The following is a 72,089-nucleotide window of genomic DNA, read 5'->3' as shown; positions in this document are numbered from 1 at the left end:
AGAAAGGGATAGACCGAGTAATTACAGACCAGTCAGCCTAACCTCAGTTGTGGGAAAATTATTGGAAAAATTCCTGAGGAACAGGATAAATCTTCATTTGGAAAGACATGGATTAATCAAGGACAGTCAGCATGGATTTGTTAAGGGAAGGTCATGTCTAACTAACTTGATTGATTTTTTTCAAGGAGGTAACCAGGAGGGTTAATGAGGGCAGTGCATATAATGTAGTGTATATGGATTTTAGCAAAGCTTTTGATAAGATCCCGCATGGCAGATTGGTCACGAAAATAAATACCCATGGGATCCAGGGCAAAGTGGCAAGTTGGATCCAAAATTGGTACAAGGCAGGAAGCAAAGGGTAATGGTTGATAGGTGTTTTTGTGACTGGAAGGCTGTATCCAGTGGGGTTCCACAGGGCTCAGTGCTGGGTCCATTGCTTTTTGTGGTATATATCAATGACTTGGACTTGAATGTTGGGGGTATGATTAAGAAGTTTGCAGATGACACTAAAATAGGCTGTGTGGTTAATAATGAAGAAGAAAGCTGTGGACTGTAGGAAAATATCAATGTACTGGTCAGGTGGGCAGAACAGTGGCAAATGGAATTCAATCCAGAGACGTGTAAGGTAATGTATTTGGGGAGATCAAACAGGGCAAGGGAATATGCATTAAATGTTACGACACTGAAAAGTGTAGAGGAACAAATGGACCTTGAAGTGCAGGTCCACAGATCCCTGAAGGTAGCAGGACAGGTAGATAAGGTAGTTCAGAAGACATATAGAATACTTGCCTTTATTAGTCAAGGCAAGAGGGTTATGCTTGAACTGTATCGCTTCTCGGCCTTTTGGCTAAGATCATGCGTAACTGACCTGACCAGCCACCATGACCTCCGGGTGGTTCTCCCTGGATCAGGAAGGTATATGCTTGCTTTTTAGGAAACAGGAGGTGGGTGGGGTGGCTTGACCCATCCACCTCCACGGAGGTGTGTGGGGGACCTGACCCATCCATCTCCATGGTACGAACCTGGTATTGCAGTACTTCCAGGAACGGTGCAGTGGCTCTAGGCCTTTTGGCTAAGAGCATTGGCGCAGAGTGATCCTTGGCGTGTGCAAGGTGACCTCTGGCGTTTGTGATTTGACAAAGAATTGGAACGATTGGCTACGAATTTCAAAAAAAATAAAAAAATAAAAAAATAAAATAAAATTAAAAAAAAACTGTATAAAGCACTGGTTAGATCACATCTTGAGTACTGTGTGCAGTTCTGGTCACCACATTACAGGAAAGATGTGATTGCACTGGAAAAGAGTGCAGAGGAGATTTACAAGAATGCTGCCTGGACTGGAGAATTTTGGCTATGAGGAAAGATTGGAGATGCTGGGTCTGTTTTCTTTGGAACAGAGGAGGCTAAGGGGAGACCTAATTGAGATGCATAAAATTATGAGGGGCCTGGATAGAGTGGATAGATAGGACCTGTTTCCCTTGGCAGAGGATCAGCAAGCAAGGGGCATAGATTTAAAGTAATTGGGGGAGTTTTAGAGGAGATAAGAGGGGAAATGTATTCACCCAGAGGGGAGTGGGGGTCTGGAACTCACTGCCTGAAAGGGTGATAGAGGTAGAAACCCTCGTCACATTTAAAAATACTTGGATGTGCAGTTAAATTGCCATAAGCTACAGGGCTACGGACTAAGAGCTGGAAAGTGCGATTAGACTGGATAACTCTTGGTCAGCCGGTGCGGACACGATGGGCCAAAATGGCCTTCTTCCATGCTGCAAATTTCTATGATTCTTTGATTCCAAAAAGGCTAATGGATTGTTAGCCTTTATAACCAGAAGGCTAGAATATAAAGGGGAGGAAGTGTTGCTGCAGCTATACAAAGCCTTGGTTATCTGGAATACTGTGTACAGTTTTGGGCAGCGCACTCTAGAAAATATATATTGGCCTTGGAAGGAATTCACCAGAATGTTACCAGAGCTCCAAGGGTTAGATTATGAGGAGAGATTACATAAACTAGGCTTGTATTCCCTGGAATATAGAAGGTTAAGGGGTGATTTGATTGGGGCTTTTGGGATTTTGAAAGGAATTGATTGGATAGATAGGGAGAAACATTTTCCACTGTTGGGAAGTCTGGGAGAAGGGGACAGGACCTTAAAATAGAGCCAGGTCATTCAGGAAAAAAGTTAAGAAACACTTCTTCACGCAAAGGGTGGTAGAAGTGTATAACTCTCTCCCACAAAAAGCAGTTGATGCTAGCTCGATTAATCTTTTTAAATCTGAGATCGATAGATTTTTGCTAGACAAGGATATAAAAGGATACAGAGCCAAGGCACAGGGATGAAGTTAAGATACGGATCAGCCATGATTTACATAGAATTACATTATACAGAATATACAGCACAGAAACAGGCCAATTAGCCCAACTAGTCTGTGCTGGTGTTTATAATCCACACGAGTCTCCTCCCATTCCATCTACCTCATCTCAGCCTTTCAGCGTATATTTCTATTTCCTTTTGGCATGTATCTCACACTACTGTACATAACTATATCTTACCATGCTATACATGACTGTAACCAGATATGACCTTTAAACACAAGCATACTTTACCACCAGGGGTGCACTTGCAGGAGACACTGCATACCTATCCCACACAGGTATATAAAGGCAGGTCTCAGGCAAGTGTGGCACTCGAGAGCTGTGAAATAAAGGTGCAGGTCCAGGTTGACCTTGACTTCAGCATGTGCCTCGTGTAAGTCTGTACTGCAGGGTCAGGACTTTTCCCTCGTGTACTCTTCTCATTTGTTTTTGAAAGCATCCAAGCTATTTGCCTCAACCACTTCCTGTGGCAGTGAGTTCTACATTCCAACCACTCGCTACATAAAGGAATTTCTGCTTATTTCCCTTTTGGATTAATTAGTAAGTATCTTGTATTTATGGCCCCTAGTTTTGGATTCTCCCAAAAGTAGAAACATTCTCTCCACATCTACCCTGTCCAACCCATTCATAATTTTAAAGACCTCGATCAGGTCACCTCTTTTCTAATGAAAAAAGCCCCAACTTATTCAATCTTTCCCAATACCTGTAATCTCTCAGTTCTGGTACCATCCTAGTAAATCTTTGTTGCACTTTCCCCATTGCTCCTCTGTCCTTTTTGTAGTCTGGAGACCAGAACTGTGCACAGTAGTCTAAGTGCGGCCTGAACAGGGTCCTGTACAAGTTTAACATAACTTCACCAATTTTGAATTCTAAGCACTTTGTTAGCATTTTTAATTGCTTTGCTGACCTACAATGTTGCATTGAATGATTTGTTCACCTGTATCCCTAGATCCCTTTGCTCTTCTACCCCATTCAGTTTCTTATTTTCTAAGGTTTGATGATGTTTCTATTTTTCCGACCAAAGTGCATCACCTCCCATTTATCTCTGTTAAAGTTCATTTGCCACTTAACTACACGGTCTGCAAGTTTTCAAATGTCCTCTTGTATTAAGTTGCATTATTTCTCAATGTTAGCTATGTCCCCGAGTTTGGTATCATTGAATGACTGAACAGGTTCGATAGGCTGAATGGCCTACTCCTATGGCATATTTCTATGTTCACAATAGAAAGTCCAGTCTAGCATGTACCATATTTGGAGTAGATTAGTGTAACAGGAGGGATTGAATTTTATCCCATGAAAAACTGGCATGAAAAGCACAGATCTAAGGGTGAAACATTCTGTTGCGTCCTGTTTGGGCGCTGTAACATCCGCAAGGCAGGACTTTTTGCGAAGGGCGGAAGTCTCGCCTTGCTCTCAAAATTGGGGTTATCGCTCCCGAGAGGAAGTGGAGCATGAAAGAACATGCTCCACTTCCTTTTTGGGGCGCTAATGAGGCAGAAGCAGAGGGTGAGGGGTGCAGCGCTATGCACTGGGCCGCAAAGCAATGACGCGTAAGAGGGGCTCTACCCTTCATTAAAGGGGAGGAGGGCCCAAGCTGCCAACTCTGCAGGGTCCTGCCTGGACCACCGGGCAGCGGGGTGGCATGCGGACCCTGCGGACCCCACGTTCAAAACTCCAACAGGGTGCTCGGGAAAATGATGACACCACCCATTTAAGTAGCACCCCGTGAGCCTCTTGCTGCTCCGTTCATGGCCCCGGAAGCTGTCACTGTCATCGCCCAGCGCAGCTTCAGGGGGCATGTGCCAATTTTTTTTCCAGGGCGAAAATGGAGCGCTGCGCACGGTGATGATATCATTTCGCTGGCGCAGCGGAGCAGAGTGCTAACAGTTACTGCCTCCGCTAAACTCCCGTGGAATTTAGCGGAAGCCGTTAGTGGCGCTACCCTTGTACGAGAAGTCATTTGCATCCCCAATTTCTCCACCCAAATATCATAGTATGACAAAAGAATATTATTCACTTGGGCAAAGCAGAGTTTAATACATGGCCAAACTTCATATGCAAACTCTAAACAGATTTCTGCATCACGTTTGCTTCATTGTGGCACAATTTCAGCTCACCTTAGCTCTTTTTTATTCATCCATGGGATGTGGGTGTCGCTGGCAAGGCCAGCATTTATTGCCCATCCTTAATTGCCTTGAGGAGGTGGTGGTGAGCTGCCTTCTTCAACTGCTGCAATCCATTTGGTGAAGGATACTCCCACACTGCTGTTAGGGAGGGAGTTCCAAGATTTTGACCCAGCAACGAAGAAGGAACAGCGATGTATTTCCAAGTCAGGATTGTGTGACTTGGAGGGGAACTTGCAGGGTGGTGGTGTTCCAATGCACCTGCTGCCCTTGTCCTTCCAGGTGGTAGAGGTCGCGAGTTTGGGAGATGCTGTCAAAGATGCCTTGGCGAGTTGCTGCAATGTATCTTATACATGCTACACACTGCAGCCACGGTGCGCTGGTGGTGGAGGCAGTGAATGTTTAAGGTGGTGGATGGAGTCCCAATCCTTTGCCTGGATGGTGTCGAACTTCTCAAATGTTGTTGGAGCTGCACTTTCCCAGGCAGGTGGAGAGTATTCCAACACACTCCTGACTTGTGCCTTGTAGATGGTGGAAAGGCTTTGGGGAGTTAGGAGGTGAGTCACACGCTGCAGAATACCCAGTCTCTGACCTGCTCTTGTAGCCACAGTATTTATGTGGCTAGTTTCAGTAAGTTTCTTCATCCATCATCTTCCAGTGAAGACTTTTGCCTCCACTAACATACCCAGGAGGCCATTCCAAATATTGATCATTCTTTGTGTGAAGAACTTCTTCCTAACAAAAGGCTAAACACTCCGTTCACTTCTTTTAGCCCATACCCTTTTTGTCTACTACCATAGTGTACCTTGAAGTAGCATTCCAGATTTACTTTCTGTGCACCATTTAATCTCATATATTCTATAGATAATATAGAAAGTTCAGAGGAGAAGTGAAAAAGAAAATAAGTGGGGCAAAGTGAGGATATGAAAATAGAATGGCAGCCAACATAAAAGGTAATCCAAAGATCTTCTATAGGCATATAAATAGTAAACAGGTAGTAAGAGGAGGGGTGAGGCCGATTAGGGACCAAAAAGGAGAGCTACGCATGGAGGCAGAGGGTATGGCTGAGGTACTAAATGAGTACTTTGCATCTGTCTTCACCAAGGAGGAAGATGTTGTCATAGACATAGTAAAGGAGTGGAGTGGGTAGAGGAGATATTGGATGGAATAAGAATTGATAAAGGCGAGATATTGAAATGCTGGCTGTACTTAAAGTAGATAAGTCACCAGGATTGGATGGGATGCATCCTACAATACTGAGGGAAATGAAGGAAGAAATCAGGGAGGTACTGGCCGTAATCTTCCAATTCTCCTTAGAAACGGGGGTGGTACCAGAGGACTGGAGAATTGCAAATGTTACACCCTTGTTCAATAAAGTGTGTAAAATAAACCCAGCAACGAAAGGCCGGTCAGTTTAACATCAGTAATGGGGAAGCTTTTCGAAACAATAATCAGGGACAAAATTAACAGTCACTTGGACAAGTGTGGATTAATTAAGGAAACCCGGCACAGATTTATTCAAGGTAAATTGTGTTTAACCAAGTTGATCGAGTTTTTTGATGAGGCATCAGAGAGGATTGATGAAGGCAATGTGGTTGACGTGGTGTACATGGATTTTCAAAAGGCATTTGACAAAGTGCCACATAATAGGCTCGCCAGAAAAGTTGAAGCCCATGGAATAAAAGGCATAGCTGCAGAATAGATAAGAAATTGGCTCTAAGTGACAAGAAACAGAGTGAAGTGGTGAATGGTTCTTTTTCGGACTCGAGGAAGGTATACAGTGTTCTGCAGGAGTCAGTGCTAGGACCATTGCTTTTCTTGATATATATTAATGACGTGGATGTGTGTGTAAAGAGCACAATTTCAAAATTTGCAGATGATACAAAACTTGGAAGTGTAGTGAACAGTAAGGATGAGAGTGATAGACATCAAGAGGATATAGACAGGCTGGTGGAATGGGCGGACATGTGGCAGATGAAATTTAAAGCAAAAAAGTGCAAAGTGATACATTTTGGTAGAAAGAATGAGGAGAGGAAATATAAACTAAAGGATATAATCCTAAAGGGGGTGCATGAACACAGAGACCTGGGGGTATATGTGCACAAATCGTTGAAGCTGACAGGGCAGGTTGAGAAAGTAGTTCAGAAGCTTATGGGATCCTGGGCTTCATGAATAGAGGTCTCGAGTACAAAAGCTTGGAAGTTATGATGACCCTTTAGAAGACACTGGTTCAGACTCAACTGTGTCCAATTCGGGGCACCACACTTTAGAAAGGAGGTGAAGGCCTTGGAGAGGGTGCAGAAAAGATTTACGAGAATTATTCCAGGGATGAGGGACTTCAGTTACGTGGATGAACTGGACAAGCTGGGGTTGTTCTCCGTACAGCACAGAAGGTTGAGAGGATATTTGCTAGAGGTGTTCAAAATCGTTAGGGATCTGGACAGAGTCGATCAGGAGTAACTATTCCCATTGGCGGAAGGGTCAAGAACCAGAGGACACAGATTTAAGGTGATAGGCAAAAGAACCAAAAGCGACATAAGAAGAAGCATTTTTACACAGCGACTGGAATGCACTGCCTGAAAGGGTGCTGAAGGCTGACTTAATCACTGCTTTCAAAAAGGAGTTGGATAACTACCTGAAAGAAAACAAATTGCAGGGCTACAGGGAAAGGGCAGGGGAATGGGACAAGCTGAGGTGTTCTTGCAAATAGCCGGCATGGGCTCGACGGGCCGAATGGCCTTCTTCTGTGCTGGAACCATTCTATGATTATATTCGCTGATCTCCATTTGATGCATGAAATAAACATTTTCTCCAGTCTTTTTTAGTAACTCAGACACTTTTCTCTGTATTGCTTCTGAGGCTCAGATGTTTCCCTACTCATGGGAGTCTGTGGCCCATGAGATATATGAATTACCTTTTAAAAACTGTAATTAAAGATTTTTTGAGAATTACCAAATGAATCATTAATTTATACAGCTGCATTATGATGTAATAGTTATTATGGCGAATATAAGAACATAAGAAATAGCAGCAGGAGTAGGCCACCTGGCCCCTCAAGCCTGCTCCGCCATTTAATAAGATCATGGCCGATCTGATCATGGACTCATGTCCACTTCCTTGCCCGCTCCCCATGACCCTTTATTCCCTTATCACTCAAAAATCTGTCCATCTCCGCCTTAAATATATTCAATGACCCAGCCTTAAATATATTCAATGACCCAAAGAGATGGCGGAAGTTATAGCAGATGCATTCGTTATAATCTACCAAAATTGTCTGGACTCTGGGGAGGTACCAGCGGATTGGAAAGCAGCTAATGTAACGCTTCTGTTTAAAAAAGGGGGCAGACAAAAGGCAGGTAACTATAGGCCGGTTAGTTTAACATCTGTAGTGGGGAAAATGCTTGAAACTATCATTAAGGAAGAAATAGCAGGACATCTAGATAGGAATAGTGCAATCAAGCAGACGCAGCATGGATTCATGAAGGGGAAATCATGTTTAACTAATTTACTGGAATTCTTTGAGGATATAACGAGCATGGTGGATAGAGGTGTACCGATGGATGTGGTGTATTTAGACTTCCAAAAGGCATTCGATAAGGTGCCACACAAAAGGTTACTGCAGAAGATAGAGGTATGTGGAGTCAGTGGAAATGTATTAGTATGGATAGAGAATTGGCTGGCGAACAGAAAGCAGAGAGTCGGGATAAATGGGTCCTTTTCGGGTTGGAAATCGGTGGTTAGTGGTGTGCCACAGGGATCGGTGCTGGGACCACAACTGTTTACAATATACATAGATGACCTGGAAGAGGGGACAGAGTGTAGTGTAACAAAATTTGCAGATGACACAAAGATTAGTGGGAAAGCGGGTTGTGTAGAGGACACAGAGAGGCTGCAAAGAGATTTGGATAGGTTAAGCGAATGGGCTAAGGTTTGGCAGATGGAATACAATGTCGGAAAGTGTGAGGTCATCCACCTTGGGGAGAAAAACAGTAAAAGGGAATATTATTTGAATGGGGAGAAATTACAACATGCTGCGGTGCAGAGGGACCTGGGGGTCCTTGTGCATGAATCCCAAAAAGTTAGTCTGCAGGTGCAGCAGGTATTCAGGAAGGCAAATGGAATATTGGCCTTCATTGCGAGAGGGATGGAGTACAAAAGCAGGGAGGTCCTTCTGCAACTGTATAGGGTATTGGTGAGGCCACACCTGGAGTACTGCATGCAGTTTTGGTCACCTTACTGAAGGAAGGATATACTGGCTTTGGAGGGGGTACAGAGACGATTCACTAGGCTGATTCCTGAGATGAGGGGGTTACCTTATGATGATAGATTGAGTAGACTGGGTCTTTACTCGTTGGAGTTCAGAAGGATGAGGGGTGATCTTATAGAAATATTTAAAATAATGAAAGGGATAGACAAGATAGAGGCAGAGAGGTTGTTTCCACTGGTCGGGGAGACTAGAACTAGGGGGCACAGCCTCAAAATACAGGGGAGCCAATTTAAAACCGAGTTGAGAAGGAATTTCTTCTCCCAGAGGGTTGTGAATCTGTGGAATTCTCTGCCCAAGGAAGCAGTTGAGGCTAGCTCATTGAATGTATTCAAATCACAGATGGATAGATTTTTAACCAATAAGGGAATTAAGGGTTACGGGGAGCGGGCGGGTAAGTGGAGCTGAGTCCACGGCCAGATCAGCCAAGATCTTGTTGAATGGCGGAGCAGGCTCGAGGGGCTAGATGGCCTACTCCTGTTCCTAATTCTTATGTTCTTATGTTCTTATGTTCAGCCTCCACAGCTCTCTTGGCCAGCGAATTCCATAGATTTAAAACCCTCTGAGAGAAAACCCTCTGGAGGAGCCCCGGGGAGCAGGAGCTGGAGGAGCCCCGGGGAGCAGGAGCTGGAGGAGCCCCGGGAGCAGGAGCTGGAGGAGCCCCGGGGAGCAGGAGCTGGAGGAGCCCGAGGGAGCAGGAGCTGCAGGGAGCCCAGGGGGAAGCAGGAGCAGGAGCTGGAGGAGCCCCGGGGACCAGGAGCTGGAGCTGGAGGAGCCCGGGGGAGCAGGAGCTGGTGGAGCCCGGGGGAGCAGGAGCAGGAGCTAGAGGAGCCCGGGGGAGCAGGAGCTGGAGGAGCCCCGGGGAGCAGGAGCTGGAGGAGCTCCGGGGAGCAGGAGCTGGAGCTGGAGGAGCCCGGGGGAGCAGGAGCTGGAGGAGCCCCGGGGAGCAGGAGCTGGAGGAGCTCCGGGGAGCAGGAGCTGGAGCTGGAGGAGCCCCGGGGAGCAGGAGCTGGAGCAGCCCGGGGAGCAGGAGCTGGAGCTGGAGGAGCCCCGGGGAGCAGGAGCAGGAGCTGGAGCTGGAGGAGCCCGGGGGAGCAGGAGCTGGAGGAGCCCCGGGGGAAGCAGGAGCAGGAGGAGCCCCGGGGAGCAGGAGCTGGAGGAGCCCCGGGGACCAGGAGCTGGAGCTGGAGGAGCCCGGGGGAGCAGGAGCTGGTGGAGCCCGGGGGAGCAGGAGCAGGAGCTAGAGGAGCCCGGGGGAGCAGGAGCTGGAGGAGCCCCGGGGAGCAGGAGCTGGAGGAGCCCCGGGGAGCAGGAGCTGGAGCTGGAGGAGCCCCGGGGAGCAGGAGCTGGAGGAGCCCGGGGAGCAGGAGCTGGAGCTGGAGGAGCCCCGGGGAGCAGGAGCTGGTGGAGCCCGGGGGAGCAGGAGCAGGAGCTAGAGGAGCCCGGGGGAGCAGGAGCTGGAGGAGCCCCGGGGAGCAGGAGCTGGAGGAGCCCCGGGGAGCAGGAGCTGGAGCTGGAGGAGCCCCGGGGAGCAGGAGCTGGAGGAGCCCCGGGGGAGCAGGAGCTGGAGGAGCCCGGGGGAGCAGGAGCTGGTGGAGCCCAGGGGGAGCAGGAGCGAGCCTCCCGCCCCTAGCCCTGGCCAAAGAGCTTGCCGGTGCACTGCAGTTGGCGAGGTAGGACTTTTTATTTTTAAGTAATTGATTTATTTTTCATTTATTATTAAAGATGTTATGAAGATGTTATGATGAAGATGTTGTGATGTTGTGAAGGTGATTAGTGCATTTCAGATTGCTCTCACTTCCCTCCCACCCCCCTCACCGTCCCCACCCCCCGCCTATCCCTGGCTATCTGCGCTGATTTCTTATTTCACTGCAAGGTTTTTCAGAGCGCACACAAGTGGCCTCATACGCTGGCCTAAGTTAGTTTGGAGTAACTTTTAGCTGGCTAAACTTGCTTGAATAGCCAAAGCGGGCGTAAATGCCTGGTAACGCCCCCTTTTGAAACAAAAACTAAACTAAAAAAAAAACTAACTAACTCACTTACAACTGGAGCAGATTAAATGGGGAGAATTACGATATTTAAGTTACTCCAAAAAAATCTAGTTGCTCAAAAAAAAAACAACTGGGGAAATTTGGGCCCTATGTCCCCTAGTTTTAGTTTCCCCTATGAGTGGAAATATCCTCTCTGCATCCACCTTGTTGAGCCCCCTCATTATCTTATATGTTTTGATAAGATCACCTCTCACTCTTCTGAACTCCAATGAATATAGGCCCAACCTACTCAACCTATCTTCATAAGTCAACCCGCACATCTCTGGAATCAACCGAGTGAACCTTCTCTGAACAGCCTCCAATGCAAGTATATTCTTCCTTAAATAAGGAGACCAAAACTATACTCTGTGGCCTCATGAATACAGTTGTAGCAGGACTTCTCTGCTTTTATACTCTATCTCCCTTGCAATAAAGGCCAACATTCCATTTGCCTTCCTGATTAATTGCTGTACCTGCATACTAACTTTTTGTGTTTCATGCACAGGGGCCCCTGTACTGCAGCACTTTGCAAATTTTCTCTGTTTAAAATATAATTTTTTTCCTATTTTTTTCTGCCAAAGTGGGTAACCTCACATTTTCCCACATTATACTACATCTGCCAAATTTTTGCCCACTCACTTAGCCTGTCTATATCCCTTTGCAGATATTTTGTGTCCTCCTCACAATTTGCTTTCCCAGCCATCTTTGTATCATCAGCAAACTTGGCTACATTACACTCGGTCCCTTCATCCAAGCCATTAATATAGATTGTAAATAGTTGAGGCCCTAGCACTGATCCCTACGCCTCCACACTAGTTACTGTTTGCCAACCCTAAAATGACCCATTTATCCCGACTCTCTGTTTTCTGTTAGTTAGCCATGCTAACTTTGAGTGTACTTGTAGCCATGTGTTAAAATAAGTTCTGTCCTTGCTCCAGTGCTTGGCTGCTGGAATGCATATTCCATCAGTCAAATTAAACAAAACCCCATAGTTCATGTAGTTGTGTCTTTCCTGCGTGTGCTGTATCTCTCGTAGTCCATCTGTATTATCCAGTGCTTGCGTGGGCCTTAAGGTTCCCAGTATCCTGAGTCTCCAGAGTCGAAGTAGCCACTGCGGTCCCATCTCGGTGAGTGTTTTATCTACAAATTTTAAACAGATAGCCTGGTCGTCACCAGGTGTTAGGTTCTGGTCTACTGGTGTCATGGTCACTCTATGGAACCGGAGGCAAGGGTTAGGTTATCCATTTACTTTATAGTCGTACCATCTCTATCACTTTATGTCCCTGTCTGGGCTGCCGTCGGTTTTGCATTTGAGCCTGCTGTGCTCGAGCCTGCACGATGACCTATCTAAATATTATCCAAACTCCAATCAACACCAATGCCACCACTATTCCTCCAAACATCCCAGTCTGGTTTACTGTTAGGTAGGGTTTGTGGACTACACCTACCCACCGTGGGGCACATTGGCTCTATTGCCGTAGATGATGGTGCTATGGCTGCGCACTGCACTATCTGTCTGGTCCCGTTTTTAAAAAATCTCTTCCAGCTTATTTTAGCTTTAACTCTTGAATTTGTTTTGTTTGACCTCATTATTAACCCCAATCCCGTGAACTTTTATCTTCTGCAGTAGCCTTTTATGTGGCACCTTATCGAATGCCTTCTGGAAATTCAAATACACGACATCCACTGGTTCCCCCTTATCCACCCTGCTCATTACATCCTCAAAGAACTCCAGCAAATTTGTCAAACATGAGTTCCCTTTCATAAAACCATGCTGACTCTGCTTGATTGAATTATGCTTTTCCAAATGTCCTGCTACTGCTTCCTTAATAATGGACTCCAGCATTTTTCTAATGACAGATGTTAGACTAACTGGTCTATAGTTTCCTGCTTTTTGTTTGCCACCTTTTTTAAATAGGGGCGTTACATTTGCTGTTTTCCAATCTGCTGTGATTGCCCCAGAATCCAGGGAATTCTGGTAGATTACAACCAATGTATCCTCTATCTCCGCAGCCACTTTCTTTTAAGACCCTAAGATGTAAGTCATCAGGTCCAGGGGACTTGTCCGCCTTTAGTCCCATTATTTTACCGAGTACTACTTCTTTAGTGATAGTGATTGTATTAAGTTCCTCCCTCCCTATAGCCCCTTGATTATCCACGATTGGGATGTTTTTTGTGACTTCCACCATGAAGGCCGATACAAAATATTTGATCAATGTCTCTGCCATTTCCCTGTTCTCCATTATTAATCCCCAGTCTCATCCTCTGGGGGACCGACATTTACTTTAGCCACTCTTTCCCTTTTTATATATCTGTAGAAACTCTTACTAGCTATTTTTATATTCCATGCTAGTTTACTTTCATAATCTATCTTCCCTCTCTGTCATTTTTTTAGTCGTTCTTTGCTGGCTTTTAAAAGTTTCCCAATCCTCTGGTCTCCCACTAGTCTTGGCCACATTGTATGCCCTTGTTTTCAATTTGCTACAATCCTTGATTTCCTTAGTTAGCCACGGATGGTTATCCCTTCTCTTACAGTCTTTCCTTTTCATTGGAATATATTTTTGTTGCGAGTTATGAAATATCTCCTTAAATGTCTGCCACTGCTCATCAACTGTCCCATACTTTAATCTATTTTCCCAGTCCACTTTAACCAACTCTGCCTTCATACCTTTGTAGTCTCCTTTATTTATGCTTTGGACACTGGTTTGAGATCCAACTTTCTCACCCTCCAACTGAATTTGAAATTCAACCATGTTATGGTCACTCATTCCTAGAGGATCTTTTACGAGGGAAGGGAGGCTGATGCATCCAAAGTCATACTTGCACCTTTTCCAGTATGGATAACTGAACAACAGGGGCAACTCCAGCTGAGGTAACTGTGGTTTCGCCAGTACCTTCCCAACTGAGAACTGACTTACTCTAGTGCACAATAGTCTGTGTTATCATTGCCCTCCATGATATAGGACAATATAATCTGCCCCATTTTATTAATTATAATCAAAATAATAAAGTGCATTTAGCTAGGTCTTCTAACAATGCAGACAACAGTACAGATCAGCATTCATTCCAAGTGTCTGCAAGGTCTCAGTTTGACTTCCACACCTTCCCTCAAAGCTGTTAGATTCTCTATCACCCGAGGCATCTTACAGTCTGGTATTTATTTTAGCTTTTGTTGCCATAGTTACTTTAAACAGAAAGGTAAAGACTAAATATCCTGTACTGCATGTAAGAGCCATGAGTGACCCTCTACATCTATCTGCCAGCATTTATTATAGGGTCTTACCTCTGCCTGCTCATCCTTTCGACTGATGTAATTTTGAGTTGCAAGATTTAGTTCCTGCAATTAATGGCTGCCCTTGTAAAATTATTCAGTTTCCTTCATAATACACTAAATTATTATTGTCCTTTGTTCTTAAGGTAATAATGGAGGAATTCCTGAGTGTAATGCATATGTCATACTATAATTTTCTTTAAAAATTGCTGTATAGAACAGCCAATTTGTACACCAATTCACCTTCACCCAGACCCATCAATGATGCAGTAATGTCAAATTGGATCAATTGTAGAATTCTATGCATATTGGGCCGTGCATTGAATTGGATTCACCCTATCTAATTATCACAATGAATGTAACTTCCCCTGTGAGCCAAGGAAATTAAAAACAATAAGAAGATTAAGCATGGGCAAAATAAAATACACATACTATGAAACTTGGAAAGCCACAGTTACTTGATGTACATATACAGATGTCTACACATATGCAATGGCGTCTGAGTTTCAGGGGAATTAACAGTGCTACGTTGCTCACTAAAAGTCACCTGACTGGTGCTAGTGAAGAGCCCATTGTTAATAAGCATCACTAAGTGTCTTAACGACATAATTGTCTGGTCGACCGTGCTCCCGCGCAGCTGGCTCACTAATGGGAAAAACTGCGCTGACTCAATGGTCCACTTAAAGGCCCCATGCACCCAACCAAAAATTAAAGGGAACATTGGTGACCAGTCTAGGCTAGGCTGTTAAATAAAGTGTCATGTGGTCACTTCAAACTGATAAGGACGGAATACATTAAATGATAAATAAATATTAGAAAATTCTGGAAATACTCAGCAGATCAGGCACAATCTGTGGAGAGAGAAACAGAATTAACGTTTCAGGTCGATGACCCTGTTGTAGGGCTTCATGTGTCTGAAAGCCTAATTGGTAAAGTGGTGGAGCTGTCTGTTTGTTTTGGCTCCACCCACTTTTTCAGACAGAGAAGTTTTACGAAAGTGTGAACCTAGAATTGAATTACATTTTAAGTGAGAAACGCAGGTGTGGATTTATTCGGATGATAAGTTACGGAGCTAGGAAATGCACAAAGAGTAGGTTTGTTGAGCAAAAGATAAAAAAATGCGTGGTCCCGCGCATTTTTCTTTAAAAAAAAATTCAACACACTCACTTTCTTGCCAAAAGAAAACACGCAATCATTGATTACATTGGGTTGAAAGACAATAAATGTAGTCTAGGAATGAGGTAAAGAACGGAGAAGGGAAGCTGTAATGCCTTTTTGAAAAAAATGCCTGTGTGGCTCTCTCAAGGCTGCAGGTTGGGGAAGTACGCTCCCATTTTCCTTTGTGTAAAACCTTGATGCGAAAGCTTCTAGCTCAGTAAAGAGATTTTTAAATAAAAGATTGGCAGTACAATATTTGAATTGGGATTTTGAGATATTTCAGATGATTTTCATTGATAAACATTTTGGTTGTATTGGAAAATCTTGGGTTTGGTTTGGAAGCCTTTTTAATAAAAGTGCACATACTGCGTCAGAAGCTGAAGCTTAAAAAAGATGTAATTTATGAGATACTGTATCACAAAATTGAAGTTACAGAGCAAAAGGTTAAAGTTTTTGATCAGCTTCTAAAACAGAAATTAGGCACATATTAAAAAAAACAGTATTACCATATTTGACATTTTGTAATTCAACAATAAATACAAATTCTACAAAAGGGGAGCAGAAATTAGGATGGGAACAGTGAAGAGTTAATTTTGTTGTGAAGGTTTCAAGTACCACTGGTTAAGAAAAGGCTCAACAAAATGCGATACGTTTAAAATAAAAAGTTAAATCTGATCTCTTTTTTAAAAAAAAAGAAATAAAACTAAAAGGTTTGGAAACAATCAAGAAATACCTTCAGGGATCAGATCAAACTCCTGGGCAAGTGGTGAGCTATCTGTGAAAGTATAAAAGGGACTTTGGGAAAATTAAAATGTTAAAACGGCAGGCTTTAGCAGTTTAAAACAAAGGACAATGTAATGGCCTTGAAACTGGAACATTTGAGATAACGGAAAACAGTTTTCAAAGCCTACGTGCTAGACTCTGTTCTAGTTATGGAAAAGACAAAAAAAAAGCCAAGAGAGAACTAAAACGCAAGATTTACTCAGTAAACAGGACTGTAAAAAAACCCGAAATGTTGGCATGTATATAGCTTGTGTGAAAATTGGATTTCAGTAAACAAAATAGCTATTAAAAATGTGTGGTCTCGTTTTAAATCAATTTAAAAAAATCTTTGGCAAGTATTTGAATTATAAGTTTAGAAAAAATTGGAGTTTAATCTAAAATGCTCTCTTTCCCGATGAGAAGATTTTTATTATGACGGCTTTACTAATGATTTCTGCTGTTTTAGCGGATTCCTAATTTCTAAGCAAGTTTTGAAGGCACAAAGACTTGGAAAAAATTTCGGATGATTACGCGAAGTCAATTAATGACATCAGGCCTTCTTACAAACCTGTAAAGGAGTTAACCCTTTCCATTGACAGCTGTTTTATACTGGACATTATTAATTTGAATTTCTTAATAGAATAAAGAAGACTCACCTGACAGACAGAGGAAATGGTGCGATAGTCAGAATAAAAAATAAAACAGAACTAGCCTATTAATAATACTCGCCTGATACAAATAGAAGGAATAGATACTCAAACAAAACAAATTCAAGAGTTAAAGCTAAAATAAGCTGGAAGAGATTTTTTTTAAACGGGACCAGACGGATAGTGCAGTGCGCACCCATAGCACCATCATCTACGGCAATAGAGCCAATGTGCCCCACGGTGGGTAGGTGTAGTCCACAAACTCTACCTAACAGTAAACCAGACTGGGATGTTTGGAGGAATAGTGGTGGCATTGGTGTTGATTGGAGTTTGGATAATATTTAGATGGGTCATCGTGCAGGCTCAAGCACAGCAGGCTCAAATGCAAAACCGACGGCAGCCCCGATAGGGACATGAAGTGATAGAGATAGAAACATAGAAACATAGAAAATAGGTGCAAGAGCAGGCCATTCAGCCCTTCTAGCCTGCACCGCCATTCAATGAGTTCATGGCTGAACATGAAACTTTAGCAACCCCTTCCTGCTTTCTCGCCATACCCCTTGATCCCCGGAGTAGTAAGGACTTCATCTAATTCCCTTTTGAATATATTTAGTGAATTGGTCTCAACTACTTGCTGTGGTAGAGAATTCCACAGGTTCACCACTCTCGGGGTGAAGAAGTTTCTCCTCATCTTGGTCCTAAATGGCTTACCCCTTATCTTTAGACTGTGACCCCTGGTTCTGGACTTCCCCAACATTGGGAACATTCTTCCTGCATCCAACCTGTCCAAACCCGTCAGAATTTTAAACGTTTCTATGAGGTCCCCTCTCACTCTTCTGAACTCCAGTGAATACAAGCCCAGTTGATCCAGTCTTTCTTCATAGGTCAGTCCCACCATCCCGGGAATCAGTCTGGTGAATCTTCGCTGCACTCCCTCAATAGCAAGAATGTCCTTCCTCAAGTTAGAAGACCAAAACTGTACACAATACTCCAGGTGTGGCCTCACCAAGGCCCTGTACAACTATAGCAACACCTCCCTGCCCCTGTACTCAAATCCCCTCGCTATGAAGGCCAACATGCCATTTGCTTTCTTAACCGCCTGCTGTACCTGCATGCCAACCTTCAATGACTGATGTACCATGACACCCAGGTCTCGTTGCACCTTCCCTTTTCCTAATCTGTCACCATTCGGATAATAGTCTATCTCTCTGTTTTTACCACCAAAGTGGATAACCTCACATTTATCCACATTATACTTCATCTGCCATGCATTTGCCCACTCACCTAACCTATCCAAGTCACTCTGCAGCCTCATAGCATCCTCCTCGCAGCTCACACTGCCACCCAACTTAGTGTCATCCGCAAATTTGGAGATACTACATTTAATCCCTTTGTCTAAGTCATTAATGTACAATGTAAACAGCTGGGGCCCCAACACAGAACCTTGCGGTACCCCACTAGTCACTGCCTGCCATTCTGAAAAGTACCCATTTACTCCTACTCTTTGCTTCCTGTCTGACAACCAGTTCTCAATCCACGTCAGCACACTACCCCCAATCCCATGTGCTTTAACTTTGCACATTAATCTCTTGTGTGGAACCTTGTCGAAAGCCTTCTGAAAGTCCAAATACACCACATCAACTGGTTCTCCTTTGTCCACTTTACTGGAAACATCCTCAAAAAATTCCAGAAGATTTTTCAAGCATGATTTCCCTTTCACAAATCCATGCTGACTTGGACCTATCATGTCACCATTTTCCAAATGCGCTGCTATGACATCCTTAATAATTGATTCCATCATTTTACCCACTACTGAGGTCAGGCTGACCGGTCTATAATTCCCTGCTTTCTCTCTCCCTCCTTTTTAAAAAAGTGGGGTTACATTGGCTACCCTCCACTCGATAGGAACTGATCCAGAGTCAATGGAATGTTGGAAAATGACTGTCAATGCATCCGCTATTTCCAAGGCCACCTCCTTAAGTACTCTGGGATGCAGTCCATCAGGCCCTGGGGATTTATCGGCCTTCAATCCCATCAATTTTCCCAACACAATTTCCCGACTAAAAAGATTTCCCTCAGTTCCTCCTCCTCACTAGACCCTCTGACCCCTTTTATATCCGGAAGGTTGTTTGTGTCCTCCTTAGTGAATACTGAACCAAAGTACTTGTTCAATTGGTCTGCCATTTCTTTGTTCCCCGTTATGACTTCCCCTGATTCTGACTGCAGGGGACCTACGTTTGTCTTTACTAACCTTTTTCTCTTTACATATCTATAGAAACTTTTGCAATCCGCCTTAATGTTCCCTGCAAGCTTCTTCTTGTACTCCATTTTCCCTGCCCTAATCAAACCCTTTGTCCTCTGCTGAGTTCTAAATTTCTCCCAGTCCCCAGGTTCGCTGCTATTTCTGGCCAATAGATGGTACGACTATAAAGTATATGGATAACCTAACCCTTGCCTCCGATTCCACAGAGTGACCACGACACCAGTAGACCAGAACCTAACACCTGGTGACGACCAGGATCTGTTTAAAATTTGTAGATAAAACACTCACCGAGATGGGACCGCAGTGGCTACTTCGACTCTGGGGACTCATGATACTGGGAACCTTAAGGCCCACGCAAGCACTGGATAATACAGATGGACTACGAGAGATACAGCACACGCAGGTAAGACACAACTACATGAACTATGGGGTTTCGTTTAATTTGACTGATGGAATATGCATTCCAGCAGCCAAGCACTGGAGCAAGGACAGAACTTATTTTAACGCATGGCTACAAGTACACTCAAACAAGGACAAAGGATGCGTGCAATGCTCCACGGGTACCAGGGTCAGCTGCACGGGAGAAGGGAAGCCAGAGGGCCTGATAAATGTACTTTTGGAATAATGTTAAGCATGAAATTGTGCCTGTTCTGATCAATATTTCAGGCATACGAATGCCGGAATATTGTACAGAGCAGACAAGAAATATGTATGGTGTGTTGAGTAAAGTTGGAATGCAGCAGGCTGCCGATGCCATGGGCGCCAGTAGATTCCGAGGACAGGTGCAAGTTCATAGGACCAAGAGGGGAATAGTTAATGATACTGCTACCGGTTTTAACACCAGAACCTCCATAGTAAACTCACTGGATATACAAGGGCTAAACGAAAAGGTGGAACAACTTAAAGGGGTGATGAAAGGATTATTAGAACGGGTAGAGCAGAATCAAGAAGATCAAGCTAACAGATACGACACAACCTTGATCAGATCCAAAGGGAGGAGGTGCCAGACTGGATAGACAGCCCACATCTGGCTCAATTGGCCAAACCGAAGGGGACACTGGATAATTGCACTCTGAAGGGACTAACCAGAGTATACCCAGTGATCCCAAACTGCCCAATGGGCAAAGCTGCCAGAGTGGAAATAGTCCTGATGATCCCCATAGTCACACAAGACTCGAGGCCATTTCCCCTTTGTCAATTGGAAAATATTGGGGTCATACGGGAAAACACCTCCCTCCGTTATTATCTGACCACAACCTCTGCTGTCTGCAGAAACAACACACTCTATGGGATCTCCTTAACAGGGTGCAAGCAAAGGGGTGACATCACGGTATGCCCTCACCCGGTGGGACAAGGAGAACTAGACGAGTGCGGGTTCAACCGAACCGATGGAAGCGTATTGGAAATAGTACCTGCCCCCACACATTTTGCCAGAGCAGGTTGCGGTGGCAAAGGGAGATACTGTGTCTCTACCACAGCACGTTCCTATCAGTACAATGGCTTACATTGCCAGATCCCGCAACCAAACTTTTGCTTCACACCCCTACGACCCGTCACAATAGGACAAGCCCGCATTATCCAGGTTAGACGGTGAGCCACCAAAATCATTAACGCCATCGATCAGCTTCACGATCACCTGCAGGATTATGATGAACCAGAGCAGGCCCCTATCCCACATCTAGCTGAGGTACTAAGGGAACTAAGACTCAGAGTGGGCCAGTCTGTCAAGCTCTACCACCAAATACAGGCAAAAATTGAAATACTGGAGAAGGATACCAAAATAGAGTTACAGGATGAGAGTTGGTGGAGGAGGGTTTGGGACTGAGGGATGAATGTAAACATACACCCCTGGATTCAAATAATATCGCACATGCTGGTCAGGATACAGCTGGTCTTAGCACTGACGTGGGGTGTTATGGCCTGTCGGTCCTGCAGGCATTATGCACGACAAAGGAGACTCAAAACCAGAGCTCAAGTGAATAAAAAGACTTGTCCAGTAGAGGGATAGGGGAATTTGAACTATACGAATTTGATCTAAACAACCGGGACTCCTGAAACCATGTGACTGGCAAGCACATCGAGGCAGGGAGTACCGGGTGGTACATAAAAATATAAATAGAGTAACAAATTATGTTGTCAGTTAAAGGGAACTAGGATTAGTCCCTTACTGAAAGGGGGGATTGTTGTAGGGCGCTTTCAAAGGCAAAGACACCTGCTGAGTATATGTATGTATGTGTAAAATTGTAGCCAGATATAAAATGGCTACCAGGGATTCCGCAAAGCACCAAGGGAATTCAGCTAAACAGTTTGACTAACTTTCTGGTAGCTGATGACACTGAATTTTCTTGTACAGGAACACTGGAAAGGGCGAGCTCAGCAGATGACCCTAATCAACAAACCTCAGACAAGATGTCCTAGCAGAATACTGAACAAAGGAATTCCTGTAACTATGTTAAGATAAGGAGGTTAGGCGCAGAACCCAAGGACAATAGATAAGGGTGGGCCTGACCATATCACGAGACCATGAGAAATTCTTAGCAAAAACATGAACGGATCATGCAGCCCCCTTGATGCTTTGGGGTCAATTCCATTGGCCCAAAAGAAACCTGTATGTAATCTATAATCATTGTGAGTGGATTGTGTCCAGCCGAGATGGGTTGAGTAATTGTAGCCAAGTGTTGTAAAACGTACAAGTATCGATTAATTTCTTTGTTCAGTGGAGAGAAGTGCCTGGAGTAACCCAGAGGCTTCCTCCCCGCCGGCGTAATAAAGACCGTTTTGAAATTGGAACCGACCCAGTGTGGCGAGTGATTCTTCCAGGAAATCATTCGTGCTAACAGACCCTCTTTCAGAACCCAGCATTTTCTGTTTTTATTTCAGATTCCAGCATCCACAGTGTTTTGCTTTTGTAAGAGGGAATGTATTCCCTAGTATCCAGTTACACAACGCCATTGGTAAAAGGAGCTAATGTGGTGCGACAAGATCAAAAGATAGGGAAAAATATAGTTTAAAATGGGAGGGATGGAAATAAAATGAATTTGAATCTGCATGACTCCTACAGCAACTACAACAACAAACTTTTGGGGACATCCGAAATGGAGGAGGACGCTCCATAGACCCTCGCGGTTGACAGTGTCAAAGGCCTTTGAAAGGTCGAAAAGGGCCAAGTAGAAGGACTGGCGCTGCTCCTTGCATTTTTCCTGCAGCTGTCACACTGCAAAGATCATGTCCGTTGTGCCCCGTAGGGGACGAAATCCACACTGTGTTTATTGAGGCATATGAAAGCATGGCCCTTATGCTAAACATCCATAAAACAAAGGTCCTCCACCAGCCTGCCCTCGCCGCACAGCACTGCTTTCCAGTCATCAAGATCCATGGTGCGGCCCTCGACAACGTGGACCATTTCGTATACCTCAGGACCCTCTTACCAACAGAAGCAGACATTGATGAGGAGATTCAACACCACCTCCAGTGCGCAAGTGCAACCTTCGGCCGTCTGAGGAAAAGAGTGTTCAAAGCCAGGCCCTCAAATCTACCACCAAGCTTATGGTCGACAGGGCTGTAGTAATACCCGCCCTCCTGCATGGCTCAGAAGCATGGACCATGTATAGTAAACACCTCAAATCACTGGAGATATATCACCAATGATGTTGCAAGATACTACAAATCCCCTGGGAGGACAGGTGCACCAATATCAGCGTCCTCGTCCAGGCTAACATTCCCAGCATTGAAGCACTGACCACACTCGATCAGCTTCACTGGGCAGGCCACATCGTTTGCATACCAGACACGAGACTCCCAAAGCAAGTGCTTTATGCGGAGCTCCTTCACGGCAAACAAGCCAAAGGTGGGCAGTGGAAACGTTACAATGACTCCCTCAAAGCCTTCCTGATTAAGTGCGACATCACCACTGACACTTGGGAGTCCCTGGCCAAAGACCACCCTAAGTGGAGAAAGTGCATCCGGGAGGGCGCTGAGCACTACGGGTCTCAATACCGAAAGCATACAGAAAGCAAGCGCAGAAAATCAGTCCCACCCACTCCTTCCCTCAACGACTATCTGTCCCACCTGTGACAGAGTCTGTGGCTCTCGTATTGGACTGTTCAGCCACCAAAGAACTCAATTCAGGAGTGGAAGCAAGTCTTCCTCGATTCCAAGGGACTGCCTATGATGATGATGATGATAACAACAACTTATATTTATATAGTGCCTTTAATGTAGTGATACATCCCAAGGCGCTTCACAGGAGTATTATGAGATAAAAAATTTGACACCGAAGCGCATAAGTAGAAATTAACTCAGGTGACCAAAAGCTTTGTCAAAGAGGTATGTTTTAAGGAGAGTCTTGAAGGAGGAAAGAGAGGTAGAGAGGTGGAGGGGTTTAGGCAGGGAGTTCCAGAGTTTGGAGCCTAGGCAACAGAAGGCATGGCCACCAATGGTTGAGCGATTATAATCAGGGAATGCTAAAGCGGGCAAAATTACAGGAGCACAGACGTCATGGGGGCCTGTGGGGCTGGAGGAGATTACAGCAATAGGGAGGGGCGAGGCCATGGAGAGATTTGAAAATAAGGATGAGAATTTTGAAATTGATGTGTTGCTTGACCAGCCGTCAAAGTGGGTCAGCGAGCACAGGGGTGATGGGTGAGCGGAACTTGGTGCGAGTTAGGACACAGGCAGACGATTTTTGGATAATCCCTGGTTTACATAGGGTAGAATGTGGGAGCCCAGCCAGGAGTGTGTTGGAGTATTCAAGTCTAGAGGTAATAAAGGCATGAATGAGGGCTCATTTCAGGGTCAAATATGACACCAAGGTTGCGAACAGTGTGGTTCAGCCTCAGACAAAAGTTGGGAAGAGGGATGCAGTCAGTAGCTAGGGAACGGAGTTTGTGGTGATGACCATAAACAATGGCTTTTTTCTTCCCAATATTCAATTGGAGAAAATTTGTGTTCATCCACAACTGGATGTCAGACAAACAGTCTGACAATTTAGAGACTATGGAGGGGTTCAGAGAAGTGGTCGTGAGGTAGAGCTGAGTGTCATCAGTGTACATGTGGAAACTGAAGCTGTGTTTCCAGATGATGTCGCCAAGGGGCAACATGTTCAAGGACTTTGGAGAGGAAGGAGAGGTTGGCTTTTTGAGGAGGGGGTGATGACAGCAGATTTGAGGGAGAAGCGGACAGTACATGAGGGAGAACCGTTAACAATATCAGTTAACATGGGAGCCAGAAAAGGAAGTTGGGTGGTCAGAATAAGGTCAAGGAAGCAGGAAGTGGGTCTCATGGACAGTATGAGCTCAGAATTGTCATGAGGGGAGATCAGAAAGAAACTGGAGAAAGTTGTGAGGTCAGGGCTAGGGTAGGGGGGGTTCCTTAGAGGAAGTTTGGCTCGGTGGGCTAGGGGAAGGAGGGAAGAGGTCGAGATTATCTATTATTGGGATATTTTTAATGCCTTCTACCGTGAAGACTGATACAAAATATTTGTTCAAACTCTCTGCCATTTCCCTGTTTCCCATTATTAATTCCCCGGTCTCATCCTCTAAGGGACCTTTAGCTACTCTCTTCCTTTTTATATACCTGTAGAAGCTCTTGCTATGTGTTTTTATATTTCTTGCTAGTTTACTCTCATAATCTATCTTCCTCCTCTTTATTAATTTTTTCGTCATCCTTTAATGGTTTTTAAAAATTTCCCAATCCTCTGACCTCCCATTAATTTTGGCCACTTTGTATGCCACTGTTTCATTTTGATACCATCCTTTACTAGTTAGCCACGGTTCTCCCTTCTCTTGAAGTCTTTCCTTCTCACTGAAATATATTTTTGTTGAGTGTTATGAAATATCTGCTTAAATGTCTGCCACTGCTTATCAACCATCTTACATTTTAATCTATTTTCCCAGTCCACTTTAGCCAACTCTGCCTTCATACCTTTGTAATCGCCTTTATTTAAGATCAGGACACTGGTTTGAAATCCAGCTTTCTCACCCTCCAACTGAATTTGAAATTCAACCATGCTATGATCACTCTTTCCTAGAGGATCCATTACTAGGAGATCGTTTATTAATTCTGTCTCATTACACAGTACCAGATCCACTGGAGTTCAGAAGAATGAGAGGGGATCTCATAGAAACGTTTAAAATTCTGACGGGTTTAGACAGGTTAGATGCAGAAAGAATGTTCCCAATGTTGGGGAAGTCCAGAACCAGGGGTCACAGTCTGAGGATAAGGGGTAAGCCATTTAGGACCGAGATGAGGAGAAACTTCTTCACCCAGAGAGTGGTGAACCTGTGGAATTCTCTACCACAGAAAGTAGTTGAGGCCAATTCACTAAATATATTCAAAAGGGAGTTAGATGAAGTCCTTACTACTCGGGGGATCAAGGGTTATGGCGAGAAAGCAGGAAGGGGGTACTGAAGTTTCATGTTCAGCCATGAACTCATTGAATGGCGGTGCAGGCTAGAAGGGCTGAATGGCCTACTCCTGCACCTATTTTCTATGTTTCTATGTTTCTAAGATAGCCTGCTCCCTGGTTGGTTCCACAATGTACTGTTGAGGGAACCATCCCGGATACACTCTGAACTCTTCCTCAAGGTTACCTTGGCCAATTTGATTTGGCCAATCAATGTGAAGATTAAAATCACCCATGATTATTGCAGTATCTATCTTATAAGCCTCTATTATTTGTTGATTTATACTCTGTCCAACAGTGTAGCTACTGTTAGGGGGCCTATAGACTACTCCCACCAGTGACTTCTTCCCCTTATTATTTCTTATCTCCACCTAAACTTGATCTCCATCTTGATCGTCTGAGCCAATATAATTTCTCACTGCTGCACTGATCTCATTCTTTATTAACAGAGCTACCCCACCTCCTTTTCCTTTCTGTCTATCCTTCTGAATTGTCAAATACCCCTGAATATTCAGTTCCAGCCTTGGTCACCTTGCAACCACGTCTCTGTAATGGCTATCAGATCATACCCATTTATATCTATTTGTCTAGAAGTCCATGAGATCCTCACACTTATTGTCGGAGGTCAGGGTGTAGACTGGGGAGAGGGGTTTAAAAGGATGGTTAGCAGTGCAGAATAGAAGCCAGAGTTTATCTTTACATAATAGTGAGCGATTTTGGCCGATGAGAGCAGGGCCCGATAGTGCTTTATGTGGTGCAGCCAGATCTGGCTGGACAACATACTGATGAATGCGTGAATAAGTTATCCACCTGGATGATGTTGGTGGACGAGGTAGGGACATCATGGAAGTAGAACAGTGTGGCTTTATGCTTCAAATATTTTTAAGGGTAAAACATTTCAGGGGGTTCTCCCACCCCTACCATATTGTTGGCGGAAACGATAGCAAAACAACATAAATGGCCATACAAAAGCAAAATACTGCGGGTGCTGGAATCCAAAATAAAAACAGAAAATGCTGGAAATCTCATCGGGTCAGGCAGCATCTGTGGAGAGAAAAACAGAGTTAACATTTCAGGTCGATGGCCCCTCGTCACAATAAAAATGGCCAGTTACTCTATTTCTCAGGGATTTCTGCTGATCTTCCACTGAAGTTTCGATGCGATATCGGGAGAATCCCAGTGGAATATGTCAACCACAGAATGAGATAACTTAATGCAAGTGTATCTCCTGATGCATTTTTGTCAAGCAAACTGCATACATGGTGGGGTGAGGAGGGGGAGGGGGTGATGAATAATTCCCATATATAACTCAATTAAAACATTCCACTATCAAGGAAATTTTACTTATTTCAATGTATCAGAATTTGATCGCACATTGTTTAGCAAATCACACGTGACATTCGTAGACACAAAGTGATGTCATGTACAATGCCAAAAATAATCCAAGAAATGGAAATTTGGTTACATTTCGGTGTAGGTCACAGAATATAAATTCGGGTCCAGTGTTAGTGTAGATCTTGAAAAGAATAGCTCTTCATAATATGAGTGGGACAGCTGAACTAGCACTTGTCAAGATTGATCTATGATCTCTGTAGGTAAGATATTAGGGCTGTTATCTCGTACAATTACAGACACGCTGCAGACAGGTCACTTGTGGTAGTTGAGTCCACACGAACAACAAAGGGATCGATGGAAATGAATATTAATACGGTTTCGTATGTTCTCAACCAACAAGGTGACCTTAGTCTTTGTTTATTGCTTACAACAAGAGTGATAAATGATCAATATGGTGCCTTTAGTAGTTAGTGTTCTCAGATAAAGTTGTCTTATTACCATCCTTCATTGCTGATTGATTTCTGGAGTCCTGTGCTCCTGTCACACTCCATTGCCAAGGTATACATAATCTCTCCATTTTTCTATCTGCACTGAATGAATGGTGTTCCCAGTTGAACGTTCTTCACACCAGAGAATAGGAGAGTCAGGGAATATAATAAATGCAATCGTGAAAATCATGTTCCATCATTTATTAGCTATGAAAAACTACTTAATACATAATCACAGAAGCCATTAAAGGAAATCTGTGTGATAAATTTAGAGATTGTACTCATATCATGAACAAACTATGGGGGGCGATTTTCCCCGGATCCTTTAAGCGATTGAAGTCTTAAACTGCAATGCCAGAGTATCCCACATTTAGTCCAAGATGCCACCTTGGTAAAGGAGTTGAAGCGTGCGCTAGGAACAGCCAACCAGACAATCATTAAGGGGCTGATTGCCACTCAAATTGCCTGCTAGCATTCATTAAGGGGGCTACACTGCAATTTGCAGATAGCGCTTGATCTAACACTCTCTCCTAACAGCAATCTGCTGATTGGGAGTAAACAAATCCCAGCCCACGATTGCAGAGGATATCGAGCGCTACTTAAAAGTATATCACCTTTTACTGTTCACTTGGTGCTGGAGGTTTGAAGAGGATTTTCCAAACACATCAGGAGACTTTCTGGATCACTTTGTCAATACTTCACTAACAATCTAGCAAAATATATTCTGCAAAGTTCTGTGCTACTCTAGCTTACAGGAGTCACAGGAGAAAGGGAGTGCTTGGTCATCGGCATCTTGCTAGGGGTCTGTAAGTGGTTTCCCTTAGGTATTTTTGAAGCACCCCCACTTTACAATAGTTCTAACGCTGGGAGTGATTGCTGTACTGAACAGATGAATGAGTCAGGGACGGGTACCTTGGTCCGAGTACCGGCAATGCTTTTATTAAAATTGAAACACACAACTGCACCCAGTAAAACCACACACACCCTGGTGTGTAAAACAAACAAATGCAGTACAATACACAGTCTGGCCCATCTACACAGGCCCCTAACGCGAAGTACCCACGTCTAAAACATCCCTGCTTGGATTCAAAATTGCACCACTAAATCTGTCCAACATGAATGTGCGTATGTTTATGATCCTTGCAAAAACTTCCCCACTAAAACCTCTAAAGCTTGGTTGGGACACATGACATCCTTTCACACTATTTATGCGGTGGTCTTAAAGATCCGTGGGCTGGGATAAATGCTCACCAATTACCCCTCTGGCTCACTCGCTGCTTCTCCCGATGAGGCGTAACTTCTGGGTCCGTACCAAACTGTGATATTCAAGTCCAGTCTCATGATCAGCCTCCCAGTCGAAGTAGCAAGGCTCTCTTGGCTCGTAGATGGTGGTTTCTTCTCTCCGTCCAGATGGTGTGCATTGCAAGCAGGCGTAGAAGAGGGGAGCGAGAGAGATGGCTTCTAACTGCCGTTCTCTTATACCTGCAAAACTGCTAAAAGTCCAAATGTCCTTACTGACAGAGGCCGTCCAACTGAAAAACAAAAACAAGTCTTTGCCTGCCCCTTTGTCAAACTGGACTGTCCCTTGATGGGTGGCTCCGATGAGTCTGTGGTCAAAATAGCTTTCCTTTGTCTTTTGATGGCCTGAAACACCGGCCACTTTACTTAATGCCTCACTGATGGGTTCCAATTCCATGACAAAAGGCATTCATCAACCATGATGTTACTGCATTCAGCCATTCTCATTCTCGCCCAGCTGATGTGTATTCAACTTAAACCTGCTCCAGGTCAGCTCTTCTGCTGTACAGTGTATATGTCCAAGCAATTTCCAAAAAGTCCAAAAAGCTTGTTTTCGCCGAATCTTACAGTCACCCTTATGATATTTCAAGAAGTCTTCTGGAATATCAAACATCTGCAGGTGAAAACAAGTCGTGGTCCAAACAACCCTATATACTTTACTTTTAACACCCCAAATACATTCCTTAATATACAACATAAAATACATTCATACAACATATTTACAGTGAAAAACATTCAGGATCAACCTTTAACCAATGTTTCCCACCGACTTCGGAGTGCCTTGATTCGCCTTTTGCAAGACAGTCGCAACAAATACATTACAATGAGAAACTGTACAATTACAAGCGTGTGCAAGCAAATCTGGATCCACGGAGGACATTCTACATTCAAACCAAAGTCCCACCACGGCGGGGTATTTATCCCTTTAATTTCCTCCCCTGTGTTCCGGTTTTGTCTGTTCCAATGTAAAATAATGTTTCTGCGAAAGCTCCACGGCCTTTATGTACCCGCGCTAAATGCCGTCCTGACATCTTTGAGCACCCCTCGCCTCTGCCTCCCCGGACTAATGTTATCGTACACTCCCATATCATACAATCTTTCCCGACTCACAGCCCTGTAGCTGAGTTCAAAGAAGTGGCGGAACATTTCTTTAAAGAGCCCCTCATACAGCTGCTCAGTTTCTTTTGGACACCACTCAGGCAGATGTACCCTGGTTAGGTTTAAAATGACTGACCACATAATGCACCCCGGGAATAAAACCTTTCCAGTCGGGACTAAAACTAAACCATTCCCTGAGCCTGGTCTGGTGGCTGGACACCTAACTTCTGTCGTCTGTACCGGTGGGGCTGAGGGCAGGGGCTTCCTATTGTGTGCTACAAGTTCAGTGGCATTTATTGTGTTGAGAGGGTCTGGGATCACGCAGGAGTCCATACTCCGATCCCATCTGATCCCAGCTCCGGCGTCCTGCCATTGCCTCAAAAAGACAATCGACACACCTGTTGGGCAGATCCGCTCTGACCCCCACATACACACATAAATTCCATGTTCCTCCTTCCACCACTCGTCCCAGCACACTTCCACACCCCCCTTTGACCCCGTGATCTGTCGGTACATATCGTTCCCCAGTCGTTCCCAGTCCGCTGTCTGGTTCCCCGTGTCCTGACTCAATTTCCTGATCCACCACCACCATCCCAGGGGAATGTGTCCCTTGCACTTCAAGCATACGCACTTGCTCTCTGTCACCCCAACCCGTGTGGCTGTGACCTTCAGTCTGGGACAGGGTATGGAAATCTCCCCGTACGTGATCCTGGCGTGGCTGGAATATTTCGTCGAATTTGACCCCAGCCACCTGGCCACCTTCCCTCATGGAAGTAGGCTGCCATCCCATCCATGTCCCCTGTCCTACCCCCCTGTGTCATGGTGGGTTCGTTCCCCCTAGTACATCCGTAGAGGAAGGACAACAAGGCACCCCCACTCCTGCTGTACCCTGTTCCGGCCAAGTTCCAAAGAACGAGTACCACGGCTGTCTCCATCTTTCTCTCGGCTTCCTGTGAAGATACAAAGAAAAAACAACCTTTCTGTGCGAGAGCATAACTCCACAGGTCTGGCTTCACCAAAAACACACTCTGAAAAACATGAAACCGAGAAGGAAAACACTGCCACCCATCTCTGGGTGGCCCCGCTAGGTCTCTGCAACCCTGGGCCTTTTACGGCTCCTCAGCGGTATGTAAGGAGGCAACCACGGCGTTCTCGGCCGTGGGATCCTGCTACTCTTCCTCACCACCACCACCACAGGCTCCTCACTGTCCCAAAGTATGGGAGGAAGACCCGCTTCCACCATGCTGTTTACAGCGCCTTGGTGCTTCTTTCTGTTTCTCGCTCTTTCTCCTGGGTTAAACAACTTGCACTGGTTCACATGTGTCATGTATCCTACATGGCTACTGTTGGTACTATCACAAGGTGTGCCACCAGAGGGCACAGCAGTGGGAGACTTGTAGGTTACCTGTACAGGTGTTCTTGGCCTAGTATAAAAGGTAGGCCACCAGGTGTGATTCTCACTCTGGAGTTAACTAATAAAGGACTAAGGTCATTACAGTTCAAGTACAACACACTGCCTCATGGAGTCATTACTAGAGCATCTAAAGACACCACAATTGACGACGAGATTACGAACTTTCATGTGGAAATGGCTACCCTTGGTATGTTGTAGCAGTTCACCGATGGTAATGATTGGGACGCCTTTGTGGAGAGGCTAGAACATTTCTTCACAGCAAACGACCTGGCAAGAGACGACCCGGCCGCACTGGCTGATAAGCGCCGTGCTATCTTGCTAACCAGTTGTGAGCCCAACGTCTATGGCCTCATCAGGGACTTGCTGGTACTAGCGAAGACAACGACCAAGTCATACAAGGAGCTGATCCAGGAGCAACCTCACAGGCAGACACCAGTTCTACACCCACCGATGGCCCGAAGGCCAGGAAGTTGCGAAGTATGGCGCAAACCTCAGGAGGCTGGCGGCACCGTGCGAGTTCGGCACCCACCTCAACAAAGCGCTGCGGGACATTTTTGTCATTGGAATAGGCCACGAGGGCCTTCTTCACAAGCTTCTTTCGGCGGATACCACAATCACACTGACGAAGGCCATCTCTGTGAGCCAGTCATTCATTACCTCGGCCTGTGGTTCTAGACAGATGTCTCACCATCAGGACTCAAACCCGGCAGGTACTGTACACAGAGTGGCACCATTTAAAGGCTGGACTGTAGAGCGCGAACCCTCTCAGGGAAGAGAGAACAGGCCCCCGAGTCCCTTAACTTAGAGTCCGCTGAGGGGGGGCCTAATAGAGTAGCTCCATGCTGGCGTTGTGGAGGGAATCACAGGGCTTACCAGTGCCGCTTTAAAGACTATGTATGCAAAGGCTGCAGCACAAAGGGCCACCTCCAGCGAATGTGTAAGAGAAATATGACTCACTGTGTCGATGAAGAGTCTGCAGATGGCCATGAATCCAGCGTGGATTGTGAATCGATAGGCAGAGAAGCAGCCCAATCCCAAGAGGAGGTTCATAGCATGTTTACCTGCACCACCGAGTGTTCCCCGCTGAAGATGGAAGTCGAGATAGAGGGAGCTCCAGTCTTCATGGAAGTGGACACAGGGGCGAGCCAGTCAGTGATGAATCAAGGAGCCTTGAGAGGCTATGGGACAATCCGGTTGAACGACCCGAGTTGGTCCCAGTTCAGGCGCACCTACACCAATGAAATTATCCCAGTCGTTGGTAGTGCGAATTTAAAAGTACTCCATGATGGCACGATGCACAAGTTATCTCTGTGAATTGTTGCAGGTGATGGACCAATGCTGCTCGGCAGAAGGTGGATGGAGAAGATCCACTGGAAGTGGGAAGATTTCATCTTTCCAGCGATCGATGTCCCCTGTGCTCAGAGGCCAAGCAAGCCCTCACCTGAGAGTGGACACCGCACAGGAGAGCAGATCAGCACAGCACCCGAGACACAGACCACTCAGCATGATTGCGTGGAGATGATCCAGCTGAGATGACTCAAACGCACCTTCCAGGCTCCAGTGGCAGGACTCCGGAGGAAGAAAATCAGATTCAGAAGCGACTTCCCAACGGCGGAGGCAGAACCCGGGGAGAAGAGGATCACTGCAGTCGACATCATGGATGAAGGAAAGATGGCGCCCAAACCACGAGGTGTTGCGCTGAAGACAAAGATGGCCGCTTCATGTATTCAACTATCATTATAACCCATGTATAAGCTGACCTAAGTTGTACACCTTGAGAACATTGACCACAAGGGGCGAACTTGTGGGAGACACTCCTAACCTGGACTTTCAGGTATAAAAGGGGAAGCTCCACCCACCTTCATCTCTTGAGGTCTTGGTAATAAAGGTAACTGGTCACAGAGTGACCTTTTCTCAAGTATGGGGCTCGTGTGCATTTATACTGTATAGTAAGGATATATCATTGGCGACAAGAAACTGGGATTTAAACCATGCGAGCATGGCCACTAGCAGCACAGAAGAGAGGTACTGTGTTGGTGATGATTGGGACGACTTTATTGAGAGACTACAGCAAAGTTTTGTCACTAAGGAATGGTTGGGACAGGATTCGGCCGACAAACGCAGGGCTCATCTCCTGATGGTTTGTGGATCCAGAATATACTTCCTGATGCAGGACCTTCTAGTGCCAGAGAAGCCGGCGGACAAGACGTTCGAAGAGCTCAGTAAGTTGATCGGGGAACACCTTAAACCGGCGAGCAGCATGCACACAGCTACCACAGAAAGTTGTTGAGGCCAATTCACTAAATATATTCAAAAAGGAGTTAGATGTAGTTCTTACTACTAGGGGCATCAAGGGGTATGGCGGGAAAGCAGGAATGGGGTACTGAAGATGCATGTTCAGCCATGAACTCATGGAATGGCGGTGCAGGCTCGAAGGGTCGAATGGCCTACTCCTGCACCTATTTTCTATGTTTCTATGTTTCTATGTTTACATGGCGAGACACCAATTTTACATGCACCGGCGGCGAGAAGGGCAAAGCATTCCAGACTTCGTGGCAGATCTCCAGCGACTGGCGAGCCTATGTAAGTTCCCAGATGCATGCAGAGCGGAGATGCTATGAGACTTTATTATTGAGGGCATCGGGCATGCTGGGATTTTAAGGAAACTGATTGAGACCAAAGACTTGACCTTGGAAGCGGTGGCTTTGATAGCCCAGACATTTATCTCAGGGGAGGAAGAGACCAGAATGATGTATGACAAAAATCTTGGCTCAAATGCAGCAAACGACCAGGGAGTCAACATTGTTAACGCGGCACACAGTTCTCTAGGCAGACAAGGGCAATCGGACATGCCCCAGCATATAGTCGAACCCAAAGGGGAAATTCAACAGAGGCAATGGCTAGCTGAACGGCGATTCATGCCATCGCAATGGACAATGCGGCCAGTAATGGGATCATCAACACCTGTTAATGGTGCGCTTAAGGACAGTTACAGAGGCAGTCAGAGACGATCGACTGGTAATCGACCTTTTGTTTCCAACAACGGGGCCTCCAGCTCATGCTGGAGGTGTGGAGGCAAACACCCAGCCAGAGATTGCAGGTATCAGCAATATACCTGCAGAAATTGCAACGTCAGCGGTCACTTGGCGCGTATGTGCAGGAAGCCTGCAGCCAGGTTGATGTACGAGGAGGACGGGCCCGATGTAAGCCTTACGATCGTGCCAGTGCTCAAGGCGGATGGGTCGGTCAGGATATGTGGTGATTACAAGGGGAAATCGCTGGAAGCTGAATACTGGGGGAAATCGCTGGAAGCTGAAGTTCAGCGAGTTCATGTGGAGCACATATACAGTTCATATACCAGGATGCCACCGATAATGATGAAAGTGCTCCTCAATGGCATCCCAGTATTAATGGAGCTAGACACGGCGGCCAGCCAGTCCTTGATGAGTATCAAACAGTTCGAAAGGTTGTGGGTGTCCAAGGCCAGGAGGCCAAAATTATTGCCCATTGACGCACAGCTACGGACATATACAAAGGAGATCATTCCGGTGCTAGGCAGCGCCACGGTAGTCGTGACCCACAAAGATTCGGAGAACAGGTTACCACTCTTGATTGTCCCGGGGAACGGTCCCACACTATTGGGGAGGAGTTGGCTTGCTGTCATGAACTGGAAATGTGGCGATGGCAATGCAATTTCTTCTGTGGAGCGAGTAGCATGCTCACAGGTCCTGGACAAATTTGATTCATTATTTCAACCTGGCATCGGCACTTTCATGGGGGCCAAGGTAGTGATTCACGTAAACCCGGACACCAGGCCAGTACACCACAAGGCCAGAGCGGTGCCGTACGTGATGCGGGAAAAGATAGAATGAGAATTGGACTGCCTGCTGAGGGAAGGCATCATCTCGCCAATCGAATTCAGTGACTGGGCGAGCCCGATCGTGCCAGTGCTCAAGGCGGATGGGTCAGTCAGGATATGTGGTGATTACAAGGCCACCATCAATCGGGTGTCATTCCAAGACCAGTACCCGCTACCGAGAGCGGAGGACCTCTTTGCGACGCTATCCGGTGGCAAACATTTTTCAAAATTGGACCTGACCTCAGCTTACATGACCCAGGAGCTGGTGAGTGAGTCAAAGAAGCTGACCACCATCACGACACACAAGGGGTTGTTTGAGTATAACAGATGTCCGTTCGAGATTCGTTCAGCCATCGCGATCTTTCAGCGAAATGTGGAAAACCTCCTCAAGTCGATTCCAAGGATAGTGGTTTTTCAAGACGACATCCTAATCACGAGTCGCGATACTGAAGAACACCTCCACAACCTGGAGGAGGTGCTACGCAGACTGGACCGGGTAGGGCTGCGACTGAAAAAGGCAAAGTGCGTCTTCTTTGCTCCAGAAGTAGAATTCCTGGGGAGGAGGGTAGCAGCAGACGGAATCAGACCTACTGAGTCCAAAACGGAATCGATCCAGAGAGCACCCAGACCCCGTAACATGACAGAGCTGCATTCGTTCCTGGGGCTCCTGAACTATTTTGGCAACTTTCTTCCCAAATTGAGCACATTGTTAGAGCCACTACATGTGCTCCTACGCAAAGGTCTGGTGGGGACAGCCAGGAAAGGGCTTTTGATAGAGCACGCAATTTGTTATGCTCCAACAAACTGTTAACGTTATATGACCCGTGTAAAAAACTTGTTTTAACGTGCGATGCGTTGTCCTATGGGGTTGGGTGTGTGTTGCAGCATGTGAATGCCAATGGTCAGTTACAGCCGGTAGCTTGTGCCTCCAGAAGTCTGTCCCAGGCAGAAAGGGGCTATGGGACGGTAGAAAAGGAAGCGCTAGCATGTGTATATGCAGTAAAAAAAATGCACCAGTACTTGTTTGGCAGGAAATTTGAGCTGGAGACAGATCACGGACCCCTAACGTCGCTTTTGGCCGACAACAAGGCCATAAATGCGAATGCATCGGCCCACATACAGAGGTGGGCACTCACGTTAGCCGCTTATGACTACACAATTCGGCACAGACTGGGCACTGAAAACTGCGCCGATGCACTCAGCAGGCTCCCACTAGCCACAACTGAGGGGGCAACTGAGCATGATGCTGAGATGGCCATGGTTGTTGAAGACTTCAAAAGCGCAGGCTCACCTATGACAGCCCGTCAGATTAAAGTCTGGACAAATAAAGACCCGCTACTGTCTTTAGTTAAGAAATGTGTCCTGAATGGGGACTGGGCAGCCACGTATGGGGCATGCCCTGAGGAATTTAAACTGTTTCATAGGCACAAGCATGAACTCTCGATTCAGGCCGATTGCCTACCGTGGGGAAACCGAGTAGTCATGCCCCAGATGGGCAGAGGGGTGTTTATCAGAGAACGTCACAATGAGCAGCCGGGCATTGTCATGATGAAGGCAATTGCCAGGTCACACGTTTGGTGGCCAGGGATAGATGCAGACCTGGAACTTTGTGTTCACAGGTGCAACACGTGTGCTCAGCTGGGCAACGTACCCAGGGAAGCCCCCCTTAGCCCCTGGTCCAGGCCCGCCAAGCCATGGTCACGCATCCATGTGGACTACGCAGGTACTTTCATGGGAAAAATGTTTTTGGTTGTAGTAGATGCCTACTCCAAATGGATTGAGTGTGCCATTTTAAATTCAAGCACATCCTCTGCCACGGTCAAAAGTCTATGGGCAATGTTCGCCGCCCATGGTCTACTGGATGTCTTGGTCAACGACAATGGCCCGTGCTTCACAAGCACTCAATTCCAGGACTTCATGGCAGGCAATGGAATCAACCATGTCAGAACAGCACCCTTTAAGACGGCCTCAAACAGCCAGGCGGAACGAGCAGTGCAGATAATCAAACAGGGGATGCTCAGAATCCAAGGGGGTTCCCTACAAAGCCGCTTATCACGCCTCCTGTTGGCCAATAGACCCCGACCACACTCGCTCACAAGGGTTCCACGCGCAGAGCTGCTAATGAAAAGGACGCTCAAAACCAGGTTATCCATTATACACCCTGCTATGAAAGAAATTGTTGAGAGCAGGCGTCTGTTACAATGTGACTACCATGACAGGAATGCAAAGGCGTGATGTATTGATGTCAATGACCCTGTTTTTGTCCTTAATTACGCTGCAGGGCTCAAATGGCTTGCAGGCACTGTGATTGCCAAAGAGGGGAATAGGGTAGTTAAACTTACCAATGCACAAATCTGCCGCAAACACGTGGATCAAACTAAAAGGAGGTTCAGCAACCCCATTGAAGAAGCAGAGGAAGAACACGATGTAGAGTTTACTCCACTACAGGTGACCGAACACCGGAACCAAGTGGAGGAGAGCCCAGTCACTGTGGGCAGTCCGGACAGGCCTGAGGCACCGCAAACAGCAGACACTCAGGCCAGCGCCCAACAGCCGGAGCTCCAACTCAGGCGCTCTACAAGGGAGCGTAAAACACCAGAGAGACTTAACCTGTGATCCCAATAAGACTTTGGTGGGGAGGTGATGTCATGTATTCAACTATCATTGTAACCCATGTATAAGCTGACCTAAGTTGTACACCTTGAGAACATTGACCACAAGGGGCGAACTTGTGGGAGACACTCCTAACCTGGACTTTCAGGTATAAAAGGGGAAGCTCCAACCACCTTCATCTCTTGAGGTCTTGGTAATAAAGATAACTGGTCACAGTTACCTTCTCTCAAATATGAGCCTCGTGTGCATTTATACTGTATAGTAAGGATATATCAGCCATGGCCAGACCACGAGGTGCAGCGCTGATGGAGCAACACGTGGCACGAAACGGAGAAGCGGATTGGGATAAAGCAAGCAAGGCTCTTTTAAAGGAGGCCTGCAACCCACTTCAATTAAAGGGACAGTTCCACACACTCAAGCAATGTAATAAGAACTGTAATTCAGAGACAAAATGTGTAACTGATCATGTAAAATGTGTAACGGATAATCTGTATTGTGTACATGCAACCAGCGAGGAAAAGTTGTGCGATGCACGATTTCTACTGCATGCAGCCAATGCAGCGGTCAGATACTCATTGGGTGCACACATGTCCAGCAAGCTACCCAATGCTGTAGCCTACGTCCCGGGAACCAGAGTCATGCATCATGAAGTGTGGCCACAAGCAGCCAACACACACGAGCTGCAGAGCAAGCTACCTCAGCAAGACAACGGCACCGGTATCGAAACCATGTCCCGGGTTGGCTCCACCTCTCAGGCACCCGATGGCCACCAACTGCCACGAGCCTGAAGGAGCAGACTGCACCAAGGCCATACCCCTAGATGTAGGGTCACCCGCCACTGTTCCCCGAAGGAAACGGGCACCAGCCAAGATCCCAAACCAAACGACGCTCAGACCAGTGAGTCAGCAGTTCCCTGTCCACTGCTAGATGATGGCTCCTCAGGGAGCAGCTGTGACCCAAGGCGCAAAGAAAGGACAGGGTGGTCACAGACCTGTGAACCGGACTGACGCTAGGGACCACGGCAACAGCCCCAAGAGCAGGCTACGCGAGCCAACCGGGTTCCCACTGCCAGCACCGGGCACTGAGCTGCCACCAGACTGCAGGTACACCATCCAGCAGCTCTGTAACTAGCTTATCCTCACGCACTGGTCACTGCATCGATAAGGCATCTAACGTACTTGTCGCACCACGGAACCACACAAAAACAAAAAAAATGCAAAACCCACTTACCTGGACTTGAATATACATGAATGTTAGGAGCCCCCACCATAATCAATGTGGGAGGGGGGAGAATTGAGTGGTCAGGGACACACACACACAAACAGCAGCCACCAGCACGCTACTGCACCAACTACTCACCCAAGGTTGAAGTGACCCGCCAAGGGTCAACCAGACAGAGCCCACATAGAGCTAAGCTCAGAGCACAATCAATGCAGAGGCGATTTGCACTGAGGGCTCAGGGGGGAGTGACGTCATGTATCCTACATGGCTACTGTTGGTACTATCACAAGGTGTGCCACCAGAGGGCACAGTAGTGGGAGACTCATAGGTTACCTGTACAGGTGTGCTTGGCCTAATATAAAAGGCAGGCCACCAGGTGTGATCCTCACTCTGGAGTTAACTAATAAAGGACCAAGGTTACTACAGTTCAAGTAAAACACACTGCCTCGTGGAGTCATTACTAGAGCATCCAAAGACACCACAACATGGAACCACTTTGTGCACTTCGGAAGCTTAACCGCGTACACCATGGGACTGGCCTTATCTACGATGCTGTCGGATCCCATGTACAAAGGCTCAAACGTGCCCACCCGAGCATAATTGCCGACCATGACCTGATCCCCAACCTTCCACTTGTGGGTTCTCCGGGGCTCGAGCAACAACCGATTGCTCCGGTGCTGCTACCCCATGTTGCTGGCAGCTTGCCAATGAATCTGTTTCAAGTGCTTGAACAGATTCTTGAAACATGTCCCGGTTTACCTCTCTCACCTGCCCCACTGTGAGAACCGGCGCCAGAACATGGGTGGGCGTGTGCATGACCCTACCAGTCATGAGCTCATGCGGGGAATACCCTGTGCTTCTGGAGAGGCTGGCTCGGACCCCCATCAGGACAAACGGCAAGACCTCAACCCACTTTTCCAGGGACTGTCCTGTTTCCTTCCACAGCCTTTCTTTGATGGTTCGATTAAGTCGCTCCACAACCCCCGATGACTGTGGGGTGTGAGCCACATGCCATTTCCCTTCTATCCCCAGCACTTTCAAGGTAGCCTGCATGACCTGCCCTGTGAAGTGGCTCCCCTGATCTGTGGCAGTCCCCACCTAGAGAACACTTTTCTTACCAAGATCTTTGCTGGTGCCAACGCTGTGGCTGATCGACAAGGGAAGGCTTCAGCCCACTTTGAGAAAACGTCCACTAGGACCAAACAGAACTTGTAACTCCCCTTTGTGGTGGGCAATGGCCCAATGTAATCGACCTGTACCGACTGCCATGGTTCCTCTACCCTTCTCGTGTGTCCCATGGGAACCTTTCTTTTCTGGGGATCGAGGTTGTTAACTGCGCACACCAGACAGTCTGTGCAAAAATCGCGGACATCCTCCCTCAGTTGTGGCCACCACCCTGCCTGTTCTCCCCTCTGCCAGGTAGTCTCCGGCCTCGGGTGTCACGCTCCTGGGCCCCCATGGGCTATCTGGAGGAATTCCTTCTGGTGCTGTTCTGGGACCACTCACTGATCTCCCCTGAAAAGCATTCCCTCCTTTAAACTATTGCCAGCTACCCCGAATGGACTTTCTACCTTTTCTCCCCAAGCCAGCTGCTCCAGGACACCTTGACGATGGGATCATGTGCCTGGACTTTCCTCAAGTCCGGGACCAATGTTACCCCTACACTCCCTTGTGTTCCCCCTCGTCCCGGATCGCTGCTTCTGGGCTGGACCCATATGGGTCCCAAAACTCTCCTGTTTTGGCTCCCTCCTTGGCTAACTCATCAGCCTTTTGGTTGCCTTCCCCTCTGGGCTCTGTCTTGGAATGGGCCTTTACTTTATGAATGTAATGGCTTCCCTGGATTCCCGTGGCCTCTAAGATCCTTTGCTACTGTGGTTTGGTTGCTAAGAACATAAGAACATAAGAACATAAGAATTAGGAACAGGAGTAGGCCATCTAGCCCCTCGAGCCTGCTCCGCCATTCAACAAGATCATGGCTGATCTGGCCGTGGACTCAGGTCCACTTACCCGCCCGCTCCCCATAACCCTTAATTCCCTTATTGGTTAAAAATCTATCTATCTGTGATTTGAATACATTCAAAGAGCTAGCCTCAACTGCTTCCTTGGGCAGAGAATTCCACAGATTCAAAGGCCTCTGGGAGAAGAAATTCCTTCTCAACTCGGTTTAAATTGGCTCCCCCGTGTTTTGAGGCTGTGCCCCCTAATTCTAGTCTCCCCGACCAGTGGAAACAACTTCTCTGCCTCTATCTTGTCTATCCCTTTCATTATTTTAAATGTTTCTATAAGATCACCCCTCATCCTTCTGAACTTTAAAGACCCAGTCTACTCAATCTATCATCATAAGGTAACCCCCTCATCTCCGGAATCAGCCCAGTGAATCACCTCTGTACCCCCTCCAAAGCTAGTATATCCTTCCTTAAGTAAGGTGACCAAAACTGCACACAGTACTCCAGGTGTGGCCTCACCAATACCCTGTGCAGTTGCAGCAGGACCTCCCTGCTTTTGTACTCCATCCCTCTCGCAATGAAGGCCAACATTCCATTCGCCTTCCTGATTACCTGCTGCACCTGCAAACTAACTTTTTGGGATTCATGCACAAGGACCCCCAGGTCCCTCTGCACCGCAGCATGTTGTAATTTCTTCCCATTCAAATAATATTCCCTTTTACTGTTTTTTTTTCCAAGGTGGATGACCTCACATTTTCCGACATTGTATTCCATCTGCCAAACCTTAGTCCATTTGCTTAACCTATCGAAATCTCTTTGCAGCCTCTGTGTCCTCTACACAACCCGCTTTTCCACTAATCTTTGTGTCATCTGCAAATTTTGTTACACTACACTCTGTCCCCTCTTCCAGGTCATCTATGTATATTGTAAACAGTTGTGGTCCCAGCACCGATCCCTGTGGCACACCACTAACCACCGATTGCAAAGCTAAAAAGGATCCATTTATCCCGACTCTCTGCTTTCTGTTAGTTAGCCAATTCTCTAGCCATGCTAATACATTTCCTCTGACTCCGCATACCTTTATCTTCTGCAGTAACCTTTTGTGTGGCACCTTATTGAATGCCTTTTGGAAATCCAAATACACCACATCCATTGGTACACCTCTATCCACCATGCTCGTTATATCCTCAAAGAATTCCAGTAAATAAGGGCTTCCCGTCTGCGGATGTGAAACCGTGGCGAGACCAGATGGCCAAGTATTCGGTGCATGAATTGCATGTGAACATGGAATCCGAGCAGATGGTATATGGGGTTGGGAACTCGTCGGCATGGATAACGACATACACCACCAGCAGTTCAGCATGCTGAGCGCTCAGGGTGCCCGGGAGTTTAATAGCCCTTGCAATGCCTGCCATCGGGTCATAAATCCCGCACCCGGTGAAACGCTCCCCTGCTACCACCGAACCGGATCCGTCGACATATATTTCGCAGCCCGTGGGGTGTAACCCGGCCCGAAATCCTATGTCTACGTCCCATACTCCCTCTACCGAACGTTTATGGGCCGCCCCTGCATAGACCACGTTAGCTGCCAGCTTGGGATCACACAGGCCTTGCACTCTCAGATTCATCTGTGAGAGTAATAAAGTCCAGCGAGCAATGCGAGCACTGCTCACTGTGCCGTCCTTTATCCTCCCATCTAATAACATCTGAGTGGAGGTATGGTGGTTAGTAGAATGATCTGGGATGGCCCCGTGAAGAGCTGGGAGCACTTCACGGCTCAATGCGTGGCAAGGAGATGCCTCATGCAATTGGAGTACCCCCGTTCTTCATCTGTGAGGACTCTTGAGAAGTAAGCCATGGGTCTCAGCTTGCCGCTCCGCTCCTGGAGCAGCACTGCGCTCAAACTGTCCCCGCTGGCTTCTACTTCTAAAAAGAAGTCCTCCCGACCATTAATCGCTCCTAGTGCGGGTGCCGTCTGCAGGTCTCCCTTATGACGATTGAACGCGGCCGTGCAGTCCTCATCCCATTCCCATCTGACTCCCTTACGGAGGAGCGAAGTAGAGGGGCTGCCGTAGTGGCGTAAACCTCAATAAAATCCCTGCATTACCCCGTGAGCCCCATCACAGTCTCAACCCTGTCACGGTCGTGAGGGTTGGTAACTCCTGTACCGCCTTCCATTTGGCCTCGTCTATAGCCCTTACCCCAGCCCTCACGGTCAGCCCGAGGAATTTGATCTCCCTCTGACCGATCTGAGCTTTCTTGGGATTGACGTTGAACCTGGTGTCCTTCAACAGCTCTAGCAGCTCGGCCAGCAGTGGACCATGCTCCTCTCCCTCATCGGAGAACAAAAGCAAATCGACAACATACTGCACCAACTGCTGAGGCCTGCTGAAATCCTTTAAACTGTTGGTGAAATACATTGGTGAAAAACGGAGTGGCTGTTGTGGAAACCCTGGGGAAGGCATGTCCAGGTATACTGTTGCCCTTTAAATGTGAATGCGAACTTGTACTGATTCTCTCTTTTGAGGAGAATTGACCAGAACCTGTTCGATATATCCAGCACTGTTAATGTGGTTGCGGATGCAGGAATGCTCCCTATCAGGTCGGCTATGGCCGCGACAGTGGGCACGCAAGCTGGGATGTTGTTGAGCACCCGATAGTCCACGGTGGTCCTCCACAACAGGTCCGGTTTCCGAACCGGCTAAAGTGGAGAGTTCACGTATGTGGCTATGGGCCTCAACAACTCCTGGGCTACCAGGGATCCCAGAGCCATCTCTAAGTCGGACTCTGCCTCCCTGGGGAAATTATACTGTTTCTGCGGCCGAGGCATTGGGTCTCCTTGTACCCTGACTTCTACCCCCGTCACCCTACCGCAGTCGTGTTTGTGTGTGGCGAACAATGCGAGATTGTCCCGCACGTAAGTTTGGTACTTGGCCGGGGTAGTATTAATCAATTGCTTTAGGTCGGAACTACCCTTCGGCTTCATCGTACACACTGTGGCTTTACCTTCCCCTTTTCTTGAGATCTACCACTTCTTTCTCCTTCCCTCTACACACCGCCCTCCCAAAGACAGTGGTTCCTTAAATCCACTATAATTCTATGGGCTAACATAAAGTCGGCCCCTAGGACTTCTGACCCTGGCTGCTCCCATTTTAACAGGACGCACATCCATTTTGCGTGGAGTGATCCTAATTCGATGGCTAGCAGCCTGGAGATTGACCCTGCCTGTTCGTTCCCTGTGAACCCCACCAGATTGTGTGGAACCTTGCTGGACCAGGCTGAATCGGTCGGGTTACTCGCATGGATCACCGTGCTCGAAGCTCCGGTGTCCACCAAGTACTTCCCCTCTACCTTCTCCATCTCCATCCTCACGCATGGTCTATTCCACTCATCGTACGTGAGCGAACACAGGTACTCAGGCTGGGTGCATGCTAGCCGGTGTTGGGATTACCAGAGCGGTCAGGATTTCCCTGCTCACGGCAGCGTCTACCCTTCCCTGTTCTGGCACAACAGCTGTCTGAAGGGCGGCCACCAGAACATCAAATTGTTCCAGGGTCGGTCCCTTCGCCTCAACAAGTTTTGTCTTAAGCACTGGAGGATCCCCTTTGCCTTGCCCCTTCCGCAGAGCTGGGCAATCTTTCCTCCAGTGGCCCGGCTTCCAACATCCGAAACACGTCCTAGCCCTCTCTGAGCTACCTCCTTCCTGGCGCCATTCCCTTTTATTATCCCCACTGGGCTTCATCTCGTGAACCTTCTCTTTAACTGGATTGACCTCCTCCTCCACGCCGGCCTTAAATGCCAGACTCATGTGATGGAGCACATCGGCCTCCGTGTTCTGGAGATTCTCAGGGACAAACCAGTTCTCAGATTTTACCCGAACCCGGGGCAAACTCTTTGACACTAGAGTCCTGAGCCAATGGTTCCTGGCTCCCCCTGCAACTGGGCTCGGTCCAGCACTCCATGACAGGCTTTATTATAGACCAGCCAGAGCCGGCCCGCAAAAGCCTGAGGTGCTTCCCCAGCCAGTTGCAGCGTCCTTTCCACCCTGGAGAATCGACGACCCTGGGCGTGACCCATGGCTCTTAGGATTTCCTCCTTTAAGCCCTCTATGGTTCCCTGCCCCCTCTTGCTTTCAGTAGATAGGGCCTGATACATCTTCCCCTCCAGGGAAAACAATAGCAGCTTGTGAACCTCCGCTTCGTTACACCCATTAATCCCTCCCACATGTTCCACCTTCGTGAAGTGGACCGATGGGTCTCCTTCGTTGGTAAGCTTGGGCACCCCGAAATCATATTTTGCAGCTGTGGGATTGTGAATGGGACCACAAAATCACTTTGCAGCGCCCCCTGACCTTGGCTGTCTACGGGCGCACCGTATTTCTGCTGCCGCATGGGATGCATGGGTCCTGGCGCCTCTGGCGGAGGTCATGTATCCCTGTCCAGCTCCCAATCCTCACTGTCCTTCCCTTCCTCTTCCCAATCCACCTGAGTCCCCCCCCCGGGCCATTAGGCAGACCATTCCTTTGGCCTTGGATAGAGCGTGGGTCAAGCTTTCGATTTTCTCTCAGCAGGGCCCGTGATTCCCACTCTCAAAACCCTTACTGGTGGCTACCCTATATGCTGTCTTAATATCCTTCAGTTGCCCCTCCAGCCCGTTTACTTTACCCGCTATACGAGCGGTCTCCTCCCGTGCGACCTATTCATTGAGCTTGGCCTCTGTTAGCTGACACTGCAGGTACTCCCTTTTGTTACGGGAAGTTTCCTCTTGAGTGTGCCTCTCCTGCTTTTCTTCGCTCAACTCATCTAAAAGCCTCATTCCTACCACGGCCCTTGCGGCTGACTGCGCCTCAGACTTTTTGAGCTCCACCTTAAGACTATCAACCTGCTCCCTAAGCAGTTGGCCTTGCTTCTGCAGACACAGGAGCCAGATGGCCTTTTCTTGTGCCTTTCTATGCTCCTTACTCCCCGTCCACTCAGCAGCTTTGTCCTCCAAACTCGCAGCCCGCAAAAGGTCTAGTACCCACTGTTGTGTTACATTAACTGTCCCAAAGATATATGAGGAAATCCTAGCACCCATTGCTGATCTCTTGGCCGTAATATCCTCCATAATTCTCTGTACAATACGCCCAGCGTCCTGCCTGCGGTCACCAAATTCTGTAAGTGGTTTCCTTTAGGTGTTTTCGAAGCACCCCCACTTTACAATAGTGCTAATGCTGGGAGTGATTACTGTACTGAACAGATGAATGAGTCAGGGATGGATACCTTGGTCTGAGTACCGGCAATATTTTTATTAAAGTTAAAGCACACATTTGCACCTAGTAAAACCACACACACCCTGGTTTGTAAAACAAACAAATACAGTACAATACACAGTCTGGCCCATCTAAACACGCCTGTAACGCAAAGTACCCACGTCTAAAACACCGCTGCTCAGATTCAAAATTGCACCACTAAATATGTCCAACGTGAATGTGCATACACTTAGGATGCTTGCAAAGCCCTCCCCACTATAACCTCTAAAGCTTGTTTGGGAAACACGGCATTCTTTCACACAATGCGGTGGTCTTAAAATTCCGTGGGCTGGGATAAATGCTCACCAATTACTCCTCTGGCTTACTCGCTGCTTCTCACGATGAGGCGTATCTCCTGGGTACGTATGGTTGTGTATCTTTAAAGCATGCACTCCCATGTTCCGCCACCAGGGAGTGCATTGCCTGAAGTCCGAAGGGATCCCAGCATCCCTTGGGAGCACTGTATGTAAGCCGGCCCCTAAGGCCTGTTCCTCACTCTGGAATGTCTTAATAAAGACTGAGGTCATTTTATTTTAAACACCCTGTGTGCAGTCTCATCTGTGTTAGAAGTAAAATAACTGGCGACGAGAATACAAATCCAACGCAAAGATGCAGCAAACTGTGGGCATCCTGGAGAAGTTCTCGGAGGGTGAGGACTGGGAAGCCTATGTCGAATGGCTAGACCAGTACTTTGTAGCCAACGAGCTGGACGGAGAAGGAAGCGCTGCAAAGAGGAGAGCGGTCCTCCTCACAGCCTGCGGGGCACCGACCTACAGCCTCATGAAGAATCTTCTGGCTCCGGTGAAACCCACAGATAAGTCATATGAGGAGCTGTGTACACTGGTTCGGAAGCATCTTAACCCGAGGGAGAGCGTGCTGATAGCGAGGTATCAGTTCTACACGTGCCAGCAATCTGAAGGTCAGGAAGTGGCGAGCTACGTCAACTTACGCCGAGCTAAGGCGACTTGCAGGACAATGTGAGTTTGATGGCTACCTGGAGAAAATGCTCAGAGACATTTTTGTACTGGGCATCGGCCACGAGACCATCCTACCAAAACTTTTAACTGTAGAGACACCGACTCTCAGTAAGGCCATTGCAATAGCACAGGCGTTTATGTCGACCAGTGATAACACCAAACAAATCTCTCAGCACACAAGTGCTAGCAATGATCATAAATTAACTGGAACTGTGTTTGCAAGCAGAAATGTACAGTGCAGAAACCACGAGTCTGCAACTGCCAGCAGGCCTCAGGCGACCCAGATGACTCAGAATCCGTAACAAAGGATGAATGCAAGGCAATTCACACCTTGGCGTTGTGGAGGCTTCCATTCAGCCTATTCATGCCGCTTCAAAGGGTATGTTTGCAAGAGCTGTGAAACAATGGGGCACCTCCAACGAGCTTGCAGATGAGCTGCAAGCTCTGCAAAACCTGCTAACCACCACGTGACAGAGGAAGATCAGTCCATGGTGGATCAAAGCAATTTCGAGCCTCAGAGAGAAGAGGCAGATGCTGAAGTACACGGGGTGCACACATTTTTGACAAAATGTCCACCTATAATGCTAAATGTAAAATTGAATGGCTTACCTGTAGCCATGGAACTGGACACTGGCACTAGCCAATCCATCATGAGTAAAAAGATGTTTGAGAGATTGTGGTACAACAAGGCACTCAGACCAGCCCTGAGCCCCAGCCACACGAAACTGAGAACATACACCAAAGAGCTTATCACTGTCCTGGGCAGCGCCATAGTCAAGGGTGTGGACAAAACCTTTGAAGAGCTCAGCAAACTAAACGGTGAGCACCTAAAACCGGCAAGCAGCATACACATGGCCCGACACAGATTTTATACACACCGACGTCGGGAAGGACAGAGCATACCGGACTTCGTTGCGGACCTTCGGCGGTTGGCCAGCCTCTGTAAGTTCACAGACGCCTGCAGGGGGGAAATGTTAAGGGATTTCTTTATTGAGGGCATCAGTCATGCGGGGATTTTCCAAAAGTTAATCGAGACCAAGGACTTGACTTTGTAAGCGGCGGTGTTGATGGCTCAGACGTTCATGGCGGGGGAGGAGGAAACCAAAATAATATACGCGCGCAATTCTGCCTCCAACGCGGTGGGGGATCAGGGAGTCATTATCATAAATGCAACTCAGAGCCCCGCAGGCAGGCAAGGGCAGTTCGACACACCATAGGCAGCAATAGACCCCAGAGCAGGTTTTCAACCGAGACAATGGCATGCTGAATGAACATTTACACCATCACAGTGGACAATGCGGTCAGGATGGGGCCATTGACACCCACTAACAGGGTACTCAAGGGCAGTCAAAGGGACAATCAGCGAGGATTGCCGGGTCATAGCTCCTTTGTTCACAACAATGGAAATCTTAGCTCATGCTGGAGGTGTGGGGGCAAACACTCTGCCAGGATTTCCAGGTTTCAACAATTTGTCTGCAGAAATGCAACCTCAGTGGCCATTTAGCTTGAGTGTGCAGGAAGCCTGTAACCAGGCTAATTTATGAGGTGGATGGACCAGAAGAGCGGTCTTTGATGCAGGATAACTCTTGGGGCAAATCAATGGACACTGAAGTTCAGCGGGTTCATGTGGCAAACATTCACAGCTCATATACGAAAACACCACCAATGATGATGAAGGTTTTATTAAACGGCATCCCTGTATGCATGGAGCTGGACACGGGGGCCAACCAGTCACTCATGAGCGTTCAACAATTCGAAAAGCTATGGCCACTCAAAGCCAGCAGACCCAAACCAGAACGCATTGAGACACAACTACCGATGTAAGCCAAGGAAATCATTCCAGTACTAGGCAGTGTAATGTTGGCGGTCACACACAATGGATCAGTGAACCGGCTGCCGCTCTGGATTGTCCCGGGCAATGGTCCCGCACTGTTGGGAAGGAGCTGGTTAGCTGAGATGAACTGGAAATGGGGGGATGTGCACGCAATGTCATCTGTGGAGCGAAGTTTGTGCTCACAAGTCCTACAACGATTTGAGTCACTATTCCAACCTGGCATCGGGACGTTCAAAGGTACCAAAGTAGTGATACCCATCACCCCGGACGCCAGACCAGTGCACCACAAAGCCAGAGCGGTGCCGTATGTGATGCGGGAGAAAATTGAGAGCGAATTGGACCGTTTACTGAGAGAGGGCATCATCTCGCCCGTTGAATTCAGCGACTGGGCGAGCCCCATCGTTCCCATCCTAAAAGCGGATGGTTCTGTCAGGATTTGTGGCGACTACAAGGCCACTATCAATCGGATGTCCCTACAAGACCAATACCCGCTCCCGAGAGTGGAGGATCTTTTCATCACGTTGGCAGGCGGCAAGCTGTTTACCAAGTTGGATCTCACTTCAGCCTACATGACCCAAAAACTGGCCGATGAATCTAAACTACTGACCACCATCACCATGCACAAGGGACTGTTTGTCTATGACAGGTGCCCGTTTGGCATGCGATCAGTGGCCGCGATTTTTCAAAGAAACATGGAAAGTCTGCTTAAATCCATTCTTGGAATGATCGTATTTCAGGACGAAATCCTCATCACGGGTCGTGACACCGAGGAACATCTTTACAACCTGGAGGAGGTGCTACGCCGACTGGAACGGGTAGGCCTGCGACTCAAGAAATCTAAATGTGTATTTTTGGCTCCTGAGGTTGCGTTCCTGGGCAGGAGGGTTGCTACAGATGGGATTTCGCCCACCAAATCCAAAACGGAGGCGATTCGACGAGCACCCAGGCCCAGCAACACATTGGAGTTGCGTTCATTTCTGGGACTCTTGAACTATTTCGGGAACTTTCTGCCGAACTTAAGCATGTTGTTGGAGCTGCTTCACGTGCTCCTGCGTAAGGGTTGTGATTGATTTTGGGGGGACTGTCAGGAACGGGCTTTCAATCGGGCGTGGAACCTACTTCGTTCAAATAAGTTATTGACCCTGTACGACCCCTATAAGAAATTGGTTCTGACATGTGATGCATCGTCCTATGGGGTTGGGTGCGTGTTGCAGCAGGGCAATGCTGAGGGTTAACTGCAACCTGTAGCTTATGCCTCCAGGTCGCTCTCTCAAGCAGAACAGGGATATGGGATGGTTGAGAAGGAAGTACTTGCATGTGTCTATGGGGTGAAAAAGATGCATCAGTACCGTTTTGGCAGGAGGTTCGAATTAGAAACAGACCACAAGCCGTTAACATCCCTGTTGTCAGACAGCAAGGCTGTCAATGCCAACGCGTCAGCCTACATACAGCGATGGGCTCTCACGCTGGCTGCTTATGACTACTCCATCCAGCACCGGCCTGGCACAGAAAGTTGCGCTGACGCGCTCAGCAGGCTTCCACTGGCCACCACTGAGAGGGCAGCGGAGCAAAGCGCGGAGATGGTCATGGCTGCTGATGCCTTTGACAGTGCAGGCTCCCCCATCACAGCCTGCCAGATCAAAACCTGGACAAACAGAGATCCCTTCCTATCTCTGATTAAGAAATGTGTCCTGACTGGGGATTGGGCGCCCGCACATGAAGCATGCCCTGAGGAGGTCAGACCGTTTCACAGGCGGATGGATGAGTTCTCCATCCAAGTTGACTGCCTACTGTGGGGCAGCTGGGTAGTCATGCCCCAGAGGGGCAGAGAGGCATTCATCAGGGAACTCCACAGTGAGCATCCAGGCATCGTTCTGATGAAGGCCATTGCCCGGTCACATGTTTGGTGGCCGGGAATTGATTCAGACTTGAAACACTGTGTTCGCAGACGTGTGCCCAGCTGGGTAATGACCCCAGGGAGTCCCCGCTCAGTCCGTGGCCCTGGCCCACCAGGCCATGGTCACGCATTCATGTAGACTACGTGGGCCCGTTCATGGGAAAAATGTTTCTCATTGTGGTCGATGCGGAATTGAAATGGATCGAGTGCATCATTTTGAATTCATGCACAACATCCACCACTGTGGAGAGTCTACGTGCGGTTTTTGCAACCCACGCCTTGCCGGACATCCTTGGTAACGATAATGGCCCATGTTTCACGAGTTACGAATTCCGGAAGTTCATGTCGGGCAATGGCATCAACCATGTCAGGACAGCACCGTTCAAGCTGGCCTCCAATGGCCAGGCAGAACGTGCGCTCCAAATCATTAAGCAAGCCATGCTCAGTATTCAAGGACCCTCCCTTCAATGCCTATCGCGCCTCCTGCTGGCCTATAGGTCCCAACCGCACTCGCTCACGGGGGTCCCGCCCGCTGAGCTACTTATGAAACGAACACTCAAAATTCGGTTGTCCCTCATTCACCCAGTCCTCACCGACATAGTTGAGGGCAAGCGCCAGTCCCAAAACGAGTACCATGACCGAAATTCAAGGGGGAGATGTACAGAAATAAATGACCCCGTATTCGTCCTCAATTATGCCGCGGGGCCCAAATGGCTTGAGGGTACTGCAATAGACAAAGAGGGGAACAGGGTCATCGTGGTTAAACTTAACAATGGGCAGATATGCCGTAAGCATCTGGACCAAGTAAAAAAAAGGTTCAGCATAGATACTGAGGAACCCAAGGAAGAGCATGAAATGGTGCTCACACCACCGCCAGTAAACGAGCAACACGAACATTCAGCAGCATGCACAGTCCCTGCGGTCAGCCCGGACAGGCCGGAATCACCACAGGTGACAGACACGCATACCAAGGCTCAACAACCAGAGCCCCAACTGCGGCGCTCCATGAGGGAGCGTAGACCACGTGAAAGACTTAACCTATGATCCCAATAAGACTTTGGGGGGGAGGTGATGTTATGTATGTAACCTCTATGTAACACCACTGCAATACTGTATATACTTAAGCGATGCACACCTTGACCACAGGGGGTAAACTTGTGGGAGACACTCCTTACCTGGTCATCCAGGTATATAAAGGGAGATCCCACGCAGGTTCATCCCTTCTTGGTCCTGTGAATAAAGGTTCAGGTCATAGAGTGACCTTGTCCATAGAATGTGCCTTGTGTGGATTTTGTGCCATTGAGTAAGGACTTTACAGTAATGATGAAAGCGATAGCCAGCTCCCACATGTGGTGGCTCGGTATTGACTCTGATTTAGAGTCCTGTGTGCGGGAATGCAGTGTGTGTGCTTAGTTGAGCAACGCGCCCAGAGAGGCACCACTAAGTTTGTGGTCCTGGCCCTCCAGACCATGGTTAAGGATCCATGTCGACTATGCGGGCCCGTTTCTCGGTAAAATGTTCCTGGTGGTGGTAGATGCTTTTTCAAAATGGATTGAATGTGAAATAATATCGGGAAGCACCACCACCGCCACTATTGAAAGCCTGAGGACCATGTTTTCCACCCACGGCCTGCCTGACATACTGGTCAGTGACAACGGGCCATGTTTCACCAGTGCCGAATTTAAAGAATTCATGACCCGCAATGGGATCAAACATGTCACCTCGGCCCCGTTTAAACCAGCCTCCAATGGGCAGGCAGAGCGGGCAGTACAAACAATCAAACAGAATCTTAAACGAGTCACAGAAGGCTCACTCCAAACTCGCCTGTCCTGAGTACTGCTCAGCTACTGCACGAGACCCAACTCGCTCACAGGGGTGCCCCCGGCTGAGCTACTCATGAAAATGACACTTAAAACCAGACTCTCGCTGGTTCACCCCAACCTGCATGATCAAAGAACAAGCGGCAGCAACAAAATGTAAACAACGGTCGCGCCCCTGTGTCACGGGAAATTGATCTGAATGACCCTGTGTATGTGCTAAACTATAGACATGGTCCCAAGTGGATCGCGGGCACGGTGATAGCTCAGGAAGGGAGTAGGGTGTTTGTAGTCACACTAGACAATGGACAAATTTGCAGAAAACACCTGGACCAAACGAGGCTGCGGTTCACAGACTGCCCTGAACAACCCACAGCAGACATCATCTTTTTCGAGCCCACAACACACACCCAAATGATCAACGACACCACCCCTGACCAGGAAATCTGACCCAACAGCCCAGCAAGGCCAGGCTCACCCTGCAGCCTTGCAGGGCCAACAACACGCCAGCCCAGCGAGGGCGCAGCCAACACACCAGAACAGAGATTTGTACCGACGTGGGCCACCAGGGAAAGAAAGGCTCCCGACCGCCTCACCTTATAAATAGTTTTCACTTTGACTTTGCGGGGGGAGTGATGTTGTGTATCTGTAAAACAAGAACTCCCGTGTTCCGCCACCAGGGAGTGCATCCCCTGAAGTCCCAAGGGATCCCAACATCCCTTGGGAGCACTGTATATAAGCCGGTCCCTAAGGCCTGTTCCTCACTCTGGAGTGTTTTAATAAAGACTGAGGTCACTGTTACTTTATCCTCCCTGTGTGCAGTCTCACAAGGAACACAATACGTACCAAATTATGGTATTCAAGTCCAGTCTCAAGATCAGCCTCCCAGTCGAAGTAGCAAGGCTCTCTTGGTTCGTAGATGGTGATTTCTTCTCTCCGTCCAGATGGAGTGCTTGGTCCTTATGCATTGCAAGCAGGCGTAGAAGAGGGGAGAGAGAGAGAGATGGCTTCTAACTGCCGTTCTCTTAAACCTGCAAGACTGCTTGAAGTCCAACTGTTCTTCCTGCCTGAGGCTGTCCAACTGAAAAACAAAAACAAGTCTTTGCCTGCCCCTTTGTCAAGCTGGGCTGTCCCTTGATGGGTGGCTCCGATGAGTCTGTGGTCAAAATAGCTCTCCTTTGTCTTTTGATGGCCTGAAACACCGGCCACTTTACTTAATGCCTCACTGATGGGTTCCAACTCCATGACAGGTTGAAAGAGATTGATGAATTAAATACAGAATACCATGATGTTACTGCATTCAGCCATTCTCATTCCTACCCAGCTGATGTCTATTCAACTTAAACATGTTTGGACCAGCTCCAGGTCAGCTCTTCTGTTGGACAGTGAGTATGTCCAAGCAATTTCCAAAAAGTCCAAAAAGCTTGTTTTCGCCGAATCTTACAGGTCCCCCTTGGTCTGTAGAAGGAATGGGAGGAGGACATGAGGCCAGGCAGAGCAGCACCAGCTGCTGCAGGAGAGAGAGACAGGAGAGACAGGAGGGTGAGATGGACTCCTTCCTCCCTGCGGGTACAGGAAATCCCTCCTCCTCTGGACCTCCTCCACTGGGACTTCCAGTGCTGCATCCGAGAACCTGTGCACCCTCTCCCTCTGTCTTTGAGCCATCCTGAATGCTGCCGCTGTGTGCCAGCCAGCCCCCTCCACACCTTCAGTGGAAATGGTTGAATGCAGCCCACATACACTGCTCCACAAAAATTGCTTCCAATTAGCATTTGAGTGCTAAACCTGCAGATGTCTAGTTTAGCACCTCCAGGCAAGTTCAATTTATGGCAATCAGCAATAGGATCAAAATTGCATGCTAAAACCCGACTTTCAAACAGGCGTGTCTTATTAGTACAACACCCATTAAGCACTTGTTTTCCCCCTTTCACCAAAATAACCCATTATATTTTCTCAGTGCAAAGGCAGTTCACCAGGAGAACACACACGCAATTAAATGTTGATATGTAGTAGACATTCGATAGGAATGGAGGCGATACAGGATCTATTTTAATGGCACCTTTAAGTAGCGCTTGATATCCTCTGCAACTACTTATTTACTCCCAATCAGCAGGTTGCTTTTAGGAGAGAGTATTCGATCAAGCGCTATCCACAAAAGTGATACGTCAGGAACACAGAAAGCGTTATGACAATTTGCTGGGATTTTCCAGGGATGTCCTGATGAATTATTTTTGAAACTCACAGCCTATGTTGGGCCTGGTGTTGGGAGTTGCAAGGAGAGGGGTGGAATAGCACAGGTGAGCAGCAGAATACTATTAAATTTACGGGGTGAGGCAACTTAAAAGGTAAGTGGACACATATGGAGTCAAAGATTATTAAGGTCTTTACAAAGGCTACAATTATTTTTAACATTTATTTTTGGCTGTACGGTGCAAAAAAACAAGCGACTGGCAAATAATTGTGGAGGCAGTAAATAGAAGGCCAAGATGACGTCATTCCCTTTGAACTTCAGGTGAACAAGTCCAGGCAACTCCTGGGCACCCAAATTTCCTCACTAAAAAAATTCCTGTGCTGAAAATGACGGAAGAACTCATCTCCCTAAGGAATATCATGACCAATTTTCCTGTCCCTAACAAATCATGTTTACCAGTTCCTGGGACTTCAGCGGAAACCCTTATAGCTGTTCTTTTTCCCTTATGTACATCGTGCCCGTTTCCTGGGAGCAAATGTGTGAGGGTGGGAAGCTCCTTCCTGAAGCTGGTGGGAGCATTTAAATCCCATTTAGGTGACTCAGATGTGTCATCATAACGCCATCCCCATCATTTTCCGGGGATATCTAGTTGAGATGATTTATTTGTCGGTTCTGACAGCATCAGTTAGGTTAAAATCACACTGAGAATTTGCACTGCTTGCATGCAACGTCCTGTCCCAAATGTGTAGAAAGCGCCATATCTGAAGCAATAGTTCCACCACGTGATGTCCCATCACATGTAAATGAGCTGGGGAAATAGCCGGGCTCAGCAGAGGTCAAAGGTGACATGTGCAAAATGTACACCACCCGACCTATACTGGGACGAGGGGGTGGGAGGTAGATCAGTCCCATTACATTCCAATCAGAGCTGCATTAGGATAAATATGAATAGTGTTGATAGTACTTTTTTGTTAAATTCAATTTCTTTTTCCAGTTTATTCCCCATTTCTCTCCTTGATGGTAGTGAATCATGCAAACTTGCAGTTCGCTGGCAATACAGCTGACAGTTGCCATCAGTCCCTTGGAAGCTTTCTGGATAGGCTGTTAAACTTGGCTAGACTAAGGTAATCATTCCCAGAAAGAATTGGGTGCACATCAATGCCCTACTTCCACCCAAAATCACACTGCTGCCCAAAATCACACTGCATTCCCACCAGGTTTGGGTAAGAGCCCTTCTTGCAGATTGGCAATGAGATCTGGGCATTAAAATTGTCAGGGGCCACCCCACACCTACCTCCAGACAGGTCAGCTGCTCGATCGGCCATGTTCCCACTCAACAGTTAAAATCGACTCCCAGCAGTTAGCAAAAATCTTTTAATTTTCCCTCTCTGAAGGTGTACTACATTTACAGTGAGGAGCAATAAAGAAGCTTGGCAAGACAATCTATTATTGTTATGACATGTAGCCTCACTTACTTTGGCACGATTGCATAGGCCAAAGAATTTCTTCCTCACCTCCCAGTTCTAGGCCAAATATGAGACTACACTGATGTGTTCTGTCACCTCCATGCATGCTGTTCAGGCTGGTCGCTTTACTGCTGGCTGCCCCCTCCTTTAAATGGAGCTACCTTTCACTATGCAACCTCTTGCAGCAGTATAGCCAGTCCCTGAACTGGGCCAATCTACTCATGTCATTTTTTTTGTTGTTCAATCTGAAGTGTGACTTTCAGGGCAGCCTTTAGAGCAGTTCTAGCACAACGCAGATGGAACACATTATGGTCCACATTATGGGCTCAATTTTGGCCAGGAGTTGCTCCGTTTTTTTTGGAGTAGACTGCTTTTTCTGGCATAACTTCGAAATCCCTAGATTCCCCAATCAATTTGCACCAGCATAACTCACTTAGTTACGGTTTTTTTAGGTTCGTTTTCTTTTACTCAAAAGGGGGCGTTACCAGCCACCTACGCCAGTTCTGCCCATTTAGGCAACTTTGGTCAGCTAATAGTTACTCCATTTCTACTTAGGCCAGCGTATGTGGCCACTTCAGAAAACCCTTGCGGAGAGATAAAGAAATCGGCGCAGGTAGGTACATCAGAGGCCATTCAGCCTTGGACAAGGGCGGGAAGTGGACAGGACCTGGACCTGAACCAACCAAACCTTACCCTTAGCAATGTTTGCAAATAAAAACTACTAACAATTTTATAAGAAATAAAAATTGAAGTCCTACCTTCATTTTCAAACTGCAATTCACCTTTCTGCACTCGGCCCGGGAAAGCAGCAGGCCGGTGCGGGAGGCCACTCGGTCTGGGCTAGGGGCGGGACAACGCACCGGGTGGCCATTCGGCCTGGGCTAGGGGCGGGACAACGCACCGGGAGGTCACTCGGCCTGGGCTAGGGGTGGGACAACACACCGGGAGGTCACTCGGCCTGGGCTAGGAGCGGGACAACGCACCGGGAGGCCATTCGGCCTGGGCTAGGGGCGGGACAACGCACCGGGAGGCCACTCGGCCTGGGCTAGGGGCGGAACAACACACCAGGAGGTCACTCGGCCTGGGCTAGGGGTGGGACAACACACCGGGAGGTCACTCGGCCTGGGCTAGGGGTGGGACAACACACCGGGAGGTCACTCGGCCTGGGCTAGGGGCGGAACAACACACCGGGAGGTCACTCGGCCTGAGCTAGGGGCGGGACAACACACCGGGAGGTCACTCGGCCTGGGCTAGGGGCGGGAGCGAGTGAACTGGCCAGCATCAGGATTCAATGGAGAGGTTGCAAGCAAATCAACGGAGAGGCTGGGGGAGGGGGAGGGGGGGAAGGGATGGAGTGACCTGGCAAGCATCGGAGGCCAGAGAGAGGAGGCTGCAAATCAATGGAGAGGCGGGGGGGGGGGATGGGGGGGAAGAGAGGGAGGGAGAGCGGTCACAAGACTCAAGGGGGGGAGGAACAGGGAGAGAGAGGTCACAAGACTCAAGGGGGGGAGGGAGAGAGAAGAGGACAAAAGATCTTTGGGTGTGGTCCATCTATACAGACTTTGGAGGGGAGGGAGAGAGAGAGAGAACTGTGAACCTGTTCTGCCTGCTTTCCTGCCGTTTTGACCTTCTTTGAAAGTTTAACTTTAAGTATGGGACAATACTGACAATGACATAACTTTTTCAAGTGTTCTGCATCCTTGTGCTACGTAGGAGACAATTGATTAGAGTTCATCACATCAGGAACATCAGAGCCCGTATACTGCAGGGCAGGGGGCCTTACCCACCTCGGCAATTTTGAGTCAGGCGTACGTACCTGCATCTGAGTGATGTAGAATGTGTTAAAAGGCAGCGTTTCCGCAGAGAAGTTGTCGGTGAGATCTGTGAGTTGCTGAGACCAGACCTGCAGCCGAGAAGCGGCAGGTGGGCTGCTTTGTCAGTTGAAGTGAAGGTTACAGCTGCACTTTCATTCTATGCTTCCGAACATTTCAAGCTACAACTGGAGATGTGTGCGCCATCTCTCAACATGCAATGCATGTCTCCATTCGCCAAGTCACAGCTGCACTATATGCATGGAGGAAACATAGAAATATAGAAAATAGGTGCAGTAGTAGGCCATTCGGCCCTTCAAGCCTGCACCACCATTCAATATGATCATGGCTGATCATGCAACTTCAGTACCCCTTTCCTGCTTTCTCTCCATACACCTTGATCCCTTTAGCCGTAAGGGCTACATCTAACTCCCTTTTGAATATATCGAACGGACTGGTCTCAACAACTTTCTGTGATGGAGAATTCCACAGGTTCACAATTCTCTGAGTGAAGAAGTTTCTCCTCATCTCGGTCCTAAATGGCTTACCCCTTATCCTTAGACTGTGACCCCTGGTTCTGGACTTCCCCAACAACGGGAACATTCTTCCTGCATCTAACCTGTCCAATCCCGTCAGAATTTTATATGTTTCTATGAGATCCCCTCTCATTCTTCTAAATTCCAGTGAATATAAGCCTAGTCGATCCAGTCTTTCTTCATATGTCAGTCCTGCCATCCCGGGAATCAGTCTTGTGAACCTTCGCTGCATTCCCTCAATGGCAAGAATGTCCTTCCTCAGATTAGGAGACCAAAACTGTACAAAATATTCAAGGTGTGGCCTCACCAACTGTAAGACCGCCCTGCTCCTATACTCAAATCCTCTCGCTATGAAGGCCAACATGCCATTTGCCTTTTTCACTGCCTGCTGTACCTGCATGCCAATTTTCAATGACTGATGTACCATGACACCCAGATCTCATTGCACCTCCCCTTTTCCTAATCTGTCACCATTCAGATAATATTCCGCCTCCCTGTTTTTGCCACCAAAGTGGAAAACCTCACATTTATCTACATTATACTGCATCTGCAATGCATTTGCCCACTCACCTAACCTGTCCAAGTCACCCTGTAGCCTCTTAGCATCCTCCGCACAGCACACACTGCCACCCAGCTTAGTGTCATCTGCAAACTTGGAGATATTACATTCAATTCCTTCGTCCAAATCATTAATGTATATTGTAAATAGCTGGAGGCCCAGCATTGAACCTTGCAGTACCCCACTAGTCACTGCCTGCCATTCTGAAAAGGCAGGGAATAACTTCATCAAGTTCCCAATGACCGCCCAAGCAATCCAAGACAGGGCTGTGGGCTTCCCAAAGGTACAGGGCTGCATTGATTGGACCCACATCGCCTTGCGAGCACCTTTGAAGGATTCCGAGCTGTTCAGGAACAGAAAACGCTTCCACTCCATTAATGTGCAGCTCGTGTGTGACAACATGCATCACATCATGTCAGTCGATGCAAGATACCCTGGTAGCACTCATGATGCGTTCATCCTACGCGACAGCGTTATATCTGCCATGTTTGAGCAGCAGCCAGAAGGGCAGAGTTGGCTTCTGGGAGACAAAGGGTACAGCCTCGCCACCTGGCTCATGACGCCCCTACTAATAACCCGGACGGAAGATGACCGCCAATACAACATGTCGCACATTGCGACACGCAGAATCATTGAGAGGACCATTGGCATCGTGAAACAGCGTTTCTGATGCCTGGGCCATTCCGGAGGCTACTTGCAATACTCCCCTGAGGTTGTAGGTCAGTTCACTGTTGTGTGCTGCCTACTGCATAACTTAGCCATCATGAGGCAGCAGCAGCTGGTAGTGGAAGAAGATCCACCTGCGGTGAAAGTGGCTGATGATAATGATTTGGAAGATGCAGGTGATGAGCAGGAGGAGGAGGAGGAGGAGGATGATGATGATGATGAGGAAACCATGCAAGTGGCTGAGGCCGGAGCACGACGGCAAAGGAGGGTGGGCCATCGTGCTCCTTTAACGATTGCCTGAGCCTTGCGCCAGCAGCTCATCTGTGAACGCTTTACTGATGCCTGAGGGCTCAGCGACAACTATTCCACATGGACATGTTTATTTTTTGGAGCTGTTCTATAATGTTGTGTTGTGTTAATGGAACATGATTCAGTTTTAATGTAAAATATATTTTCTTCAAAAGTTTACAATGTACTTAACTTTACTGTAATAAAATTATTCTTGTATCAAACTTTACTTTAATATGACTCTTTAAGATCACTTAAAAACTTTAATAAGATCACTTAGAAACTTGTAAATTTACATAACTTACGAAAAATTTTCAATTTCAAAACAGTTGCACTCTAAGATCACTTAAAAACTTTGAGATCACATAAAGTTGTAAATTTACATAACTTACAAAATACTTTCAATTTGAAAACAGTTCCATCAGTAACATCAGCAACAACAACAACAGCAGCAGCAAAGAAAGGTTGCATCCATCTCTCATCCCCCTGAGTCTAACACCGCCCGCCTGCGGCACTTGGTCTTCGACTCTCCACCCCCCCCTGCCCGCAGGCAGTGGCGGAGTGATTTTGGGCTTGGTACCAAGCTTATTCCTTCTAACATCTCGTTTAATGCGCACTTCTGGTGGGAGGGGGGAGGGGGGTATCATCAGGTGTTAATGTGGAGGGCCCGGCTTGGGTCTCTTCAGGAGCTGGTGTGGGGATTGCAGTGGGAGTGGCAGTTGATTCTGTAAATGGGCGCATGGTCTGGGTTTGTTTCCTTATTGCAGCAGCTAAATCACACATGCCCTCCCTCATGCACCCTGACAGTGTCACAGCGGACTGAAACATTCCCTCCCTGTGTCATTGCCAGTGTCGTCCTTTCCACTACCTCTGACATTCCCTCCCCTCATGGACACTATTCCCACACTGATGTTCCCGGACATCGTTCCCATTTCCCATGCCATTGCTGTTACTTCTGCCGACAGTCCCGCTACCTCATCACTCACCCCACTGATGGTATCCAGAAGTGATCGGGTAAGGTCGATGCCCTCCGCACACAATGACATGATCTGAACCACATCTGTTGCAGCCTGCATCTCAGGAGAGCATGGTCGATTTCTCCTTCCCCTCATCTTGGGTCTGCCTTGCGGCATCCCAGTGGAAGCTGCAGCCGCAGACAGTGGGGCCCCGAGTGTGCCTCGCGGCATTCCAATGGGACCCACATCCTCGGACGGTGGGGCCCCGAGTGTGCCTCGCGGCATCCCAGTGGGACCTGCATCCTTGGACAGTGGGGCCCTGGGTGTTACTTGCTGCAGCCCACTACTGGGACCCGCAACCTCGGACTGTGTGTAACCATGGCATGTCCCACCAGTACTCAAATCACTAGTCATGGAAGGGGCTGGCAACTCCAATAACTGCACATGCTCCATATTCAGTATATAAGTGGCAGCTTCATCCAGCTGACCCAACTTCCCCTCACCCCCATGTTGGTCTGGAGGGTTGGCTTGTAAGATATTCTCCTCTTCAGGCTCGTCCGCGTCTGAATCTTCTTCTGCATCTTCAGGATTGGCATCAGGTCCTGCAAAATATAACAGAACAGTCAAATGGTTAGCAGCAGAGAAGGGGGCAGGATGGGTGGCATGAGTAGGATCACACATAGCAGGCCAGGCAGCAGGTTGATTTGAAGGACCATGATGAATTTTCAGGATTTACCCTCTCCCTCGAGTGTGGGCCCAGCTTGTGCAGCACTGATTGTTTTTCTCCAGGCAGGACCCATCAAAGCAGTGACCCTCTCTTCCAAGAGTGCCATGGGTGCAGATTTGCCGGGCCTCGTCCTGTTCGAGGAGAGGCAGCGGGAGTTTGTGAGTCGGCAAGAGGCAGCGTGGGGAGGCCTATAAATGGCCCAGTGTTGGTGAGTTGGTGAGTTGGCGAGAGGCAGCGGGAGTTCGTGAGTCGGTGAGAGGCAGTGTGGAGAGGGCTATAAAAAGGCCCAGCGTTGGTGAGTCGGCGAGAGGCAGCATGGGGAGGCCTATAAAAAGGCCCAGCATTGGTGAGTCGGCGAGAGGCAGTGTGGAGAGGCCTATAAAAAGGCCCAGCGTTGGTGAGTCGGCGAGAGGCAGTGGGGAGAGGCCTATAAAAAGGCCCAGCGTTGGTGAGTCGGCGAGAGGCAGTGTGGAGAGGCCTATAAAAAGGCCCAGCGTTGGTGAGTCGGTGAGAGGCAGTGTGGAGAGGCCTATAAAAAGGCCCAGCGTTGGTGAGTCGGCGAGAGGCAGTGGGGAGAGGCCTATAAAAAGGCCCAGCGTTGGTGAGTCGGCGAGAGGCAATGGGGAGAGGCCTATAAAAAGGCCCAGCATTGGTGAGTCGGCGAGAGGCAGCGTGGGGAGGCCTATAAAAAGGCCCAGCGTTGGTGAGTCGGTGAGAGGCAGTGTGGGGAGGCCTATAAAAAGGCCCAGCGTTGGTGAGTCGGTGAGAGCCCAGCCGGTGCAGCTGCAACAGGGAGAGAAGGCAAGAAAGAAGTAGAAGGAAATCAAAAGGTGACATCACAGCCAAGTGGGTAAGTGATTGGCTGGTGATTGGTGAGTAGTTTTTCTTTTTCTTTTCTATATCAGTAAGTAACATTTAGCATCATTGTTGCCAAATTAAGTTAATCGAAGGGTTAAGTCATGGCAGGACAGCTCGGACACGTGTTATGCTCCTCCTGTACTATGTGTGAAGTCAGGGACGCTTCCGGTGTCCCTGACGACTACGTGTGCGGGAAGTGTATCCTCCTCCAGCTCCTGACGGACCGTATTGCGGCACTGGAGCTGCGGGTGGATTCACTCTGGAGCACGCACGATACTGAGAATGATGTGAATAGCACGTTTAGTGAGTTGCTCTCACCGCAGGTAAAGGGTACACAGCCAGATAGTAAATGTGTGACCAGCAGGAAGAGCAGTGCAAGGAAGGTAGTGCAGGGGTCCCCTGCGGTCATCCCCCTGCACAACAGATACACCGCTTTGGGTACTGTTGAGGGGGATGACTCATCAGGGGGAAGCAGCATCAGCCAAGTCCATGGCACCGTGGGTGGCTCTGCTGCACAGGAGGGCAGGAAAAAGAGTGCGAGAGCTATAGTGATAGGGGATTCGATTGTAAGGGGCATTTCTGCGGCCACAACCAAGACTCCAGGATGGTATGTTGCCTCCCTGGTGCAAGGGTCAAGGATGTCTTGGAGCGGGTGCAGGACATTCTGAAATGGGAGGGTGAACAGCCAGTTGTCATGGTGCATATAGGTACCAACGATATAGGTAAAAAAACGGGATGAGGTCCTACGAGACGAATTTAGGGAGCTAGGAGCAAAATTAAAAAGTAAGACCTCAAAGGTAGCAATTTCAGGATTGCTACCAGTGCCACGTGCTAGTCAGAGTAGGAATCGCAGGATAGCTCAGATGAATAGGTGGCTTGAGCAGTGGTGCAGCAGGGAGGGATTCAAATTCCTGGGACATTGGAACTGGTTCTGGGGGAGATGGGACCAGTACAAACCGGATGGTCTGCACCTGGACAGGACCGGAACCAATGTCCTAGGGGGAATGTTTGCTAGTGCTGTTGGGGAGAGTTAAACTAACATGGCAGGGGGATGGAAACCAATGCAGGGAGACAGAGGGAAATAAAATGGAGGCAGAAGCAAAAGACTGAAAAGAGAATAGTAAAAGTGGAGGGCAGAGAAACCAAGGCAAAAAAAAAAGGGCCACATTACAGAAAAATTCTAAAGGGGCAAAGTGTGTTAAAAAGACAAGCCTGAAGGCTCTGTTCCTCAATGCGCAGACAGCCCTTAACAGATATGATGTAATTGGCATCATGGAGACATGGCTCCAGCGTGACCAAGGCTGGGAACTCAACATCCAGAGGTATTCAACATTTAGGAAGGATAGACAGAGAGGAAAAGGAGGCGGGGTGGTGTTACTGGTTAAAGAGGAAATTAATGCAATAGGAAAGAGGGACATTAGCCTGGATGATGTGGAATCGGCATGGGTGGAGCTGCGGAATTCCAAAGGGCAGAAAACGTTAGTGGGAGTTGTGTACAGACCACCAAACAGTAGTTGGGAACAGCATCAAACAAGAAATAAGGGATGTGTGCAATAAAGGTACAGCAGTTATCATGGGCGACTTTAATCTACATATTGATTGGCCTAACCAAACTGGTAGCAATGCGGTGGAGGAGGATTTCCTGGAGTGTATTAGGGATGGTTTTCTAGACCAATATGTCGAGGAACCAACTAGAGAGCTGGCCATCCTAGACTGGGTGATGTGCAATGAGAAGGGACTAATTAGCAATCTTGTTGTGCGAGGCCCCTTGGCGAAGAGTGACCATAATATGGTAGAATTCCTTATTAAGATGGAGAGTGACACAGTTAATTCAGAAACTAGGGTCCTGAAGTTAAGGAAAGGTAACTTCGATGGTATGAGGCGTGAATTGGCTAGAATAGACTGGCAAAGGATACTTAAAGGGTTGACGGTGGATAAGCAATGGCAAACATTTAAAGATCACATGGATGAACTTCAGCAATTATACATCCCTGTCTGGAGTAAAAATAAAACGGGGAAGGTGGCTCAACCATGGCTAATAAGGGAAATGAAGGATAGTGTTAAAGCCAAGGAAGAGGCATATAAATTGGCTAGAAAAAGCAACAAACCTGAGGACTGGGAGAAATTTAGAATTCCACAGAGGAGGACTAAGGGTTTAATTAAGAGGGGGCAATAGAGTACGAGAGGAAGCTTGCAGGGAACATAAAAACTGACTACAAAAGCTTCTATAAATATGTGAAGAGAAAAAGATTTGTGAAGACAAATATAGGTCCCTTGCAGTCGGATTCAGGTGAATTTATAATGGGGAACAAAGAAATGGCAGACTAATTGAACAAATACTTCGGTTCTGCCTTCATGAAGGAAGACACAAATAACCTTCCGAATGTACTAGGGGACAGTGGGTCTAGTGAGAAGGAGGAACTGAAGGATATCCTTATTAGGCAGGAAATTGTGTTAGTGAAATTGATGGGATTGAAGGCCAATAAATCCCCGGGGCCTGATAGTCTGCATCCCAGAGTTCTTAAGGAAGTGGCCCTAGAAATAGTGGATGCATTGGTGATCATTTTCCAACAGTCTATCTAATCTGGATCAGTTCCTATGGACTGGAGGGTAGCTAATGTAACACCACTTTTTAAAAAAGGAGGGAGAGAGAAAACGGGTAATTATCGACCGGTTAGCCTGACATCAGTAGTGGGGAAAATGTTGGAATCAATCATTAAGGATGAAATAGCAGTGCATTTGGAAAGTAGTGACAGGATCGGTCCAAGTCAGCATGGATTTATGAAAGGGTAATCATACTTGACGAATCTTCTGGAATTTTTTGAGGATGTAACTAGCAGAGTGGACAAGGGAGAATCAGTGGATGTGGTGTATTTAGACTTTCAAAAGGCTTTTAACAAGATCCCGCACAAGAGATTGGTGTGCAAAATTAAAGTGCATGGTATTGGGGGTAATGTACTGACGTGGATAGAGAACTGGTTGGCAGACACGAAGCAGAGAGTCGGGTTAAACGGGTCCTTTTCAGAATGGCAGGCAGTGACTAGTGGAGTGCCGCAGGGCTCATTGCTGGGACCGCAGCTCTTTACAATATATATTAACGATTTGGATGAAGGAATTGAGTGTAATATCTCCAAGTTTGCAGATGACACTAAACTGGGTGGCGGTGTGAGCTGTGAGGAGGACGCTAAGAGGCTGCAGGGTGACTTTGACAGGTTAGATGAGTGGGCAAATGCATGGCAGATGCAGTATAATGTGGATAAATGTGAGGTTATCCATTTTGGAGGCAAAAACATGAAGGCAGAATATTATCTGAATGGTGGTAGATTAGGAAAAGGGGAGGTGCAACGAGACCTGGGTGTCATGGTTCATCAGTCACTGAAAGTGGGCATACAGGTACAGCAGGCGTTGAAGAAGGCAAATGGTATGTTGACCTTCATAGCTAGGGGATTTGAATATAGGAGCAGGGAGGTCTTACTGCAGTTGTACAGGGCCTTAGTGAGGCCTCACCTGGAATATTGTGTTCAGTTTTGGTCTCCTAATCTGAGGAAGGACATTCTTGCTATTGAGGGAGTGCAGTGAAGGTTCACCAGACTGATTCCAGGGATGGCTGGACTGTCATATGAGGAGAGACTAGATCAACTGGGCCTTTATTCACTGGAGTTTTGAAAGATGAGAGGGAATCTCAAAGAAACTATAAGATTCTGACGGGACTGGACAGGTTAGATGCAGGAAGAATGTCCCCGATGTTGGGGGAAGTCCAGAACCAGGGGACATAGTCTTAGGATAAGGGGTAGGCCATTTAGGACAGAGATGAGGAGAAACTTCTACACTCAGAGAGTTGTTAACCTATGGAATTCCCTGCTGCAGAGAGTTGTTGATGCCAGTTCATTGGATATATTCAAGAGGGAGTTAGATTTGGTCCTTACGGCTAAGGGGATCAAGGAGTATGGAGAGAAAGCAGGAAATGGGTACTGAGGGAATGATCAGCCATGATCTTATTGAATGGTGGTGCAGGCTCAAAGGGCCGAATGGCCTACTCCTACACCTATTTTCTATGTTTCTATTTTTCCATGTTTCCCTTTTGTTGTGGGACAATTTCTTCTGCAAAGATGAAAATGCAACTTTTTAGAGAGGGTATCTTTCTGCTGGGTGGGACATATACAGCTGGTCACATTTACAATTGCAATTGCATTGAATAAATGAAAATATTACTTACACTAACTACTTGACCAAGGTCCTGCCATTTCTTTTTTCACTGGTTTCCAGTTCTCTTGGTGTTCACCACTGCGCAGTAATCTTCTGCAACTTGGTTCCAGCGTATCTTCATTTCTTTCGGTGGCATTTTTATGCGACCTCTGCTGGTATGCAGCTCCTGCCATCTGATCTCAATGACATTAACTAGTATCGCCACTGCTTCCAGCAAGAAATTCTTTGTTCTTGGTCCATGTTGATGCATTGCTGTATTGCTGCAGCTACTCTGAGATACTCACAGCACTTTTCCAATGCTCTTAGATGCACATTGATTTTTCCAAACACACAGTACTGTTTTTTCCAAATGCAGCACTCCTGCCTGCTGGCATGCAGCAATGATTTTTCCAAATACAGCACTTTTGCTGGCATGCAGCACTGCTTTTACCAAACAGAGCACTGCTTCTTGCATTCAGCAGTGATTTTCCTACCACAGCACTCCTTCTGGCACGAAAACACAAGCAGCTAGCTAGCTCTTTAAAAATGGCTGATTGCCAACTCGCAGTGCTACTGCGCATGCGCGGACATCATCATTCTCCACTGCGCATGTGCAGATGTCCTGGCACATTTTCCAGCGCAGAATGCAGGCTCCACCCCCCAAGTCGACTAGCCATGCTGCGCAACTGCAGTGAAGAGGCCAGACAATGGTCAAAGTTGCATCATTTTTTTCCGGCACATCTCCAAACGTACATAAGCGGCGCAACTCCAGTTAGTGCACTGAAAAACGGGCTCGGCCAAAATTGAACCCCATTATAACAGCAGTGTTAGTCCCTTTCAGGTGTCCACTCTCAGTAAATGCATTGAAATGGCCTCAATTCAATTATATGATTCAGAGAATTGTGTATCACAGCAATTGGGCTGATGTGAATTAATGGCACAAATTTCTCTTTATAAGCCTTAAATGTCGTAACAAATGATACCCATTAACTAATCAATAATTACATTTTATCACTTGTGAATCTAATTATCCGTTCAACTTCTTATGCTTGGAATAACTTCCTCATTTATAATTGTCAATTATCCATCAATAAAAGAAAGACCTGCCATTATATAGCGCCCTTCACAACCTCAGGACATCCCAAAGCGCTTTACAGCCAATGAAGTACATTATATATTATCAGAAATAGTTTTGGCTCAGATCTTGTACCACAAACTGGAACTCAGCAAGAAAGTTGTTGGATAATTTTTTTCTTGGGGTGGGGAGGAGGAATAAGAAGACATTTTGTGCAGTTGGGAAAAGAGAGGCAAGCGATCACTCAAAGAAAGCCAGGGGCTAATTACAAATTGAGGAGTCTTACTTCTGCCATTACATCACTCATGTTTTCTAAAATCAGTGTTGCATCAAAATTCAACAGTCAATTAACAAAACCTTTTTTTCAGAAATAACTACAGAAATTAATTTAACCAGGACAGTAAATAATAGTCAGTAACAGGTATTTTTTTTAAACGCTTATCTGGCTTTTCCCCTGGTCAGTACTTTGTGGTTATGGTTACTGTCAGGTTTCAGATATTTCCCCATCTTTAACATCTAACAAGCTACCATTGGAAACAGTCTTAAAAGGAGAGGACTCCTCTCCTCTCTTATCATCAAGACTTCAGTCCTGTCCTCTGTTTATAAGATTTGTTAATTGGAAACATTTTGGGAGAGGGTGTGGTATTAAAAAACATATTTTAATAGTGGCAATAAGAGAGTGATTCCACCAGCTCCCTGCCACCCAATGCCAGTTCAAATATTGGACATTGGACATAAATCCCCAGAAATTGGTCGCCCCAGCAGCAAATTGGAACCTCTGCTAATTTATTTCATTCATTTTATAAAGAATCGGTGTCTTTGATTTTACGCCATAATCATTATTCATGCCTTGGACGCTACGACATACAGCATGCATGTCTACAGATCACTGAAGGTAGCAGGACAGGTAGATAAGGTGGTTCAGAAGGCATACGGAATACTTGCCTTTATTAGCAGAAGCATAGAATATAAAAGCAGGGAGGTTATGCTTGAACTGTATAAAACACTAGTTAGGCCACAGCCAGAGTATTGTGTACAGGTCTGGTCACCACATTACAGGAAAGATGTGATTGCATTATGTCGTGTTTGCAGGCACTCCAGTAATGACTCCACGAGGTAAGGTATTGCACTTGAACTGTTGTGACCTTAGTCCATTTATTGCAGCTCCTGAATGACGTTACAGTAAGGTGGGCTCCCTTTTATACCTGGTTACCTGCGGTGTACAGATGACCTCTAGGTCTCCACCAGTTGCACCCTCTGGTGGTACAGGCATATTGTATATAGTGTAAAGATACATTCAATGGTCTTATGTAACTGTACATTGAGTGTAAAGGGTATGAACATACACAACATCACTCCTCCCTAAGTCTAGTACCACTGTCCTTTGCACTGGGTGCTCTGGCCCTCGACTTGAATGCCCAAAGCCCTTGTACTTTGTCTGTGCTTGGGACTGGCTCTCTCCCTGTGGACCCCTAAGTCCTTATTGCCACAACATTGGGAAATAATCAGCAGTGGACGATTGGAGGTTGAAGTGGGGTTTTGAGTGAGTTCTGGATGTGATCCATGTGTGTCCATGGCTACATACCCCCAGTTCCCCCCCTCCCCCCATACATAGACCATGTATGTGGTTCGACAGTTGCATTTACATACATGTACAAAAAAATAGGATTGGTTACATGACTGTTTGGGTTTAGCAGTGGTGGATCAAATACATTTATAGGTAAGGTACATATGTGGTATTGCAGTCTTGTCCCTGGGGTGTAGGTGCAGGTGGATGAAGACGCTAGTTCCAGAGTGACTGAACTGTGTCCAGGTTCTCTGATGGCGACGCTGCGCCCCCTGCCAACTGGGTGGGCTCAAATCGCTCCCTTGGCTGGGTCTCAGGGCCTTTGCCATTGCCTGGTGGTGGGCAGAGCCACAGGAATGTGTGACCTCCCTGTCCTCCTTTGAGGGCTGCAGGGTCTTCAGTGGTAGTGGGAGCCTGGTCATCCCAGGTCCCATCAGGAGGGCTGGAGGGTGCTGGCCTCTTGCTGCCGGTGCTGGCCTTGGTGGCCAGAGGTGTAGGGCCAATCTGGGGCAGGGTGCCAGTCGTGGTGCCTGTGCCATCCGCTGATTGCTAGCCCTGCAGTGGGTAAGCTCCCACTGTGTGTTGCCACACTCCCTGGGGCATCACCTTGGTCCCGGAGGCGCAGGCTACATGATTGGGTCGTCTGCTGGACCTGGGTGCTTCAAACCGGAGGTTTCCCTCTGTTTTGTCGGTGTGCATCTTGAACCCGGCATCACATTTTATTCCATCGTTTACATTCATGATACATTGGCTCCAATCGCTCTCAAGTACGAGTTTATATTTGTCAATCACATCTTTACCTTCAATGACATATTTTTCCTGAATATTACCAGCATCACTGTACAATATTACATTTAGATACTTGTGTTCATCAATTACACCTTTTTCACGTATCCTACCGGCATCACTGTTCAACGGTACAGTTAAATACTTGCATTTGTTAATTACATCTCTCACATTAGTATCACCGGCGTCGCTGTACAAAAAGTGGAATTGTCCCTTTAATTGTTCTGGGTTGCCGGTCTCCTTTAAGAAGGCCTTGCAATCTTTACCCCAATCCGGTTCGCTGCTTGGCATCACGTGTTGTTCCCTCAACTCTGCCCCTCGTTGTCTGGTCGCGGCCATCTTCATTTCAGCCGCTTATCAGCCAGTGAGGTCAGTGTGTTTCCAGCCAGGTTGTTTGTGATGAAATAGTGTTCTAGCCTTTCCACAAAGGCATCCCAATCTTCTCCATCAGCGAATTGTTGAAAGTTGCTAAGGTTAGCCATTTTTCGCGTGGAATTCGTATTCTCATCGTCAATTGTGGTGTTTGCAGGCACTCTAGTAATGAATCCACGAGGTAAGGTATTGCACTTGAACTGTTGTGACCTTAGTCCATTTATTGCAGCTCCTGAATGAGATTACAATAAGGTGGGCTCCCTTTTATACCTGGTTACCTGCGGTGTGCAGGTGACCTTGAGGTCTCCACCTGTTGCATCCTCTGGTGGTACAGGCATATTGTATACATGGTAAAGATACATTTATTGGTCTTTTATAACAGTACATTGAGTGTACAGGGTATATACATACACAACACACTAGAGAGGGTACAGAGGAGATTTACAAGGATGCTGCTTGGACTGGAGAATCTTAGCTACGAGCAAAGATTGGATAGGCTGTGTCTGTTTTCTTTGGAACAGAGGAGGCTGAGGGGATTCTTAATGGAGGTGTATAAAATTGTGAGGGGCCTAGATAGAGTGGATAGGAAAGACCTGTTTCCCTTAGCAGAGGGGTCAACAACCAAGGGACATAGATTTAAGGTAATTGTTAGGTGCTTTAGAGGGGATTTGAGGAGAAAAATTTTCACCCAGAGGATGGTGGGGTCTGGAACTCATTGCCTGAAAGATTGGTAGCGGCAGAAACTCTCGCCGTATTTAAAAAGTACTTGGATATGCACTTGAAGTACATGGCTACGGACTAAGGGCTGGAAAGAGGGATTAGGCTGGACAGCTCTTTGTCGGCCAGCACAGACACAATGGGCCGAATGGCCTCCTTCTGTGCTGTAAATTTCTATTTTTCTATGTTTCTATGACAACATTTTCAACATTTAGTGAATGCTGCCATCACTGCCCCAGTTTCACAGGCAGAGGTGACTGTGTGGCACAGGAGACCTAACATGCTGAAGAGAATAGCTGTGAAATTGGGTCATTTTGCAAGGCACTGCTGCTTTGCTTAGGAGCAAAGCTTGATGCATCAACTCATCAATATCCCTATAGCAGCAGCACAGAACTAAAAAGGTAACAATAATGGGGACTTTTTCAATGCGGTTACTGTACTCTGAGGCCCATTTGAACGCATACTGACAATGTACATGCTATGATAAACAATACTATATAATACATTAACGCTTCTAAAAGTCTCAAAATGCTTCACATTTTGAAATGCAGTGACAGCACTGATCTAGGCCAACAGACTGAAAGCAAAGGTTTCCATTATATGAATATGCAGATGTTAAGTGAAAGGTAAATGTGCCATTTATCATTGCTCAACTAGGTAGAAGTTTCTGTAAGAATAATTGATAGGTGGATGCCTGCTAGATAATGTATTAACCCACACATTTCTCAGTGCGCATGTTCTGGCTGTTATTTTTATACTGGCCGAAACTGGCCATGCCCCCAGATTGAATTAATCAGTATGGCAAGTTTCCAGTAATTGTGCTCATTTGCGGCCTTTTGAGGAGGCTTTTCAAATTAAGCTGCTTCTTTTTGGCACAAAAGCACGAATGGACACCTTTTAAAAGCTTTTAAATAGTAAAAAACATTTACTAAGAAACTGACTAATGCAC

The 72,089-nt window shown here is 47.3% G+C and overlaps 1 pseudogene; it reads left to right on the top strand.

Annotated features, from left to right (window-relative positions):
• Window positions 1-827: 827 nt before the first annotated feature.
• LOC139263593 (U2 spliceosomal RNA) lies at window positions 828-1,059 on the top strand (annotated as a pseudogene).
• The last annotated feature ends 71,030 nt before the right edge of the window (window positions 1,060-72,089 follow it).

This window comes from Pristiophorus japonicus, chromosome 4 (genome assembly GCF_044704955.1).
Source record: "Pristiophorus japonicus isolate sPriJap1 chromosome 4, sPriJap1.hap1, whole genome shotgun sequence".
NCBI lineage: Eukaryota > Metazoa > Chordata > Chondrichthyes > Pristiophoridae > Pristiophorus > Pristiophorus japonicus.
Note: the sequence above shows the minus strand (reverse complement) of the source record. Positions and strands in the feature narration are given on the sequence as shown.